Here is a 72,089-nt window from a genome sequence, read left to right on the forward strand (position 1 = left end):
TTCAGGTAGAGTTAGTGAGCTTATGATATGAAAAAGAAAGGGGCAAGAACTGCAGAGGCGAACATAAACAGAGGAGATCGTAACTCCAATAACACTTGGCACATTTTACATGACAGTATTAAATAAAGGGTGAGATATGTGTGCTACATCCTGCAATAAGGTCTGCTCCGTCTGTGCATTCGGTTTTATGTACTGGAAAAGGTGGCTATGTACTGTAATGAAAACACACCTTCTTTTCCCTATTCAATTGGACCTTCAGTTAAAGGCTTGCAATGTGTGTTCATGAATACAAGATGATTTGCCTAATTCTAATATATCTTGCAAAGCTTGGCATCAGTTTCCCCATATATGCTGGTATTACGGTTTCCTAAGCAGAGCCAACTACAACCTATTAACAGCACTGAAAATCTTGATAAGCTTTTGTCCTCAGATGTGATTTCACATAATTACTTCACAAAGACAGAATTGTAAATGCTGATTAAAACTCAGTTCAGGGCCAAGTAGAAAGTAAATTCAAGGCCAACTGTTGATTGTGTCCTGCAATAGAAAGTAGTTGTTAAAATTCTTGAGGCCTCTGGTTCACTCTTAAAATTCTAAAAATTGAGCCTTACTGTGGATGAACAGGGTGTTGGTTATTTTGTTATCAGTCCCTTTTAGGGAGCACTTGTATAAAGAGACATATAAAGTGTCTAAATAGTTCTTAGACAAGCAGTTTATTCTGACAAAAGGAGACTGAGCTATGTGAGTACTTCCAAATAAAACGTCCTGTTTTGTCATTTTTGGAATACTGTTCTCTTCTCTGCTCAAAATCCAGCTTGCATGTCACTATAAAAGCTAAAGCTACCAAATTCCCTAAACACTGACATGAAATACTGAAAAGGAATTATCTATGTTTAATAATGTTTCCCTCAAATACTACATTTATTTTACTGTTCTGTGATATGCAGTACAGCTTCTTTCCACATGAGGGCAGCTAAATGCTATTTTCTTCTACTGATTGCTCAAGGCATTTTATTTTTAGCTTATTACAGACAAGATTACTTCTTGAGATTAAAGGAGAAACAAAACCTTAAGGAAAAAAACCCTACCCCCTACCCTACATAGACCCCCCTCCCTACTCCCCTCAGCCTAGCTTCCTCCCTCCCCCTGGGCAAATGCTACTAACTCTTCACTTACCCCTCCATGCAGATTCTGTCCAACGGAGTTCACGTCAGTCATCTTCTTCTCTTCGGTAATCTTTGGAATGAGCCTGGCAAAGTTTCTGATTTGCGACAATTGCGCATGCGCCGAAACTCATGAAAATTGCAGAAGCGCAGGTCTCATTCCGAAGATTACCAAAGCGGCTGAAGATGGCGCCCTTGAACTCCGCTGGACATAATCTGCATGGAGGGATAAGTAAAGAGTTAGGGGCATTTGCCCCAGGGGGGGGCAGCTAGGCTGGGGGAGGAAGGAGGGGGTCTATGTAGGGTAAGGGGGTAGGGTTTTTTTTTATTAAGGGTTTGTTTCACCTTTAAGACAAACATAATCAAATTTGGTGTTGGTTATTATTATAAAATATTTTTAAAGGTGTTTCACCTTCCAACACTTTTTTTCAGTTTAGTAACTTAAACTTTTTGATAAGTATACATAATGTCAAGCAAGCTTGCAATATACATTAATTAAAAAATATACAGACTTTTCATGACTTTTAATGGTTTCTGACAGTTCCTTAAGCCTAGCCCCCTGCTCTTCTGATGATTTTTCTCACTACTTTGCTGAGCTGGCTGACTACTGTTACTTTGTATCAACAGCCAGCTGTCCTTAGACTGTATCCTCCAAACACCATTTTAATAAGAAACAGAACATCACTACGGACATCATCAGGAGAACACACACTCCTGCAAGCGCTCTCGTAAAGAAGTATGCAAACTCATCTCATATTCTACTCACTTATCCGAAGAAATTGCAGTCACACCTCCGTGCTGCCCATATTTGCTGTTTCAATCTCCCCCCCCCCCCGTGGCTCATTCCTCAGCCTTCCCTTCTGGGTCCTCAGACCTCCCCCCTCGGTCCTCAGCCCTCCCTCCTCAGCTCTCAGGCCACTCCTCAGCCCTCCCTCCTCAGCTATCAGACTGGCTTACGAGCTGAGGTCTGAGCACGGAGGGCTGAGGAGGGGGCTGAGAACTGAGGAGGGAGGGCTGAGGACGGAGGGCTTTTGTAATGAGGGCTGAGGTCCGAGAAGGGAGGGCTGAGGAATGAGCCACAAGGGGGTAGATTGCAACAGCAAATGTGGGCAGCACGGAGGTGTGACTGCATTTTCTTTGAGTGAGTAGAATAAGAGACTAGTCTGCATATGTCTTCTTTATGAGAATGCATGCAGGTGCGTGTGTTCTCCTGATGATGTCCTAAAATGCGTTCCGTACATCACAGTGCAATTCATTGTGGGTAATGTAGTTCCTGCATGCTGACTGTAAACTGTGCAGAAGTTGTTACAATTTGTAACATCAGTGTTTTAGTCCCTCCTCCTGCCAGGATTTCAAATGATGCAGAAAGAGAAGAACTGTTGACCAGCTGGATTGCAGCATAGAAAATCGCATTTATTCATACTTTTTGAAGAAACATGTAACTGTGATGGGTATATTAGGGGTTTCTGTATTATGTGGGCCTCTTTATCAAATTTTAGTTTGGAAGTCAGAGTTCCCCTTTAAAGCCAGCTGTAGTATTGATACAATGGTTGCTGAGAAATGTATCAACTAATGTAGCAAATTGTAACAGTTCAGAATCTGTACCTGGATTGAGCAGCCAGACTGAAACACCAGACATTAGCATTTAACTTCAGTTCTGGAAAAGCAGTCAAAAATAAAACATGTAAAGCAATTGAAAAATATCTTTATATCTGAGAAACAATCTGAAACTGAAAAAAGTGTTTGCAGTTGCCTGTACCACTCTTGCAATGTTCAACAGAACAAGTTACAGTAGTGGAACTACCAGGGGTATTGCATGCGATTGCATCTGGGCCCGCGCCCCTTTGATCCTGTTTGATCCTTTACAATATTACAATACATTGAACTTGTATAAAAGATTCATAGACAAAGAGAATAATTTATGTACATAGATTTCAATAGCAATCACTAAGCGGTGTATCAGCTCTTGTCCAGCATAACATTTTCAAGCTTTAGATCTCTGAATTAAAACAACAAAAATTTTGTTGAGTGGTCCTTCCTCCTAGCTATTGTTGAACTTCCTCTAATGATGGAGGTACATTTATTTTATTGTACCTTATGCTCAGTGGGTAACCATTGCAATATATCATACCACAGACAATGTTGCTGAGCTATGAACCCTGTTGTATCCTTCCCCTCAATTCACATCCAGCAAAGCTAAAATAAGGAGTTATCTGGATGCAATATGAATCCAGTATTGTGAAAGTGAATGCATTCAATAAAGAGTCTATTGGCCAAGAGTCTCATTCCACTTCGGACCCTGCAACTGGTGGGTGGCGCATGGAGATGACTACCCCCAGTATAGAAATGCTCTTGCTAGCTATTCCTGACTGTCTCACACTCCTATAGCTGACTGTAAAAGGGGGTCATTGGTATTCATGGGGGCGTTGTTCCCAACTTACACCTCATTTACAGAGGCTTCATCTTGCTTCAGGCCTCCAGCACATACATCTTCCTGTTTAACGTGAAGTCCAAAACGGAAGAACTTTGAGATGCCTCCCCATTAATTATACCAGGAAATATCCATAATACATCAGGATCAGTGGGATAAGCTCACTCCTATAGGGCACAGGGTGTCTCTAAGACACTTCCTGCACAGTAGTGGAAGTTAACTCTTTCATAGCCCCTACAAATGTCTGCAGCATTACTGCATTGCAAACCCTGGAGAAATGTAAATAAGTCGTTTTGGGAGTTAAAGCTGAAGGACGTCATAAACTTAATGAAACACCAAAAAATGAAAATGTTTTCATGTAATGAAAATATAATGTATGCTTGTGCTGCATTGGTAAAATGGGTGTGTTTGCTTCAGAACCTCAACAGTAGTTTACATAAACAAGCTGCTATGTACCCATGGGGGCAGACATTCAAAGCTGAAAAAGGAGAAAAGGCACAGGAAAGGATACATAGCAGACAACAGATGAGCTGTGCAGTATGAAATAGTGTAAATAGTATAAAGTTAGTGAGTTGGCGATGTCCCTGCGGGTGGCAACGCTGATGTTAGCCACTTTGCCCTTTAGTAAATCTGACCCTAAGTGCATGTGAAGTAGAGCAAAATTTTAGCTTTTGGTGTTTTATATACTGTGACAACTAGACCTATAGGGGTACCTGGGTCAGTGTCTTGGGTCGCTTTCCACAGTCTTTTAGGGTAAACAAAGCAGTCTCAGAAGTCGCTCCTCTTTATTCTGTTACACAGTCTTTGGAACAAATGAAAAAACAAGGAAAAATAAACCCTTGCACCAAAGCGCTGGCTAAACACAGTTGGCAACCTAACAATAGTTGGGTGGTCATTGGTAACCAGTACCTTTATTGTGCAGTTCAGCTCCTGCTCTTTCTCTCTCACTCTTACACTCTGAGGTCGGAGGGGTCCCTCCTCTCAAGGTCAGTCAGGTACTTTAGCTGCAGCAATTACCTTGCAGCTTTGGTCTGTATTAATTATTCCATGTTCCAGGGTGTTGTATTATATTACACCCTGGGAGAAACATATCGCCCATCTATAACTACCCCAGCTGCTTTGTTACAATACATATTTTTATAAGTGCTCCTCATATTTATATTTTCCTTTCACCAGCTTCCTTATAACAGGACAATTTCATTCTATTGTTAAAAAATACCTATATCTATACTGTAAAGCCAAAGCAACTTACTGTCTGAGGCAATGCCATAATGGCCACAGCAGTCTGGTTTTGAACCCCAGCATCACAACTCCACCACAAAATATCATCACGTCTGCTGCAATGTCTTCAGCAACAAACGTGGACTGATGGTCGACCAGGCTGGGGAGGTTGCAGGAAACTGGCTAGGAGGGACTGCGTGTGCTGAGTCCCCCAAAGATTTTCTTTGTAGGGAAGGGGCAGCCCTTCTAAGTTATGTCTATGGTCAGAGGTGATTTTTTCCAAAGACGGAACAACTTCTTTAGAGGTTGTTGGGTCAAAAGACAAAAGTCTATTATTTAAAAAGTAGTTACTTTTCCCCAATTTCACCATGACTGTCTCATATATTAAATGTGGGTGAATCTTCATGTATTTTTAGACATTTTCTCAGTTGCTTGTGTATGTTGCTTAGTATTCCTTATTGCATACAGTATGAACAGTATTTACTGAAAATCTGTAGCACGGTTTGACAGCTAAGGTGCATAGCATTTCTTTTTAATTGCACTGGAATCCAAATGCCACAGAAAAAGAGGGCTTTGCATTTGCTATTATCTCTGCCCTCTCTCCTCCTGTATGGGTTAATATTGTTTATCAAATGTCCGAATATTACAATGTCTATAAAAATAAAATCAGCGTCCGTCTCTTGCAGTTTATATCACCTCGACTGGTGTAACGTTGAGTAGTGCAGCAATAAACATGTTTTTCCACTTGCTTTATTCACCCATCCCTCATTCATGTCACTAAAAACAATCTCACAGATTTAGCTGTTTCTCTTCATGCACCATTGGCCTCTTTGAATGATTCTTGCAACATGATATTGTTTACATTTGGGTGCAGCCATCCTATCCCCAGGGACAGGAGCAGCAGCAGCTCTACACAGTGCAAGCAGACTTGTTCCTGCTCAGCAGCTTGCCTAGGACAGTAACCTACTGCACTTCAAAATCCCACTGGCTAATCAGAAAGCAGAGCACAGTCACCCGTGAGGAAGAGACAGCCTCAGCCAATGATAATCCACTTTACATCTGTAGCACAGACACTTCTTCCCACAGCTGGAAGTAAGCTATGCCTGAATGTTGTTGTGGTTCTCTGCTCAGCCTGCCTGCTCCACTCCGGCTTCTCAGCATCAGGTGACCTGCAGCATCTGCATCTGACATGGCTGACACAAAGTGATGCTGCCTCTGTTCTCTGGGAATACAAAGGCCACATACAGAGGACCACTGAAAGGAAGTAGCTGATTAGATATAGTGGAGCTCCTGGTGAGTTGTGTCTTCACTCTGCTTCTATGTTGTCACCATGGTTGAAGTATAATTAAAAAGGCTGGTTATATGTTCCTATCGTAATCCATTTTAATATACAACATGCTTTGTTCATTTCATTACATTGTGCTCTGGAATTTATTTGATTTAAAAAGTGTATTTAAAGCTTTTACATACAAATAGTTTCTGGCTGCTCCTACAATTGTAATACAACCTGAATATCAGAGTAGGTAAAAACGTACATACATTAAGGGGTTAATTACTGAACTCCGGTTGGGCTTTTTGAGGCAAAACTAGAATTTTTCATTTTTTTTTTAAAACTCAAAAGATTTATTAAAGCCTGATGCAGCAAAAAGCCGAATTCGAAAATCCGCCACCTCAGACCTGCCGAGGTTGTGTATAAGTCAACAGTAGAGGTCCCTATCCTATTTTGATGTTTCTGTGGTCTGCGCTGGAATAAGCCCAAAAATCCGACCTTTTCTGGCAAAAATCCGATAAAGATTCAGGCTTTACGGGAAAAAGCCTGAAAAAGTAGAGAGATTCGGGTAAAAAACTGTGAAAAAACATCCAATTTGGGTTTTTGCTTGATTCTATCGATTTTTTTTACCAGAACCAATTAAATCAAGCTTTTTTAATAATATATTAGGTCAAAAAAAGGATTCTAGTTGGGTCGGACTTTTTTATTTAAAAAATCAGAAAAATTCAGATTTTTATAAATAATCCCCTTACAGTCTCTATTACATTTTCTATGCATTTACCAGGGGTGTAACTATAGAGGAAGCAGACCCTGCGCCTGCAGGGGGGCCCAGGAGGTATAGGGGCCCCACAAGGACCTAATTCATATACAGTTTCAATAAATATTGGTAAAACAAGAAAACTGCTAAAAATTTTTGGGGCCTGAAAAATAATTTGCTGTGGGGCCCAGTAATATCTAGTTACGCCACTGGCATTTACCTATAGATAGCTAAATAGGTATTCTGTATAGAAAAATAGTTATAGATATACAGTATATACAATATATATATATAGAGAGAAAGAGAGAGAGAGAGAGAGAGAGAGAGAGAGAGAGAGAGAGAGAGAGAGAGAGAGAGAGGGAGAGATCTTTACCAAATGTATCTCGTTTAATCTATATTTAAAAAACTTTACATTTTAAATTGTTGTTACCATTTATGTAGCACTGGGAAATTAAACAGCTCTTGAAAGAGAATGTAATCAATGTGTTATATACATGTTTTTCTTTTTATTCATATTTTAGGCAGTTTATTTAACAAGGAACTTCCCAGTCTATTTTAGATCTGTGGCCTCCACAAGTATTTGAAACAGAAGACAGAAAAAAGCACGTTTGGCAATTTTACGGACATTGGTTTCTTTTTGTAAGAGTGCAGGGACCTATAGGAAAAAATCAGTACCTTTATAATATGTATCTTATATGGTGGCTACTACAGCTGTCATTCACATAAAGGGAAGGGGGTTATATTTAAAATATGTAAAGAAATTATTCAGTATGAAAATATGGCAGTTTGCCACACCTCCAACTTTTAATTGCTGGTATGCTTATGATTTATCTTTTTTCCCCTCCCAAAAAAATATATAAAAATAACTGCGGGGCACTCTGAAATGTAATGTTATTATTTAATATAAAAATATGTGAAGAAATTATTCAGTATGAAAATATGGCAGTTTGCCAGCTTTTAATTGCTGGCATGCTTATGATTTATTTATCTTTTTTCCCCCATAAAAAATAAATATATAAAAATAACTGCGGGGCACTCTGTCTCAGCTGAATACATTTTCGTTTATGGAAGTACACACATCCAGTATATGAATACTTAAAATTTGGGGAGTCCCTTCTATGTGCAGTGTTCAACAAAGCCTTATGCTATTATGTAAATATTTCAGAACATTTGCATGTACAAATGGGAAATGATCCCATATCTTCTCAGCTGAGACCGGTAACCTAATCTCATCTAATTTTACATGCAGCGCAGATTAGTTAAATCCTTGAGGCTTAATTGTACTGTGAGTGCTTAGTTTAGTAATTTAGTAATTTAGACGGCTTCTCCATTAAAGGGCTAGTATGTTAATATTATTTGACATGTGCCTGAAAATATTTTATCTTAAGTTCTGTAGTAAATTATGATGTTTATATATGACTTTTTACTCATTTTGTTCTGTGCAGGGAACGATTTTCTGGTAACGATGGGACTATTTTCATCAACGTATGATATAGGGATGCACAAAATCCAGGATTCGGTTCGGGATTCAGCCTTCTTTAGCAGGATTCGGATTCGCTGAAATCCTTGTGTCAGGCCGAACTGAATCCGAATCCTAAATTGCATATGTAAATTAGGGACAGGTAGGGAAATCACGTGACAGGTATGAAAATTTTCGTCACAAATGAAGGATTTTTTCCACTTTTTCCTTTCCTTTCGGATTCGGCTTGGTATTCGGCCGAATCTTTCACGAAGGATTCTGGGATTCGGCCGAATCCCAAATAGTGGATTCGGTGCATCCCTAGTATGATATGCAGATTGGTCTGAAACACATGGGACATACTAATCCCAGAAAAGTTTCATGGGCAGGTCATAGACCAAACTTCTAGTCAAGTCCCACCCATATTGTGGTGTATCCCATCACCACCAGGGAGCCCACACATCTCCTATGTCATTAAATATTGAGGGTGTTTTTTTAAACCCTTTTAAAACTTTGGGCTGATTTGACCACAACTTATGGGCAGGTGAAAAGCACATTTCGAGGCACATTTATCAAGGGTCGAATTTCTAATTCATGTAAGTTTTTTAAAACTCCCATGAACTCTAAATTCGACCAATCAAAATGTATTAAAAAAATCTAATTTTTTTAACTCAAGTGAATATGATTGACCTGAAAAATGTCAGGAAGGCTGCAAACAACTCCAAATTAATCCCATGACCTCTCCCATTGACTTAAACAACAATTTGGCAGGTTTTAGGTGGCGAATAGTCAAATTTGAGTTCTTAAAGTGCCAGAGTATGATAAATCTTGAAATTGAATTAGAATTTATAGAAAAACTAAAATAAAATTTGAATAACTCCCTAGTCAAATTTGACCGTTTTGACATTAAAAAAACTAGAAAATTCAGATTTCAAATTTTAAATCCGACCCTTGATAAATCTGCCCCTACAAGTATCTACCCTGAACATGAGATTAAAATGAACAGTTTAGTTAGTTTAGCGTGATTCTCTAATTCTGGATTATTTTTGTGCCTCTTCATATAAACTATAATGGTTGTCTTTCACAATAGTTGTATTTGGTGCCCAAAAATCTGCAAGATATGCTGCAGAAAATTGAGCTGACTTAAACGGCCATCAAAAATAAATGCTAACTAAAGGCAGCTATTGCAAGCAAAATTAAGTACATCAGACTTAAATGGACATTATTGTCGATGGGCAATGGTTTACAGACTATTTTAACTAGGGATGCACCGAATCCAGGATTCGGTTCGGATTTCGGCCAGGATTCGGCCTTTTTCAGCAGGATTCAGATTCAGCCGAATCCTTCTGCCTGGCCGAACCGAATCCTAATTTGCATATAAAATTAGGAGTGGGGAGGTGATTTTTGTCACAAAACAAGGAAGTAAAAAATGTTTTCCCTTTCCCACCCATAATTTACATATGCAAATTAGGATTCGGATTCGGTTCGGTATTCGGCCGAATCTTTCGAGAAGGATTCGGGGGTTCGGCCGAATCCAAAATAGTGGATTCGGTGCATCCCTAATTTTAACATACTTTAGTTAATGGGTGTCTTAATCCTCGAAAATCTAAAGGTTATTGCCATATGAGGAAAAACACAAAGGAAGACTTTAACCGTATTTCAGTTGCTCCTGTAGATTCTAGTAGTTATTTGAGGTTATTTGATAGAAAACACTGTTCTATTCCTGATAGGATACCCCTTGGAGGTATTATCTTTTGAAGTTGTCACCTTTTATATAATTCTTCAGAGCACCTAGTCAGTAACTTCCATGCCATCTTTGATTGATTTGTATGAGTTGATGGTCTAAGGCAGGGCTGTCCAACTGACGGCCTGCAACCCCCCCCCTTGTATGGCCCCCACATGAAAGTCTGCCTGTTGTGTCTGCTTACCATATGTAAGATTTAAAAGGTATCACTACAGAGATTAACTGACCCCTGCATTATTTAAACCTCAAATTCAGACTGTAATCCCCTATATTGTTCACACCTGTAACACCTCTATTGTTCACACCCCTAAATCCCTGTACTGTTCACACTTCAGTCCCAGACTGAAACTGCCACATTGTTTACCTGTTTGCCTGCTGAAGGGGAACCAGCACTGTATGTAGTATATCTTAGAGTGGTCCTGATAGGTTTCCCTGTGTCCTGCTCTGTTCTGCCTGCCCTATGCTCCCTGTGTGTGCCATTCTCTGCCTTCCCTATGCTCCCTGTGTGTGCCATACTCTGTCTGTCCTATGCTCCCTGTGTGTGCCATACTCTTCCTGTGTGTGCACTGCTCTGCCTGTGGACTATAAGCCTGGTATTTGTTTTGGGGGTTTGTTAGCATTTGAAAATCTTGTGCTGGGGGGTGATGTGTTATCCACAGGGGAGAATGAGGCATATGATTTAAGGGTAAGTCTTATTATGACTTAACTTTTTTCACATATGAGTGTTGAGTGATAACCTACTATTTGGTTTTTTGGTGTGCTACCACCATTAATGTGGACATGGTCTTGTGGTAACACGGATGTGGTTTAAAGTGGGTGTGGTTTAAAAACAGGGAGTGGTCAACACTGGCTTCCATTATCAGCCCTCCGCCATGTAGGTCAGAAAAATTCCAGCCCTCAGTACCACAGAAGTTGGACAGCACTGGTGTAAGGGATGTCATCTTAGGTTAGGGTTGTCTTTCTTCAAAAAAATATAAAAGAACTAATCCAGTTACTGTAGAGCCCCGTGTTGTTTTGTTTCTTTGCTCCAACAACATCTGTTAAAGGTCATAAGTACCCCAAACTCAGTAAATAGAACTCTTGGAGGAAATAAGTGTCATATCTGTCAGTATACCAAATATGTGTGTGTGTGTGTGTATACAAGACCCTCAAGTTCTCAATTTCCATTTAACAGTGTAATGGATAAAAGACAAACATACCATAGCAGTTTTTTTTTTTTTAATTAATGGTTGCTCATTATTCCTTTTAGTAAAGAGATGTTCTTGAACAATTTCCTGATTACTTCTGCTGCAGAAAATCACATCTAGTTATGGGGGATGAAGAACAAGTTGCGTAAATATCACTTAGTGGAGCTGCATAACATGCAGAGGGAATGAGACGAGCAGAAAAATGTAGTAGTGAATGTATAGTGTATAGCAGTATAGTAGTGAATGTATAGCAGCAATAACACATGACTTGTTCTGGGTCCCAACTTGGATTTTTTTCTGATCTACCACTGGCCCAGTCTGACTCATTGTAACCCCATATGATGTGCTTGTTTTAAACTTCTTGTTTATTATACAGGTATGGGACCTGTTATCCAGAATGTTTTCCAGATAACGTATCATTTTGTAATTTGGTTCTTTATATCTTAAGTCTACTAGTAAATCATATAAACATTAAATAAACCCAACAAAGATGAATGGAGAAGAGCGATTCCGCACACCAGACCGTTAGTTAAAATAGAAAATCTTTATTAGACCATGTTTAAAAATACACGCTGTATCTTCCGCTTAAGCGGAAGATACAGCGTGTATTTTTAAACATGGTCTAATAAAGATTTTCTATTTTAACTAACGGCCTGGTGTGCGGAATCGCTCTTCTCCATTCATCTTTATTCTCTACAGCGTGGGACGCCGAAGTTCCAGCACCCAGATCCGGATTTATTGTGCCGGCTGCCTTTGATCAACTTGCGGTGAGTCGGAGCGGTTTTGCTCTCCCTATTGAAATAAACCCAACAGGCTGGTTTCGCTTCCAATAAGGAATAACGGATCCCATACTTGTACAACTACTGCAATACCACTTTTCCAAAAATATATTATGCATGTTGCATATTTCATTGAATTAGTTTCTTTCCTATTATAAGATAGTATTATAATGACTTTTCAGATTTTTGGTATTTTTTATTGAGTTGTGGAAAACATTGGGGCACATATACTAAAGGGCAAAGTGGCCGTCACTAGCGAAAATTCCCAGAAATAACATCCGCAGGGACATCTCCAATTTACTAACAGGCATAGAGGACAATTTGCTAATGAAAGAGACTGTCGCTAGCGCAGTTTCACACCCTTTCGTTACTCCGCAAATCCACTAAAGTGTGAATGTTACAGAACATTTCTTCTTTCGCTACAGTTTCCTTAATCAGCTTAGACCTGGCGAACCGATAAGATGAAGCTACATCTTCCTTAATCTTATGTCAGTGACATCATATTCTATATTTTAGAGTGGGATTGTCTTTAAAATTAGTAACTATTGAAAAATGTTGTTTTAACCTTTCTTACCATTTGAGGGTCATGCCCCATTTGTTTTAGGGTGGGCTCATGTCTAGGGCATTAGAGGATCTCTTTTTACTTTATTTTGCTTCCTTGGACATTTTTAATAAGTGGCCACTTTAAGCATTTGCACCAACATCTCTAATAAAGACATATACAACCTATATGTACAAACAAAGTTTGCTAGGTAGAAACGACCGTTAGCGAACGTTTGCTATGAAATGCTCGTGCTGACGAATTAATGCTAGTGATACATCACCAGTGTTCAGCTGCCGAGATGCAACTTTGCATTTTACTTATTTAGTGTAGTGGTAGTGAATTTGCACCTGCCGAAATGGTGTGAAGTGTGGCGAAGCCTTCAAACGAAAAAATTCGCCCTTTAGTAAATTCGCCCCTTTGTCTCTAAACATAATGTACCGCTTCTACTTTCACAAATATATCTTTTTCACTTTGGGGATATCAGTTAGATGCAAAAACAGACTACTATTAAAAAACATGAATAGAATATGGTTTAGAGAATGCTCTTTCATGGGCAAGTTCATGGGTGGGGTACCTTGCTTGTCAGCAAAAAGATCTAAGTTGTAGTAAAACAAGGAATTGGAGCTGCAGCACTTCAATTCATGTCTCTCTACACTTACTCCTACATACACATACACGTAAGCAAAGTATCTAATTTTATTAGAGACATGAAAAACTGTTACCTTGACAGCTGAACTACCCTTCAGCAGGGTTAGCATCTGCTCAAGTATTTGGTTTCATTTTTACTAGGATATCTTTTAGTGATAGATGGAGAAGATAGAGCACACTCGACAAGTTAATTATTTCTCAGCAGGTCTGAGTTGGAGTACTTTTTTATTCGGACTTTTCCCACCCTCTGGGTTTAATAAATTCTGAAAAATACAAGTTTTTTTTACCAGTAAAAATTCAGATTATATAGTAAAAAAACCTCGACTTTTTACTTTAATAAATAACCCCCTTAGTGTATTAACCTATAACTATATGGGTCTATAACTAGCACTACAACTACCATTTTTCATTGACTGTGAATATTTTCCATGGTCAAAATGTGAATTATCCAAAATCGATTCGAGTTTTAATTCGAAATTCTAATTTTGAGATTTGTCATACGCTGGCCCTTTAAGAACTCAAATTTGACTATTTGCCACCTAAAACTTGCCCTGTATAAGTCAATGGGAGAGGTCCAGGGATCAATTTGGTGATGTTTGCAGCCTTCCTGGCATTCCTGGAAGTTTTTTCTGAGAAAAGAGTTTATGGGAATTTTAAAACGTTTGATAAATGTGCCTCTAAGTATTCCTCAGCCAAGTGCCAAGATTATCAGAAAAATCTGAGATATACTTAAAGTAAAAAAAATGCACCTAAAGAAGTGCCCCTGATATTTTTAAAGCATTAAAATGTTTTCTCTTATTTTTAACAGTTCTAAAATAACATTCAAGGGAAGTTATGCTAATCTTAGGGAGATCAAGCCAAGTTTTAATTTTAGAAAACAATTTGCTGTGGCACAGAAAGATAAAGCCTGAAATAAAAGCTTTTTGCAATGACATGTTAAATGCTAATGTGAATACTATTTTATAGTAGGCAATGTGTGAGAATACCTAGTGGTCCAGTGGGCTGACGGGGACGCCCGCAGTGCTTCGATCCCTGTTTGACACTGCGTCCACGCCTCTTCCAGGCTTTTGACGCACATCTGACATCATCGAGGTTGTTGCGAAATTCAAATATTTAAAGGCGCATGTTCCTTTTTACTATTGCCCAACGTTGGTCTATTCTCCATAGTTCCTGGAAGCTATTCTAGTTTGTTCAGTCCGTTCCTGACCTTGCCTGTTCCTGATCTTTCCAAGTTTGCCGCCTGTTCTGACCATTGCCTGTTACTGACTATTCTCTGGGATACTGAGCATTGTCTGTTGTTTTTGAACTTGGCCTGTGACCTCGACTACGCTCCTGCCTACTGTTTGGTACCGCATTGTCTGTTGCTTTGACCCAGCTTGCTTCAAGACTACGCTGTCTGCTCCCCCATCCCCTCCTTATACGTTTTGTTCCCTTGCTCCCCCAGAACTCTCTCCCTGGTTCTCTCATGTCAAAGGTAGCCATAGACGTAATAATTACGATCTTTCTTTCCAAGAAAGAGCATTCATTTCAATACAGAAGTGTAGAGCTGAATTTTTCGCCAATTGAGGAGTCGACCAATATCCAAGTCATCTGCCAATATCAGCCAGCTCGTCTCCCGCCATACAGCACCGAATTTTGTACAAAAATTAATTTGATACGATAATATCTGTGCGTCTATGGCCACCTTAAGCCCTAGTGGCATCTTAGTAGTGGAGGGCTCCTCCCAAAGCCAAAGGCGGTTGCTATTGGCAATAGAGTGAGCTGAGACCGGGACCTTGGAGTTAGTTCTGGATTTGGGACACCGCACGTTACACAATACCAGGCCAATAAGGTATTGGCCATTAAGGGCACCTAAGTCAAGTACCTTTCCTGACCTTGGAAACTTGAACAATCCATGTCCCATGCCACTTGAGTCTCTAATTTTGACCCTGGTTATTAGCTACAATATAACCTATCAATCATCATTTATTAAGGTTTGAATAGTAAATTCAAATTTGAATTTTTGAATTTTTTTTTTTGGTGTCAAAACTCACAAATTCGAATTTAAAAGCACCATGAGATGTATCACACCCCAGCCACGGAAATAGTTCTAATAGTACATTAGAATAGTACATGTACTATATGTATTTTATGCCAAAATATACAGTATGTAGAAAGTGTATGTCTGCTTTACACTGCTTGGCATATGCAAAGTGCAGGGAGACACAGAGATTATCTTACCATGTGTCTGTGCATGAGTTTCTCTGTGGAGCTGTGTTGAGCTTGTTTGTTTCAGTAAGTATAACCTGATAAGCTTTTGTATGTTTCTTTAGATCTGTGTTTATTTGAGACTTGGTTTGCTAGACAAGGGTGCCTTTCAGGTACAGTATATTACATATTCACATTTCAATGGCACCCAAACTGTAATTCATATATCCACCTGCTGTGGATTGTAATTAAGATGATTGGCAAGTAAAATTGGTAAATGTGGCAGCACACTGAAGATCTTAAAGAAAGAGTTGCCAAAAAGCAGCCCCCAAATAAGCACCCCTTTAGGATATTTATACCATCTGTACATTTACATTCTTCCTACCATCTATCTGCAGTCAGAATTAGAACAGTTTAGATGAGCAGAATTTTACTGAAGGGCTAATAATGGCTAATGATACTAAAAGACAAGGAATGGCCAAACTCAATATTGGTTCTCTGGAAAGGAATATCTGAATCCTCTTTCATAGTCCTAAGTCGCTCAATTTTGAAGCCATTTACAAGTTGCAAATCCTCACTTTCCACAGAAACGCTAGGTAGAGGGGAAAAAAGCCCACCATGCATTGCTCCTTGTATAAGACAAAGACCCCAAGAATGCGCTGCGTACTGAAAGTTGTGTGCTGTAAATGTCTCTGTTTGTAACAGTGCACTAAATGATTAACCATGTTCGCATCTAGGGGGAGAAAGAAGATTTTTGCATGTTCATTTATTTTGGCGGCTCCATGCTTAACTAAAAAGGCAGCCATTACCGAGGGAGAAGAACACTAAATTTACATTTCTCTATAATAGGACTGTCACGTAACGTGTGACGTATGACCAACTAGCACACACAGGGAAATACCACACCTTTAAGAGGGGTTTACACAGGGGTTTATTTCCGATATACAACAAACAGTAGATCAGGAACACGGCATTAGCATGTGAACTCCCCCAAGTCCCAAAACACTCCTGGTCCGAAATAAAGAGCCTCCCTTGGAGCAATCCACTCCAAGATGCACACGCCCTCCAGGCCAATCCAAATCCAAAGTCAGGGAGTTCCTTTGGGCAATTTCAAAGGGGTAAGGAGCAAAGTGCCTTTGGGTGAATCCACAGAATAACCATACCTCAAGGGGATCCAGGTACAAACAGTCCTCTGGGAGGTAGGGAGATCCAAACTGTTGGAGGGAGTCTTCTTGCCTCAGCTAGGATAAACTCCAAGGAACCGCAGAGGAGGGTGACCTGCCGCAGCCAGGTTACACCCCAGACGAACATACAAAAATCTAGGGGGACGGTGGAAGCACTCTTAAGGCCAATTTAAGTAGAATGGAAGTGCCACTTACAATGCACTTCCCTGGGCCCCTGTCTCATAAGTAATTCAATATAAATGCAAATGCATATGTTTACAAAACAGGGGTTTTTAGTTACAAAGTTATGATCATAAAGTTGAAAAGCCACCATACCACGTCAAGGTAAACCCCATATGGCGGGAAAGTAGAACAAAGAAGAAACACCATCTTGGATTAGATGTGTACTAGTCAATTAGCTATGGATAAAATGGGACCAGTAGAAGGGGATTTTGGTCACACTCAGTATTTGTCACATTTCTTCCCCCCCAGAGTAAGTGCATTGCCGGGGATCCCCTTTGTAGGGTGAGTCCCGGCTGCACTTTGAAGGCCCCACTGGCTCAGTGAAATCTTTGGGTGACATAGTTGTTTCTCTCAGTCCATATTCTCCTTTGTGTTGGGAGCCATTTGCATGGGGATTGAGGAGCCTTATTGCTACTTTGTCTGTCTGTGGATGCAAATTCCACCTTAACTTGACGCCCACACAAAGTCCGTTTATTTAGTTCTTGAACTGCATCAGCAGCATCTCTGTGGTGTTCAAATTCCACAAATGCGAAACCCGGGGGGCTCCTGGCCACCCACACACTCCGTAAAGGGCCATAATATCCAAATGCCTGCTCCAATATAGTCTTATGGCCATGCTTGCCAAGGTTTCCAATGTAGACTTTGCAGCTTGTCTGGGGAACACCTCTGTGTCCTCTCCTGGGTGCACATTTGTTCTCCCACCTTTTTGGGGCACACAAGTTGACTGCTGACACTCTAAATTCTTTTAGGTCTGATGCATCAATATTCACTTGTTGCTTCCTGTAGATATTGGGACCAGTCTCTTGGGCATCCTGCACTTGACAGTCAGTGACCCCCTGTGATACTATATTTGCAGATTTGGCAGGTGGCAGTCTTATTGGGGTCAGGTTAGGGAGTCTGCGTGGGCATGTTGCCTGTAAGTGAGTAGTACAACCACAAATAAAACAGGCCCGAGGAATCCTAATCGGTTTAGAATCTGGAAGGGCCCTGACTGTCACATGGCTGGCATGTAGAGCATGGGTATGATCTGCCTCACAGGAGTGGTTTGTAGGACTCAGGGGTAGGGTAAGTGGCTGGGACTGGACACGATTCTCCAGGTACTCATCTGCTAACTGGGTGGCCTCCTCCAAGGTACCAGGCTTACGGTCCCCAACCCATTGTCGCACTTCAAGGGAGCAGTTTTCAAAGAATTGTTCTTTTAGCATCAACTGGCACAAATCCTCAAGGGAATTAACTTTATTCCCCCTTAGCCAGTTGCGGAAATCCCTCTGCAACTTATTCCCGTAATCCTGGTGAGTTTCTTGGGAGGCTCTACTCCGGGTGCGGAAAGCTCTTCTGTAGGAGTCTGGAGTGATGGCGTAGCTGGGGAACTTGGTGGTCCTCACATAAACCTTCAAAGGAGCGAAGGAAGCTGTCTATGCTCTGCTTAGACTCATCAAAGGCAGGGAAGGCAGCATGAGTAAGTTTCACAACTGGCTGTTGTGCAATGGTTGGGCCTGCTGTGGGCCCAGAACTCAAGTTCCTAGGCTGATTTCCCTGTATAGTTAGGCGCAATACCTCTAGCCGTTCTGCTGGGGTCAGCCCTGGACCAATAGCAGCAAGGTGTTTCTGAAACAAGGTAACGGTGTTGTCCTCAGCTGCATTTTGGTCCAAATTATAGTTTTCTTCTCCCTCCTCAGGGGTTTCTGGGTCACCCTGGGCATCACCTTCCTGGGTAGGTAGAGAATGGTGTGTGAGAAGTTCTATGAGTTCCTGTCTCCGCTTTCCCACTGTGTCAATACCGCATGTGTGGCAGAGCCTTTGTAGCGTTGGTAGCCTGAGCTCAGTAATCTCCTGAGCTGTAAGGTTTGCGAAGTTCCCTGATGTGCTAGTTTCCATTATCCCACCGCTTGCCACCAGAAATGTCACGTAACGTGTGACGTATGACCAACTAGCACACACAGGGAAATACCACACCTTTAAGAGGGGTTTACACAGGGGTTTATTTCCGATATACAACAAACAGTAGATCAGGAACACGGCATTAGCATGTGAACTCCCCCAAGTCCCAAAACACTCCTGGTCCGAAATAAAGAGCCTCCCTTGGAGCAATCCACTCCAAGATGCACACGCCCTCTGTCACGTAAACGTGTGACGTATGACCAACTAGCACACACAGGGAAATACCACACTTGTAAGAAGGGTTTACACAGGAGTTTATTTCAGATATACAACAAGCGGTAGATCAGGTACACGGCATTAGCATATGAACTCCCCCAAGTCCAAAACACTCCTGGTCCGAAACAAAGAGCTTCCCTTGGAGCGTCCACAGCAAGATGCACACGCCCTCCAGGCAAATCCAAATACAAAGTCAGGGAGTTCCTTTGGGCAATTTCAAAGGGGTAAGGAGCAAAGTGCCTTTGGGTAAATCCACAGAACAACCATACCTCAAGGGGATCCAGGTATAAACAGTCTTCTGGGAGGTAGGGGAATCCAAACTGTTGGAGGGAGTCTTCCTGCCTCAGCTAGGATAAACTCCAAGGAACCGCAGAGGAGGGTGCCCTGCCACAGCCAGGTTACACCCCAGACGAACAACAACAACTCTCTAGCCCTCCCCTCTGGTATACCTGGCCTTTTCCCCACCCCCTAGGGTTGATTGGCTGGGAGGCCGGCCTTGCTTCTGGTTAACCCCACCCAAGCAGGTCTGATTGGCAGGGGCCCTGCTGCATCATTAGGGGAGGGGGAAATACCTTGGAGGGGGTTGTCCAGCTCTTCTGGAGGGCTATCCTGGGAGCTCCTTTGTTTAAAGTTTTTTGGCGGGAAAGTAGAACAAAGAAGAAACACCATCTTGGTTTAAATGTGTACTAGTCAGTTAGCTATGGATAAAATGGGACCAGTAGAAGGAGATTTTGGTCACACTCAGTATTTGTCACATTTCTTCCCCCCCATAGTAAGTGCATTGCTGGGGATCCCCTTTGTAGGGTGAGTCCCGGCTGCACTTTGAAGGCCCCACTGGCTCAATTAAATCTTTGGGTGACATAGTTGTTTCTCTCAGTCCATATTCTGCTTTGTGTTGGGAGCCATTTGCATGGGGATTGAGGAGCCTTATTGCTACTTTGTCTGTCTATGGATGCAAATTCGACCTTAACTTGACGCCCACACAAAGTCCGTTTATTTAGTTCTTGTACTGCATCAGCAGCATCTCTGTGGTGTTCAAATTCCACAAATGCGAAACCCGGGGGGCTCCTGGCCACCCACACACTACGTAAAGGGCCATAATATCCAAATGCCTGCTCCAATATAGTCTTATGGCCATGCTTGCCAAGGTTTCCAATGTAGACTTTGCAGTTTGGAGAATTGGTGACTTTGTATCTGTTACTATGAATTGGAGTAGGGGTTATAAGTTTTGTTTGATGTTCCAGTCTTGTCTGTGGAACACCCCTGTGTCCTCTCCTGGGTGCACAGTTGTTCTCCCACCTTTTTGGGGCACACAAGTTGACTGCTGACACTCTAAATTCTTTTAGGTCTGATGCATCAATATTCACTTGTTGCTTCCTGTAGATATGGGGACCAGTCTCTTGGGCATCCTGCACTTGACACTCAGTGACCCCCTGTGATAAAATATTTGCAGATTTGGCAGGTGGCAGTCTTATTGGGGTCAGGTTAGGGAGTCTGCGTGGGCATGTTGCCTGTAAGTGAGTAGTACAACCACAAATAAAACAGGCCCGAGGAATCCTAATTGGTTTAGAATCTGGAAGGGCCCTGACTGTCACATGGCTGGCATGTAGAGCATGGGTACGATCAGCCTCACAGGAGTGGTTTGTAGGACTCAGGGGTAGGGTAAGTGGCTGGGACTGGACACGATTCTCCAGGTACTCATCTGCTAACTGGGTGGCCTCCTCCAAGGTACCAGGCTTACGGTCCCCAACCCATTGTCGCACTTCAAGGGAGCAGTTTTCGAAGAATTGTTCTTTTAGCATCAACTGGCACAAATCCTCAAGGGAATTAACTCTATTCCCCCGTACCCAGTTGCGGAAATCCCTCTGCAACTTATTCCCGTAATCCTGGTGAGTTTCTTGGGAGGCTTTACGCCGGGTGCGGAAAGCTCTTCTGTAGAAGTCTGGAGTGATGGCGTAGCTGGCGAGGAGAATCTGACGCACTTTCCAATAATTTGCTCGCTGGGGGTATGGAATTTCCAAATAGACTTCGCTAGCTTTACCAGTGAGTTTACCAGCCAAAATAAGCACCCACTCATCCTGGGGAACTTGGTGGTCCTCACATAAACCTTCAAAGGAGCGAAGGAAGCTGTCTATGCTCTGCTTAGACTCATCAAAGGCAGGGAAGGCAGCATGAGTCAGTTTCACAACTGGCTGTCGTGCAATGGTTGGCCCTGCTGTGGGCCCAGAACTCAAGTTCCTAGGCTGATTTCCCTGTATAGTTAGGCGCAATACCTCTAGCCGTTCTGCTGGGGTCAGCCCTGGACCAATAGCAGCAAGGTGTTTCTGAAACAAGGTAACGGTGTTGTCCTCAGGTTCCCCAGCTGCATCTTGGTGCAAATTATAGCTTTCTTCTCCCTCCTCAGGGGTTTCTGGGTCACCCTGGGCATCACCTTCCTGGGTAGGTAGAGAATGGTGTGTGAGAAGTTCTATGAGTTCCTGTCTCCGCTTTCCCACTGTGTCAATACCGCATGTGTGGCAGAGCCTTTGTAGCGTTGGTAGCCTGAGCTCAGTAATCTCCTGAGCTGTAAGGTTTGCGAAGTTCCCTGATGTGCTAGTTTCCATTATCCGCACCGCTTGCCACCAGAATGTCACGTAAACGTGTGACGTATGACCAACTAGCACACACAGGGAAATACCACACTTGTAAGAAGGGTTTACACAGGAGTTTATTTCAGATATACAACAAGCGGTAGATCAGGTACACGGCATTAGCATATGAACTCCCCCAAGTCCAAAACACTCCTGGTCCGAAACAAAGAGCTTCCCTTGGAGCGTCCACAGCAAGATGCACACGCCCTCCAGGCAAATCCAAATACAAAGTCAGGGAGTTCCTTTGGGCAATTTCAAAGGGGTAAGGAGCAAAGTGCCTTTGGGTAAATCCACAGAACAACCATACCTCAAGGGGATCCAGGTATAAACAGTCTTCTGGGAGGTAGGGGAATCCAAACTGTTGGAGGGAGTCTTCCTGCCTCAGCTAGGATAAACTCCAAGGAACCGCAGAGGAGGGTGCCCTGCCACAGCCAGATTACACCCCAGACGAACAACAACAACTCTCTAGCCCTCCCCTCTGGTATACCTGGCCTTTTCCCCACCCCCTAGGGTTGATTGGCTGGGAGGCCGGCCTTGCTTCTGGTTAACCCCACCCAAGCAGGTCTGATTGGCAGGGGCCCTGCTGCATCATTAGGGGAGGGGGAAATACCTTGGAGGGGGTTGTCCAGCTCTTCTGGAGGGCTATCCTGGGAGCTCCTTTGTTTAAAGTTTTTTGGCGGGAAAGTAGAACAAAGAAGAAACACCATCTTGGTTTAAATGTGTACTAGTCAGTTAGCTATGGATAAAATGGGACCAGTAGAAGGAGATTTTGGTCACACTCAGTATTTGTCACACCCTCCAGGCCAATCCAAATCCAAAGTCAGGGAGTTCCTTTGGGCAATTTCAAAGGGGTAAGGAGCAAAGTGCCTTTGGGTGAATCCACAGAATAACCATACCTCAAGGGGATCCAGGTACAAACAGTCCTCTGGGAGGTAGGGAGATCCAAACTGTTGGAGGGAGTCTTCTTGCCTCAGCTAGGATAAACTCCAAGGAACCGCAGAGGAGGGTGACCTGCCGCAGCCAGGTTACACCCCAGACGAACATACAAAAATCTAGGGGGACGGTGGAAGCACTCTTAAGGCCAATTTAAGTAGAATGGAAGAGCCACTTACAATGCACTTCCCTGGGCCCCTGTCTCATAAGTAATTCAATATAAATGCAAATGCATATGTTTACAAAACAGGGGTTTTTAGTTACAAAGTTATGATCATAAAGTTGAAAAGCCACCATACCACGTCAAGGTAAACCCCATATGGCGGGAAAGTAGAACAAAGAAGAAACACCATCTTGGATTAGATGTGTACTAGTCAATTAGCTATGGATAAAATGGGACCAGTAGAAGGGGATTTTGGTCACACTCAGTATTTGTCACAAGCATTGAAGATTTTCATTCATCCAGGTCATGGTATATGGGTAAATCTAAAACAACTGGACTTGCTGAGTAATCATTGAAGACATTTCACTACTCATCCGAGCAACTTCTTCAATTCAACTGAAGATTACTCAGCAAATCCAGTTGTTTTAGATTTACCCATACTAGATATTTCTCTATAATCTACAGTCTGGTCCTTTCCCTATGGGACCAGACTGTAAATTATATCCTTATAAACGGCGCGTTCTGATGTCAGAACGCGCCGTTTCTTTGAGTCAGCACTTCCGTCTCCCTGCAGCTCTTCCTCCGCTCTTTCCCCCCTCCCATCTGACTGCCAGGATTAAATGTTACTTACGCAGCACACGCAGCACGGAGCGCTCCTCCTTTCACGAGAGCCAAACCTCCAAGCCCAGCCAGGGGAGCAGCACTGTCAGTCGGAGACATCTAAGGAGGTGCGGTTTTGACCTAATATGGCGTTAATCACCCTCCCCCCTCCTGTTAGGAGCAGCGCTGCTTGTTTAGTGCTGAGTGACTGCTGCAGCCTAACACAGTGCTCGGGCTGCCAAGTAGCCCTGCTGCTGTTGTTGCTGTTTCTAATGCATGGAGGGCGATATACTGTATATATATATATCAGCAGCCAATGGACTTTGCATTCAGCCAAATAAATCTAATAGGAAACAAATGGCAACGCAGGCAGGGAAGGGAAACAGCAGCAGAAAGGCTTGTGCTCTAAAAGACAAGTAAGCGTGGGAATGATCAGCGCTGAGGTTATTCCTGGGCACAGGAGGGATAGGCTGGGATTGAGGGGGTCTCACAGAAGCGAACAAAACTCAGCCCTCTATCCCCTAAGAATGGAAACTTTCTCACTCCTCGGATACTGCCCCTTATTGCTTCGGTCTCATTTCTCGCTCCCCCCTGCACATCCTCGTCTGCTCCCTCATCCTATGATGCCTTACTGCTCTCCCTTTCCTCTTCATATTATCTCTCTCACACCCCCTGTCTCAAGTTTCACTACCTGCCTCTCCATTTTTCACTTTGTCTAGGAACCCTCTACGATCTCCCTCCCCTCACATGGTCTCTCTCTGTTCTTGCCCCCCCTTCTTTCCACCGACCCTCCCAGTTTTTGCATAACCTCTCTCTCTCCCACCTTCAATCTCCCTCCTTCCCTGGCCTTTCTCCTATGATGTTACCCATGGCAGGCAAGAAGGCAAGGGTAGAACAAAACTAGGAATTCAACTACAGGTACTGTAGAACAGCAAGTGGGACAGAAGCAAAACAGACTAATTTTGTAGTTCATAAAGCAAAGCCAGACATCTTTAGGAATCAAGACACTGCACCTAGAAAATGTAGATTATAATACATAATGTACCCCCTGCTATAATTTATAAAGATATTAGAAGTCACCTCGGAGTTATGTGACCTGTATAAAAGCACTCGGCTTTCGGCCTCGTGCTTTTATATGGTCACATAACTCCTCGGTAACATAATATCTTTATAAATTACAGTAGGGGGTACATTATCCACTATATAATATACAGTAGTGTTGGAAGGAGGAGAAGCATTTCCTTGTCCTTTAAAATGATTGTTTGTAATTAAAGTTCATATTGTGATTTTGACTTAGATACCATACTGGCTCTGCAGCTACACAATAGTCAACTGCATTAGTAAAATGACTCTTAGAATTTCAAACTCAGGAATAAAATGACCAATTCTCTGGCACTGTAGATTTTATGTTTCAGGTTGTCTTTTAATCTACAATATGGACTTTTCAAAAGTTGAATGAAATGGAGAAATGAGGAAGATATTGAAGGACAGGGGTTACAGTCGCCTGGGAACAATATAAGCTACGGGATAATTAAAAGCTGTAGGTGACCTACTGAAGAAGTTTGCAATTTTCTGCACCTTAGTACTTAGTCAACTAGTAGAAAATTTACTTTTGGTCATCAACAACCAAACAAAGAAGCCATAAAATACAGCACTCTCTATGGTACCTTTAAAGGAGAAGGAAAGCTAGCAAAGCAGTTTATTGCCAATAGATTAGCCACAATAGTGCACGCTATAACACTATTTATTCTGTAGAATGCTTTACCATACCCGAGTAAACAGCTTTAGAAGCTCTCTTGGTTTGTTTAGGATAGCAGCTACCATTTTTTCTTGGTGTGACATCACTTCCTGCCTGAGTTTCCCTGCTCACTCATAGCTCTGGCCTCTGGGCTCAGATTACAGCAGGGAGGGGAGGAGGAGAGGAGCAAACAGAGCATGCCCTAGCCCTGTAGGTGTATGCTGAAAACAGGAAGTCTGATATAGAAGCCCATGTATACACAATAGAAGGAAAGAACTGCTGTGTTTGTTTTGACAGAGGACTCAGAGCCGTATTATTTTGAGGGTTTACTGGTGTATTTTTATAGACCTTTCTAATAAAACTTAATTTTAGCCTTTCCTTCTCCTTTAAAGTTATTTTGTATTCATAAAGTGCATTTGAAGCATAAACTCACCACACTTATCACATTAAAAACACATATCTTTATCATCAATAAAATCTATAATGGGAGCTCCCAGCGCACACTAAATACAAATTGTCACACCAGCTCCCTAGCTTTTTTTTGAGATATGTAGAAAAACAGGTAAGCTTATTTTAACTTATCTTAACTACAATTTAAACTTTTAGTTCATTTTTCATAATATGTCCAGTCCAGACACCCACAATCAAATGATGTCCAGATAATGTGCATTAGCTAATAATTGTGCATGTTGTGTCTCAGTATGTGGGAGCAGGGCCGGATTTACATAGGCCCTAGGCCCACTGCCATTTGTCAGCCCTGTCCCCTTCCCTTTATTTGTGCAAATTTTCATCAACTGGACAGGAGCAATGAGGATCGGCGCATGAAAATTTGAAAAATGATTGTATCTCCAGCGTATCCCCGGTGTTTTTGAACCAATGTGGGTGTGGTTGGTCAGCATGCTGCCCCCCTAAAATCCTGCCGCCCTAGGCCCGGGCCTAGGTGGCCTTTCCACAAATCCGGGCCTGTGTGGGAGTTGTAGTTGCATCCAGTCCAATCCAAAGACACAATTCCAACTGGACTGTCAAACGATTACTTTCCATGCAGTCCCAACAAACAATATATAAACAAATCAAGCTTCCACCAGTATCTGTTTTAACTTATCTTAACCTCAATTTATAAATTAGTTCATTTTTCATATGTCCAATCCAGACACCTACAATCAAATGATGTCCAGATAATGCACATTAGCTAGTAATTGTGTATGTTGTGTCTTAGTATGTGGGAGTTGTAGTTGCAACCAATTAGAGTCAAAGACACAATTTCAACTGGACCATCAAACAATTGCTTTCCATGCAGTTCCAACAAATAATATCAGTGGTGGAACAACCAGGGTTTTTTTTAAAAAAAAAACTTTATACTTCAAAAAAACTGCCACAAATAGAAAATAATAATAAATAAAAATTCTTGATTTCTGAAAACAACTAAACTGAAAAAAATGTTGGAAGGTGAACAACCCCTTTAAGCTAAGGAGTTATTCTACTGCGGGCACCCTTTAAGCAGCTAGTGATTATACATTTATGTTATATCAGAATTGAAGACATACCATTTCTGGTTGAATTAATACCACTAATGTTTATTAATAATGCAGACTGTGTCCTTTTTACCCAATATTCTGAATATAATGTAGACGATGAGTGTGTAATGGAAGGCAGCCTTGTAATTGAGTCTACTCTAGTCAATGGACCTCTTGCTGTATATAAAACCTTACCCAGATTGAGTAGCTTGCATATAGTATTACTGGCTTTTGAGCAGTACATCGAGACTTGAATTGTGCATTTACATTTCAGTCATCTGAACACTGACCAAACAGAATGTAAAAATAGTCAATCATAAATGCCCAAACACAGAATGATTTAGTATGTGCTGTTAAATGGTTCATCAGCTGCTTGAATCTCCTGCAATAAAGTGAGAACTTCCATTAGGTGTATTTAGAGTATTGATGATTTTTTCTGTTCTTCCAAAATGTACTTTCTTATTTATTTAATGAAATGTCTTGTAGTGACTTCTGCATTGCTTCATATACTGTGCACATATTTTCTCTTATCCAATATCCATTATGGATTTATCGATAAGTACAGCGCATATATTTAATTTTAACTGTGCCTTAAAAACAAATTTGTAGGAAGTAGTATCCAGTCAGGTGAAAGTATTCCTAATGGTGACTTGGCCAGAAATAACCTTTTGCAAAAATTGCAAAATACATTATATTCATTTATGTAATAATAAGCAGATTTCATTGCACTATACTCTTTATCCCTTGGAAGACCAGCTTGTGGCCCTTCAGCTTTTGCAGTACCGTAACTAGAGGGGGACGGGCCCTGGTGCGTGATGCGCAGCCGGGGCCCCACCCCCTCCGTACGGCCCTGGCCCGCTCGCACCCCCTGCTCCCCTGGTAGTTCCGCCACTGAGCTTTTGTTTAAATGTCTAAGCAGTCACTTATTACAGCTGATGCTGGGGATATAGTTGGAGGTCTGTAGACTGATTGAAGGAAAAAGAAAGTCATTTACACTTGGGGGTGCCAAAAGTTAGGTACCCCAAGTGGTAGTATTTACTTACCCGACACCCTGGAGCCAATGCTCCTATCAGCAGAAAACTGCACCGTTCTGGGGTTCTACGATGACCACAGATCGTTCCTTTTTTCATTTCTTTGCTTTTCAAATTTCTCAGGGCAGACGCATGCTCAGTGGAACTACATAGCCTGCTTTTTTGTTAAAGTTCGGCTTTTCGCTCTGTTGTGCATGCTCAATGGTGCTCGCAGGAAGAACCCCGCGCTGGTTTTCTGATAGGAGCAGGAGTGTCAGGAAAGTAAATACAATCACTTCGGGTGCCTAACTTCTGGCAACCCCACGTATAAAAAAGCAGTATAAAGTAGCTTTTGCACTGGAAGTGGAGCTACTTAGCTTCCTGAATTTAGTTGCCATTTCTTCTTCAGAACTGTTATTCTGCCTTCAGCCGTAAGACAAAAAGTCAAAAAAGAAGATTCAAGTTTCATCCCTAGATTTAAATATTTGATACAAAAAAATTGTATCATAGACCAAAATACTGCATGCAGAAATCACATGAGTGGATAATATTCAATGCCATGCTTGTGGAGTCAATCACCATGTAAACAAATTAGAGTATAACATGTATAATATGAAGGCAGTGTATGCTATATTATAAGTACAACCTCTACCTTATCAGTCACTGATGCTCTTAACTACTTTTTATATTGTAAAAACAAAAAGCAAGAAAAAATATACATGATCTTTCCTCTGCGGCAGCAAACAACTATTACTAATACAACTATTATTGTGGGAGTTTTTGTAAAATAAGCAAGAAATGTTAAAATTAACTGACAGTCAAAAATTTACTTTTTGCATGCACAACATAAAACTTTTACCAGTCCTATGACTCCTTTTAAGAGGCCCACCCCAAGCTAATAAAGTAGAAGGTAAAGTAGAATTACTGGGTACTATTCCTATGAGCGCCCAGCATTAGTAGGTGCAGAGGATGCTGGGGGGCACCATAACAAAATGGCACTTAAGTGTCAGCCCCCCATGATTCTACCTTTCCTTTAAAACCTATTCTTGAACAAGGTTACTGTATTACAAACAGTATTAAATTAGTATAGTATAAAATTAGTTCATTTTGCACTTTTTAAAAGTCTGTTGTGCCCAGGCATACATCTGTAGACAAATTCATTTTATAATATAATCTGCAATTTTGTATACTCTTTTATAGTCTTCACTTCCATTTTGCTTATTTTGGTCGTTCAGCCTGATGGTTTTGTTTTTTGTCAAAAGAACAAGATATTTTAGTAAAAATCAAGTTTATCTTCACTATTCCTCTCTCTTCTTGCAGGAGTTGGGTGTCAAATGAATGATCCAATATATCTCATAGGGGGGCTCCTTTTGCCTAGAAGATGTACAGTATTACAGCTCACTATTAAAATCACCGGAAATCCTGTCTTTCTACATGCAGAATTTGTGCAAAAGGCAGTTATTTTGTTAGATTTTGTTTGTACTGGAATCAGTTATTTGAATAGGCTTTAATACATCTGCTAGGAAAGGAAGCCCTGAATGAATATCTGACACCCAACTCCTGCATGAAGACAGAATGAAGAGAAGCAGATGCTGAGAGAGGAATAGTGAAGATAAACTTGATTATTTCAGAAACAATGCAGAATATTTAATTGATTGTATTAAGAAAGTTTCTTATTTCAGTATGCTGAAGCAAATATTAAATTTTCATTTTCATGATAGTTCCCCTTTAAAAAATTATGTTAAAAAAGGACCTATCTAATACAAAAGTAGTATATTTTTTGCTGTATGTGGTGGATTCTTCTGAAATGCAAACGTTGCAACTTGCACAGTTTTGACACCTTCATATTGTTCTCTTCTCACTTACAGTACTGAATAAACATGAGTAGTGAACTTAACATTCCAGTGGATCCTTCCACCCCTGCTGTCTCAGAAAGAGGAAACAAAGGCATGGACTACAGAGACTGGGTCAGACGTAGCTACCTTGAACTGGTCACATCCAACCACCATTCTGTTCAGGCTCTTTCCTGGAGGAAGTTGTACCTCAGCAGAGCCAAGTTAAAGGCCTCCAGTCGCACATCTGCATTGCTGTCTGGATTTGCTATGGTATGTAAGGATTCGGCTATATCCTAAATCCTTCATAAAACGTTTGGACGAATAATGAAACTAATCTGAAACGAGGGGCAAAATGGAACCGCGTGCACAGTGCATGGTTAAAAAATGCTTTACTTCCTTGTTGTGTGACAAAAAAAAAAGATATGATTTTTAGGAATCGGATTTGGTTCCACGAGGCACTCAGATACGGCAAAATCTGAACCTTGCTGAATCCTGGCCAAATCCCGAACTGAATTCTGGTTTAGGTGCATTCCTATATTAGAGTCTATGCAGATGGCCTTTGCATTATTCTCAACTTTCGGGATAACAGGTTGCTGGATAACGGAGCCAATACCTGTATTGTTGGTGCCTTAAAGGAATAGTTTAGTGTGAAAATAAAAACCTGGGTAAATAGAGACCTGGGTAAATAGATAGGCTGTGCAAAATAAAAAATGTTTCTAATATAGTTAGTTAGCCAAAAATGTAATATATAAAGGCTGGAGCGAACAGATGTCTAATAAAACAGCCAGAATCCAACTTCCTGCTTTTCAGCTCTATAACTCTGAGTTAGTCAGCGACTTGAAGGGGGGCCACATGGTACATTTCTGTTCAGTGAGTTGTAATTGACCCTCAGCATTCAGCTCAGATTCAAAAGCAACAGATATGACCCATGTGGCCCCCCCTCAAGTCTCTGATTGGTTACTGCCTGGTAACCAGGGTAACCAGTCAGTGTAACCAAGAGAGCTGAAAAGCAGGAAGTAGTGTTGTGACTGACATATTATAAATCAAATCACTCCAGCCTTTATACATTACATTTTTGGCTAACTAACTATATTAGAAACATGTTTTATTTTGCACGGCCTATCCATTTACCCAGTTTTTTTACACTGAACAATTCCTTTAAAGGTAAACTATGAAATGGCACAGCTATGGCAAATTAAAGAACAAAGCATTATTGTAGAGTAAACTTTGCCTGTGATTTACTAGTCTTTGGTTTCATTCACCCCACAAACTGTAATCTAATTCATTGATCACAGTCACAAGGGACATTTTAAATAAAAAATAATTGGAAGAGAAACCCTGCTTTGAAATAGGGTAAAATGTTCTTACTGGGCTAGTACAATACACACCAGGGGGCAAATTCACTAACTGAGCAAAGTTCGCCAGCGCTGGCTTAGCGCACATCGCAACACTTTGCCAAGCGTAAATTCGCCTGGACATCGCTAATTCATGAAGATCCAAGTTGCGCACAGTGTACCGAATGCTGGCGAAGTTGCACTAGTGAAAATATGCATAGCAGTTTGAAGTTGCGCTAGCGTTGGCTAATTTACATACGCCGTGCAGTCAAAGTACAATGGCCGCATATGCTGCAGCAAATACATTACACAAGTCCAGGGAACCTTAATAAAATGATATAGAGGTGTTATAATGCCCTACACATGTGCCCACAGTTTAGTTTAGGTCAGGGGTCAGCAACCTTTACTATCAAAAGAGCCATTTTGCCCCCTCTTCCACTAAAGAAAAATAGTCTGGAGCCGCAACACATAACACAGCTTATAAACTTTTTAAAGCTTTAACCTTTTTTTTTAATTTTAACTGTTACAACAAATAGAAGTGCAGCGTATATGTGTACGCCTACTTTGAAATAAATTAAACACTGAATGGCCCTATTAAATGCTAGTGCATCTGTTTAAAGGCGAGAGCTATAGACGTCATTAAAATATGCGTGTCGCACCTGCTGCAGCTGGACTTAGCACCTTGCCTCAGGCGGCAGTGAACGGCCAGTTACAAGGGGCTGCAAAAAGCCGCCTCCTGTAACTTCAAGTTACAGTTTAAGAAATTCGGATCACCCCTGGCTGGATTCTGGAGGCTTCTCTCTTGTCTTGAGTGTGTGACTGCGGTAAGGACCATGATGAATCATCTTGCTGCAGCTTGGCTTTGCCTGTCACTCCTGGGACGCCTAAACAGCCCTCGCACATTCTTGCGGCTTCATGAGTGTGCGACTGCAGTAAGCAGTAAGCTTACCGCGGTCCCACGCTCATGCAGCCGCCAGCAGGTGTGAGGGCTGTATAGACGACGTGACAGGCAAAGCCGCAAGACCGAGCCGCAGCAAGCAGGATGAAGAGCCGCATGAGGCTCCGGAGCCGCGGGTTGCCTACCCCTGGTTTAGGTGCTATATGTTATCAAATGGAGGGGGAAAGGAGGGTACCCCAAAAAATTTTTTTGATCTTTTTCAGCCTATCACCCTGTAAAAAGGAAAAGATGCCAGCATTTTTTGGGACTTTTTTTTTTTAGGAACTCCTATCTACTCTATTGCACTTCACCTGGCCTGAGGTGGCGAAGACAAGTCCGGTGATAGAGGTAACGTTCGGTAAATGAAGAAAATTCGCCTGGCGTTAGAGTGTGAAGTTGCACCAGAGTCTATCTCCTTTGCGAAATTACAACAGTGACCGTTAAATCATCGGAATGCCGAAATGACGTAACGGCGAATTTGCGTTAGCCACTTCGCCCTTTAGTAAATTTCCCCACAGGTTTTAAAGATCAGACATTTAATGAAAACTGAAGCATTATGTTAACCTGCCTGTAACTGCAGGTAGCCACAGCACAGTACTTATGTGCCATGTTGTGAACCTGAGGCCACTTTAAATAGACAGGCTGTGCCAAATAAAAAATGTTTCTAATATAGTTAGTTAGCCAAAAATTTAATGTATAAAGACTGGAGTGACTTGATGTCTAACATAATAGCCAGAACACTACTTCCTGCTTTTCAGCTCTCTAACTCTGAGTTAGTCAGCGACTTGAAGGGGGACATGGGACATATCTGTTCAGTGAGTTTGTAATTGATCCTCAGCATTCAGCTCAGATTCAAAAGCAAACAGTTATGACCCAAGTGCCCCCCTCAAGTCTCTGATTGGTTACTGCCTGGTTACCAGGGGAAACAAAGAGAGCTGAAAAGCAGGAAGTAGTGTTCTAGCTGTTATGTAAGAAATCCAGTTACTCCAGCCTTTATACATTACATTTTTGTAAATATTAGAAACATTTTTTATTTTGCACAGTCTATCCATTTACCCAGTTTTTATTTTTACACTAAACAATTCCTTTAAAGTTAAACCATAGATCACACAGAGAAGGCAAATCTGGAATGGTTTGTGTGTGTGAATTTAAGTGAGGCTATTAGTTTAAACTGAAAAACACATTAGACCAAGCTCATTTGTTTCCATGTACAGAATATACACACAATGTTAATCATTTACACCAGCAACTGTAGAGCAGGTCTTGCAAGATGTACTGGCATATTAATTTGAAATTATCCTCATTGTTTGAGGTTATTACCATCCCACTGTTCATGTACCGGCAGAAAAGTTTAAACAAAAGAATTGGTTTTTTTAAGCGTAGTGTGGGAATAGGAAAAGTTGGCAGTATTTTATAAACATCTTGTATCTGAATACAAACATGATGTTTTAAGAACAATTCATGTCAAATACTAGTTCTTTTTCTACCAGCAATTTAGCTGTGTCATATATTTCTTAATCCAGAAAATGATACTCAGCAATTTCTGAATTGCATATTAAGAATAAAGAAGAATTCAGACCTGTTGAGGAGAACTTTTTTTTTGGCAACTTGTTCAAAGACAATTGTGGTTTGGAAAGCTGAATGGCAGTATTAAGCAGCCCAGGGCATACACATCTTTTCTAAATAAGGGAACTGTTTCAAACCTAAAATAAAAATAACACAATACAATGTACAGTATATTAAATTGTAACTGCAACAACGAGTTGTTAAACTGGCATGACTTCATAGGCATGAAACATTTCGTTATGAACATTCTTCAATGGGTGTAACCTCCACTTTGTGATAGTAACACTCAGGTGCAGGGTGTTTGTTTCTGATACATGTTGAGCATAAGATAGTGCATAAAGTACCCCTTATAGTAAAATATAAGGATATTATAAGTCACAGAGGCGTTCCATGACCATATAAAAACACGAGGCCGAAGGACGAGTGCTTTTATACAGATCATGGAACTCCGAGGTTACGTCCAATATCCTTATATTTTACAAAAAGGGGTACTTTATTTATTACAATACACACGTTTTAGTGAGTCGTGTGACAAAAATGACATCACTACTAACTGTTTATAACTGATGACATCACTACTGACCGTTTATAACTGATAAGAATATAATTTACAAGATATTCTTGGCTTTTGTGTATTATAAAGAAATACTTTGCATTACACATTTAACAATTTATTTATATTGCTGTTGTAGGATGTGTTGGGTTACTTCAGATCTTCTCATATTATTCCACCCCCAATAACTTTTCATAGTCACAGTATTAACCTGAAAAGTAACATTTTCCTCCCATTCGCGCGGTAAGCAACATTCTCAAACTCCAGCCTGTAGCTATGATTTTGCTGAAAAATATCTGCCATTTTGTAGCTACAAAGATATATCTCTTAAAGGAGAACTAAAGCCTAAAAAAATGTGGCTAAAAATGGCATATTTTATAGACTGAACTTATTGCTCCAGTCTAAAGTTTCAGCTTCTCAATAGCAGCAATGATCCAGGACTTCAAACTTGTCACAGGGGTCACCATCTTGGAAAGATGCGACACTCACATGCTCAGTGGGCTCTGAGCAGCTGTTGAGAAGCTAAGCTTAGGGGTCGTCACTAATTATCAAGCAGAAAATGAGGTTTGTCTGTAATATAAGCTGATGCTACAGGGCTGATTATTAAATTCTGATGCTAGTTGCACTGGTTTATGTGCTGCCATGTAGTAATTATCTGTATTAATTACTAATCAGCCTTATATTGTGACATTTCTATTCTATGTGTGCTGTATATTGTGAGTGCTTCCCTAAGCTCAGTAAGTGATAGCAGCACGGAGCACGTGCAGTGAATCAGCAGAATAGAGGATGGGAAGCTACTGAGGCATCGGATACATACAGTATAATAAATATATTAATGGTAACATTACTGACTTCCTAAGCTTTTTGTATTTGTGTCTATTTCAATATCCAGGTTGCAATGGTAGAAGTCCAGCTTGAGATGAAATATGGATACCCCCAGTTGCTGCTGATAGCATTTAGTGCTTGCACTACAGTGCTTGTCGCAGTCCACCTCTTTGCTCTCCTGATCAGCACATGCATTCTGCCCAATGTCGAGGCAGTGAGTAACATCCATAATCTAAACTCTGTCAATGAATCTCCACATGATCGCATGCATCCTTACATCGAGTTGGCCTGGGGATTTTCGACAGCTCTTGGGATCCTTCTTTTTCTTGCAGAAGTCGTTCTGCTGTGCTGGATAAAATTTCTACCCATAGACTCTGCATTGACACGGAATGAAACCGCAACAACTCAAAAGCCACGTGGAAATGCAGGGTGGAACTCCGCGCTGGTCTCAACCATTATTATGGTGCCCGTTGGTATCATCTTTGTCATTTTTACTATTCATTTTTACCGTACTCTAGTGAGGCATAAAACCGAGCGTCATCACCAAGAAATAGAAGAACTCCATAAATTGAAAGTGCAACTTGATGGACATGATCGGGGCATAAATGTAGTATGAGTATGTCAGAGGAGGTTTTCTGTCTGTGGATTTATTTACAATCACAAATGCACAACTGTCAGAGACATAGAACTTGCTGAGGTGTAAGACCTCCGGTCAGACATGTTGCACATTGCAGCTTGTTCTTACTCACCAAGAAAGAGCAAAGGGAAAGAATCAAAAACAAATGACCTAATATATTACAGTGTCTGTGCCTCGGCCATTTGTTTATTTTAGTTGGCCATTTATCTAGCTCGCCCTTGGCTTTGTTTTTATGAGGTTTTTTTGACAAGTAACAGAAATGGTAAAACATTTATAAGGAAAAGAGCAACATTTTTCCCAGATACAGTAACAAGGATCCGAGGGGAGTTTTCAATTCCTTACAGACTGGTACAGTTTTAACTCCCACTGTAAATATATTTGCAGGGACAGCTGAACAAACAATTATGGTTTACACAGGTCTGTAGAATAAAATAGGTTTTGGTAAAGAAGGGAGTATTTATGACCAGCATAAGATGAATTTGATCATTTTGAAATTGAATTTGTTGCAAATAATATTTAGAACATCTGTGAGCAAGATTTAGTCACTAAGAAATAATACTGCCAGCATGCCCTGTTCACTTGCCAGGAATCACCTGGAGTGTTTGAAGTTTTCCTATTTAACATTAATATGAATGTGGTGCCTTTGTATATAATATCTAATCTTTTTACTTTACATTAATATTTATATTGTATGTTACATATATATATATATATATATATATATATATATATATATATATATATATATATATATATATATATATATATATATATATATATATACTGAATCCCAAACCCAAAGCCTTTCATGGAATATTCAGTTAAATCTGAAATCGAATCCAAACCCTAATTTGCATAAGCAATTTAAGGCAAGAAAGGGGTAAAGAGAGCCACATGCATAGTGCACGATAAAACATTTTCACCGAAACACATTTTCAGATTTGTATCGGCTAGGCATTTGGATTCATGGATTTGGTGCATCCCTGTTATTTACATGGGTCTTAAACCTTTTGTTGTCCCAGAAAAGGGAATTAATGACCAAAATTGTTTTTCTCAAAATGCATCTTTGTGCCAAAGAAAAACCTAAGGGGAGATTTATTGAAGTTAGAATTGGGATTCCTGCAATGTCCTGGAATATTGCCAATAGTTTGAATTTTATCACAGTTTTTCAGATTTTTCCTAAAATCGTGAATGCATTACACTCTTTCCCAAGAACTCTTTTTATTGCTTTTCTAAGATTGAAAATATGTGAGCCTGCACAAATACCAGTCTACTGGACTATATATATATATATATATATATATATATATATATATATATATATATATATATATATATATATATATATATATATATATATATATATATATATATATATATAATAACAAACAAGGGAAAGTTGTGCTCACCACTAATTTTTGAAACCAGTAGGCAGGGCTGTGACAACAAAAAACATATAGACAAATACAACAAATACAAGAGGTCCTCTGCACTCAACCAATTATCAATATATTTAAGACATGGTTTTAAAAATTAGTGGTGAGCACAACTTTCCCTTGTTTGCTATACTTTATACATGAGCAGTGGCCAGCTCGATGGTATACCTCCCACCCTTCCCAGGTATAGTCAGGTGATCCCAGTGGTGGTCAATAAAAGGGCAACCATGTTTGCGAGTTTTACTTTGAAAGCAGCAAGTAAGTTGCAGGTAAAACGTAGTCCCATTGTAAAATGTATAATGAATAGAATATAATTCTTAAAGGGATACTGTCATGAGAAAACATGTTTTTTTCAAAACACATCAGTTAAAAGTGCTGCTCCAGCAGAATTCTGCACTGAAATCCAATTCTCAAAAGAGTAAACAGATTTTTTTATATTTAATTTTGAAATCTGACATGGGGCTAGACATATTGTCAGTTTCCCAGCTGCCCCCAGTCATGTGACTTGTCCCTGCACTTTAGGATGGAACTACTTTCTGGCAGGCTGTTATTTCTCCTACTTAATGTAACTGAATGTGTCTCAGTGGGACTTGGCTTTTACTATTGAGAATTGTTCTTAGATCTACCAGGGAGCTGTTATCTTGTGTTAGGGAGCTGCTATCTAGTTACCTTCCCATTGCTCTTTTGTTAGGCTGCTGGGGGTGAAAGGGAGGGGGTGATTTCACTCCAACTTGCAGTACAGCAGAAAAGAGTGACTGAAGTTCATCAGAGCCAAAGTCACATTGGGACCGAAACGTTGGATATGCATTTGTGAATAAAACACAACACGATTTTCACGAAAAACCATAAAGTGCGGGTCCACTTAAAATTATTCCAAACCAAGAAAGCACTCATGGCAACTGGATACCAATGTCCTTTAGTAGCTTTTTATTCTGGCGACGATTCCCTGCAAATCAAAATGCTTTGATATACTATGTAAGAATAAAAAGCTACTAAAGGACATTGGTATCCAGTTGCCTTGAGTGCTTGCTTGGTTTGGAATGTGTATTATTGGATAGCACCCGGCCGATGCAATGTGAATGATGAGTGCCAGAATCCGTGCCTGCCTGTATGGTGAGAACACCAGTGTGGGGGAAACGTCTTTGACTCTGTTCCTGAAACCTTTAAGTTGGAAAGAGTTGCCTAAATAAACCTGTGTTTTTGACTGAAGACCCAGTGTCACTGTCTTTATGCCCCTGATCCTTTGCTTAACCTGCCTACCATAAATAATTACCCCAAAAATTATGTGTACAGGCATCCATATATATATATATATATATATATATATATATATATATATATATATATATATATATATATATATATATATATATATATATATATATATATATATATATATATATATATATATATATATATAATATTTCAGAAGGACCTGCACTCCATTTTCTTGTAAATAAATTGTGATTTATTTAATGCATATGCGACGTTTTGGATATTCATTAAATAAAGCACAATTCATTTACAAGAAAATGGAGTGCGGGTCCTTCTGAAATATTATATGAAGCAATTTTGACTCTTGCACCCGGAAATATCCTTAATCCGGTAAGAGTGCATACACTGGATCTTCCTAACAAGGACTGAAACGTTGGACACGAATATGTCACGAATATACCAGGTTGGTGAGCCCCTGTGACAAGTATAAAGTCATGGATCATTGCTACTATTTAGTAATATATTTAATATGCTTAGCTGGTGCACTCTTAACAATCCACAGTTGCTTGGGTGCTGGTCAACACATTAGTATGCAGTGAATAAACAAGCCGCACTCCAAGGACTTCATTTTGAAAAATAAAGGTGAAGTTTTATTCTCAACGTTTCGGCTCCTTAAAGGGGAAGGAAACCTAGTTGGCGCAAAAACCTTCTCCCCCTCCAGTGTGTTGCCCACCCTCGCTCCTCCCCCTGGCCTACCCGTCCCGCTGGGCAAATGCCCCTAACTTGTTATTTACCCTTCTGCGCAGGTCCAGTCCAGGGAGTTGACAGACGACATCTTCTTCCATGCGATCTTCTTCCTGCTTTGAACGGCGCATGCGCAGTAGGAACATTTCACCGGTACGATCTACTGCGCATGCGCCAAAAGTACTTCGTGACTTTTGGCGCATGCGCAGTAGATCCGTACCGGCGAAATGCTCCTACTGCGCATGCGCCAAAACGCCGTTCAAAGCAGGAAGAAGATTGCGTGGAAGAAGATGTCGTCTGTGAACTCCCTGGACTGGACCTGCGCAGAAGGGTAAGTAACAAGTTAGGGGCATTTGCCCAGCGGGACGGGTAGGCCAGGGGGGAGGAGGGAGGGTGGGCAACACACGGGAGGGGGGAGGGTTATTGCGCCAACTAGGTTTCCTTCCCCTTTAACTGGAGCCCACTGAGCATGTGAGTGTCGTAGACACTTTCCAAAATGGTGACCACCTGTGACAAGTTCTGGATCATTGCTGCTATTGACAAGCTGAAACTTTAGGCTGGTGCAATACGTTCAGTATAAAAAATAAGGCATTGGTGGGGTGCAGGGTTGCCACCTCTCCAGTTTTGAACCGGATAGCCTGGGTTTTGGAATGGCTGTTCGGGTCAGGATTGCCTGCCCAGTTTTTTAAATTACAAAAAAGATACGTTACGCCCTGATATGTCATCGGCCTGACTTGACCTCCATGCCTCCTGCCCAGAGTTGAGTTTGGCAAAAGATGGGTGGGACTCATGAAGGATGAGGACCACCAAGTTTTTTTCTGGTGTCCCACCAGCCCAGTCTAACCTTGCATTTGAAATTTAATACCAGATGCTATGAAATGTGCCTCTATGGCATTTGCCACAATCTACACTTTGCTAGTCTGGGCCTGTTAGTAATCACCACAACAGAGGTAAATAGTGATTATGCATAATAAATGAACCCTAGAGCATGATTTGGAATAAATGTGCCCCATAGTTTCTTATGAAACACTATTTACCGTGTTTTTTTTTATATTACTGATGTGGTATATCTTCTTTTGCATAGACTTATGAAACAAACCTACTATTGTACAGAAATGGACAGATGAATATTTGACCTTGATATTGCATATTTGATTCTTGTTTCTGACGTGTATTAGTTACTCCCATAGTTTTTCCTCAGAGGAGTGTGGTTGCTATATTGGGCCCCTAGCAATGGACTGCATCCTTACTTCATGAATCGTTAAATAATTCCTTTAACGTGAGTGCATACAGGCTCTTACACACAGAGTTTTTTTTCTACATTTTTTAAACGCACATTGGGAGCAAAAAAGCACATCTATTGCATTTAAAAGCATGTGTTGATGCAACTAAGTGCGTTTTTTTCTGTTCCAAACACACACAGCAGTCAACGTTTTATTGACAGCTTAATGTGCATCAAGCACAAGCAATATTCTGTGTCCAAACAAACGCACTGAAACGCAGAGCCGGGCCAACCCGGCCAGGCGCCCTAGGCAACCTGGCCGGGCATGGCGCCGGCTTAGTGTGCGCGAAACTACGCGCCGGCGCGCATGCGCATTTGAAACAAATTACCAGCGCCAGTCAGGGAGACACAGGACCGGACATGCGGCTGGCGCCCCCTCAGCTTTGCGCCCCAGGCACGTGCCTACTCTGCCTACCCCTAGTTCTGGCCCTGCTGAAATGCAAATGGCGTAAAATGCAACTCAGAACGCACATGAGTACAACCAGGACTTTGTGAACATAATGGAATCAATTAGCAAATGCGTATACCGGCGTTTGAACATGCGTTAAATGTGCGGGGGAAAAAATGAGCTATTTGTAGGAGCCCCTAGTGTGAATAAGTTTTCAGACTCTGTTCCCACAACTCTGCCAGATAGAGCCCCGTTTTGCACACACTGAGAATATTGGGCTACATGTATTTTATTACTGAAAGGAAGAGTGGCTGCTGACTGGGGCAGGGCGAGGGCTTTTGTGGAGGAGTAGCAGTGATTGGCCAACCAGCAAAAGGGGCGGGTGAGGTGCTGTTAGGGATTGTCTGCAAATGACTGGATGTGGAGACTAAGGAGGAACGTAGAAGGCAGAACAGGCTAACCCGGATTTCATTGTTTCATTGGACATCTGTTTATTTCGGGCGCACTCCCAGTATGTGTACTATAAAGGTGCAGTGACTGGCAGCTTTCAATCTCTATGTGCCACTGACTAAATGGTATAATATGAGCTGACAGGTCAGGCAGCCTGTGCCGGTTGTACCAGGAGGACATTGGGAATTGTTTAGCTGCACTTGCAGAGCTGAGTCAGACTGGGGTCCCATATCCAGGCTCTGAAAAACACAGCGGCTCACATATCCGACAGGTGAAATCCGTGGCCCTTCCCTACATACAAACTCATGTGTAATAGAGTGGCTTTATGTAGCTTTGCTCCTGAGCTCTACTCCCATCAGCTCAGAGCTGAATTGTACTCACAGCAGTGCAGCTCCATTTGCTCATAAAATAGAACATTTCTCTGCCCAATGCACATGCTGGCTCTGGCCCCTCACTAAGAGCAATATGGAACTCAGGGCAATCCATGGTGTTTCTAGCTCACTTGGGTGAAATCATCCCATTCATTTTAAGGGCAAGTTGCGTGGTATTGCAAGTGTGCTTTTGAGTTAGATAATAGTTTGGTGAAAGTGGTGTAGTTAGTATTTTCTAGTGACAGCACCTTAACTACAGTATAATTGCTTCTGGGATGAATAAGGGGCAGAGTCAAGCGTTTTGATAGCTGAGCTGGAATTCAGTTGGGCGACAAAGTTCCCAATTTGCCACGGATATTGTCTCCCAACGTTTTGGAAATAGAAAGAGAGACAAAAAGGATTTGCTGTGCGGATTGTGTGGCCTATTTTTGTGGCCAAAAGCCAATAAAGTTTTAGAAACTGTTCAATGCAGGAGATCAAAGAGAAAGGTCTGAACTTTAAGGCATGATGAGGACCGATTTGTCGCATGCCAATAACACGCATGCAACGTGTGGGACATGCAGAATATAATGGGACTGATCTTGAAATCGCAGGTACAAATTACATTTATCACATGCACGCTGCGTCTTCAGTCCGATACGACGCATGCATGTCATCACCATGCGACAAATCGGCCCTCATTGTGCCGTGAAGTTCAGCCCAATGTCGGGATATTTCCGTAACAGTGCGGGATAAGCTGTCAGAATTGACACTGTCCTCTGAAAAAGATACTAAATACTCGGGATGTACAAATCCCTGGTTAAAATGGCAAGTCTTACTTGTGGGATTAATCCATTAGCCTATAACGGCAGGTACATTAGAAACAGAAACATTAATCATTACTGAATCAGGATTAATTAGGGAGATGTTTTAGATTAACATCATATTAAAAATATGACAGGAGTTAGTTCATTTAAATCTGACATGTATTAATACATTAACATTCATTTTATGCTGAAAAAGCTCCTTTTTAAAGATTTGTGAAAAAGCTCATTTGTACGGTTCAGTAGGACACCCAGGATTACGGAGGCTTGACTCCTATTAGATGTTAATGCTTATCTCTAATGAACCTATCATTTTAATGGGTAAAGATGTTAAAGGGAAAATGTCATGGCATATTTATACTCTGCTTTATAATCACATTTATTTTTTGCACCAGATTTCTGTTATGTACATAGCATAAGTATTTAATTATGCACAGCTAAATAGAAAATGTGCCCATTCTGAACCATTCCCAAATCCAGGAGGAGGTCTGATTCATTGTGCATTTAAAAATATTAAAATGTATTACATGTTAATATATTTAGGAGGTGGTATAATGTTAGTATTCCTGCCAGCGCAGTAGAGTAAAACTGGAAAGTATGTCCAAGTGAGAATGAATAGACCGTTAGTAAATGCCAGTGCAGTCAGTTTTCCTAAAGGCCTGTGCAGTTTTCTCAGAAGAAGCACAATGTGATTAAATTCAATGGGGGATGCTAACATTTTAGCACCACCCCCGATGAAATAGGCTTTCCCTATTTTTGGTATCCAATAGTTTATTTTTAAATGCCTCGTCCTAAGTTTGTTTCTGCTGCACAGAAACATCTCATCCTGTGGGTCATCTACTGATTTCTCCAGGCTAATGAGCTGATTCCAATGTGAGTCATGCCAATGTGACCAAACTACTTTTGCTTCTCTCTTTATTCTCTCTCTTACTATCATCTATCTTTTCTTCTCCTCTTTGTTTTCATACTGTATAAAAATGTGGCATGACCATGGTATAGACACCCAGTTGCCGTGATTAATTTATTCCTTTAGCTTCCCTCCTCCAGAGGTAAGACTTAGATAGTTCTTAGATAGTTCTAGTTACCTATAGCAACTAATCATCACATAGTAATGGTCACAGGTATAAAAGTTAACAGCATACTGGTTGCTATGGGTTACTGCACCTAGGTTAGGTATTTTATTAAATTTGTGGGTTAGAGCTGTAATTATTATATTTGCTGTCTGGCAGTGGTGGATTTATATAAAGGCAAACACCCAGGGGCCTATAATTCCATGGGGGCCCAGAGGGAATTTTTCTGCATGCTTAATAGTACAGGTATGGGATCCATAATAATTCATCCGTATTGGAAGCAAATCCAGCCTATTGGGTTTAATTAATTAATGTTCACATGCTTTTCTAGTAGACGTAATCCAAATTACAGAAAGATCCATGGTCCTGAAACATTCTGCATAACAGGTCCTATAACAGTACTGTGATTAGTCACTATGCTTTTTCTTTTCCTTCTTCACACCCAGATCCAGAGTAAAGATGCCACCATTACCTGGTGCTGAGCTGGTACATAGCCCTTTGCAACTTTACAGATATCTCCTTCGATGTTGCAAGCTACTCCCTACTGAAAGCCTTCAGCACTATTACAGACATGCAGTGAAGCAGGTATGACCTATAGAGGTCACATTAATAAACACATGCATTGCTTATCACTTTAAAATCATGAATTTTTTCTCAGGGCTTCATTTTCTTTTTGTTTTAATAATTTGGATAGTCTTAGGGCAGAGACATACGGGTAGATTCGGGGATATTAGTCGCCCGGCAACAAATCTTCTCTTCAGGGCAACTAATCTCCCCGAACTGCCTCCCGCCGGCTAGAATGTAAATCGCTGATGGGATGGCACTCGTAGCACTTCGTTTTCCGAAGATTTACATTCTAGGCGGCGGGAAGGAGGGGGGAAGGCAGTTCGGGGAGATCAGGGCTTGATTTTTATTTTCACTATGAATAGAAATAGAAACATTCACTTTGACTCTGTACACTTTCTGGTTATAAGGAACACATTGGATAATTGAAATGAAATGCAGACAAAATCATGTGGCGCTAAATGTTCTAATCCTTGAATCATCTCATGGGTTGTTCAACTCACAAATATACTGTGCATCTTTTATTGTTTGTAAAATAGCATGAATTTTGTGCAGTCTTCTAGAATATTAGCTCATAATTGGATCCCATATTATTAATAATTGATAAATCTTCAGCAACTTTTGAAGCTGTTACACAAGAGTGTAACATAAATGTGCTGCTTTTAAAAGACAAGGAAGGTGAATCTGCTGGGGGAGGCAATATGTTAGGCACAACCCAGTGAATTATACTCTGCTGAACATGCATAAGTCTAAATTCTCCCCTAGGGACTCCTGGGAAAGGCATCTAAGGCTAGGCTTAAGAAAAACAATGCACCAGCCTGGGGGAAAAAAAGAAGCACAGTACTGTGCTGCCATCTTTTTTTTTTTAATCTTCCCCATTCATCCCTCAGATTATTTATATTTAATTAATATATATTTAATTCTGCAGTAGAGACCATAGGGTGAGGTATGAAAAATATACTGTTTGTACTGTCTGGTGCAATTTTTTCCTAAAAGGAGAACCATCTTGGGGAAAAAAGTGATTGTATTCACTGGGTAGGGGGTAACATCTTGGCGCCCATAGTTAGTTATGATTTCCATGCCATTTAAATTAATTTGAAATCAACTAATTTAGTGTTTATATGTACCATTTTCTTTCCTTATTCTGTAGTACAAGAAATAAAACTAGCTGAGCAACAAGTATGTGCACTCCTGAAGCAGCTTCTGAAGATTATAGGACATGGTCTGGGGCCATGAGGGCTACTTGCATGAAGAAAACGCAACCAGAACGAGACGGCTGGCCTGTATCTAATATTTAGTAACATTCTTGCAACTTTTCCATCAACATTTTACAAAATAAAAGAAAAATGGACACTGACAGACTAAAATCAATTATTGTTTATTGCTTTGCTCACATGGTAATTTATTCAAGGATTTTGAATATTTACCATCTATTTACACAGCTTGTAAAGCATAAGCATGTGCTTGTCTGTTACATGGCACCAATAATAGCAGATAAACACAAGGTTTGTATTTTCAAATGGACACGCTTTGTCCTGGAGCAGTAACTCATACCAGCCAATTTACTGTTTGCATTTAGGATCCAGCATAATTAGAAAATATAAGTACTGTATATGTGCATATATCATATATATAGTATAGAATACTGTTCTCACATCATATAAATTATAATATAAAGTTGATTGACAGTCTTCTCAAAACAAATGCTAAAGCTGCCAGAGAGAGAGAAGAATTAATTAAAAAAGTGTCATATAATAGAATTCATGTAGTTTAATGTACATTCAGTGGGGGGAATTTATTTGGCAGTAAGAGACGGTAGGGCTAAAGAATAGGGTGACATAGGAAGGAAAATTATATGTTACACAAATTTGATCCAATTTGAGAACAACTTCTAAAGCAGTTGGGATCAGCCGATTGTGCACTTTTGGCTATTGTTTCAGGAGTCAGATAGCATCTAAAAAATACTTTACATGAGACCTCTAGCAATAAGGGCCGGATTTACATAGCGGGCACCCCTAGGCCCGCTGACGTTCGTCACCCCTGTCCCTTCCTCTTCATTCGTGCACATGCACAAATATTCATCATCAGGTTGGGAGCACTGGGGATTGGTGCACAGGCAATGTAAAAAAACTATTGTATCTCATGAGCAGCACTTGAGCTTCAAAACCAAGGTGGATGTGGTTGGGCAGCATACCTCCCCACTAAAATTTCCCAGCTCATATTCCAAGTTTCGGGCTCACATGTAGATTTCAGATCCTTTTCCCATGCCCGAACATATGCATGTTCCCTAGGGTTGGATATGTTATTAAGGGCTGAATATAAAATGTAGCCCATACCACACCATAGTGCGGTTAGACGGGTGGATACACCACCGGTTCCAAGAAAGATATATTACTATCAGCTGTCTCCCAGTGAACTTTTAGTGATGATACATAATGTATCACTCTAAAAAACTCTGACTCAGGGAGATCATGTCGACTCTGCAGATTGGATAGGGTTATGGGTCCTTTTATTGTATAGCATTTGTTTATCCTGGTGATATTTTTTGAACTCCACTATTGAAAGGGTACAGGATTTTGTCCAGGTATGAATTCTGGGTTTTAAAACAATGGAGTGTTTATACAACAACTGAATCACATTAATTACATGCATAGAACATAGAACATATGGAGTTAAATACATCACAACCAATACTGGTACAAAAGGTGAGGAAGGCCCTGTGCAAAGGAGCATACAATCTAAAAGGAAGGGAATAAGACACAAGGTGTGGGAGTAGGCAAGATCAGAATTGAGTGGGTGAGTGATGTGAGAGATTGCATTTGGTATTTAAGCAGAGTGAGGGTAGGCTTCTCTAAAGAAGAGCATTTTAAGAGATCTTTTGAAAGCAGAAAAGTTGGGAGAAAGTTGGACAGACCGTGGGAGAGAATTCCAGGTGCAGCCCTTGCAAAGTCTTGAATGCGAGCATGTGAGAGAAGAGTTGAGTAGCCGGTCAGTAGATGAGCATAGTAAGCAATTGGGTGAGTATATAGAGATGAGATCAAAGATGTAGGGTGGGGCAGAGTTATGAAGTGCTTTGAATGTCCGGGTCATTGATTTGAATTTTATTCTGAAAGGAAGCCAGTGCAGGGATTGGCAGAGTGGCAGCGCAGAGGAGGAGCGATTGTAGTAGAGTATTTAATTCTATCCCACACTTTTAAGGTGGCATCTAGGCTTGGGCTAATGGTTGATGGCTGTATCTGGGAAGTGGACCAGACCAGTCTTCTGCTGAATAGGGAGATTAGATTTTATATTTAAAGCGATACTGTCATGGGAAGACATGTTTTTTCAAAATGCATCAGTTAATAGTGCTGCTCCAGCAGAATTCTGCACTGAATCCATTTCAGAGCAAACAGATTTTTAATATTTAATTTTGAAATCTGACATGGGGCTAGACATATTGACAGTTTCCCAGATGCCCCCAGTCATGTGACTTGTGCTCTGATAAACTTCAGTCACTCTTTACTGCTGTACTGCAAGTTGGAGTGATATCCTCCCTGCCCCAGCAGCCTAAAACAGAACAATGGGACAGTAACCAGATAGCAGCTCCCTAACACAAGATAACAGCTGCCTGGTGGATATAGTATAATCCAGGTCCCACTGCGACACATTCAGTTACATTGTGTAGGAGAAACAACAGCGTGCCAGAAAGCAGTTCCTTTCTGAAAGCACATGACCAGGCAAAATGACCTGAGATGGCTGCCTACACACCAATATTACAACTAAAAAAAATACACTTGCTGGTTCAGGAATTAAATGTTATATTGTACAGTGAATTATTTACAGTGTAAACAGTGTAATTTAGAAATAAAAACTACACCATAAAAATCATGACAGAATCCCTTTAATATTATAAAAGGTATAACACTGCAAATGAACAAAAAGACGTCACAAAAAGAGACATACGGTACATTAAAAATACAAAAATTTAAAAAATAAAAAGGAAAAATGTGGAATACCCATACTTAGCTCTAAATATAGATTTTTCTGGTCCTGGAGGCAAGGGGAAACAAATGGGATAAACTCCTTAGTAGATCCAAAGTTTAGCTAAGCACAAGAGCTGACTATTTATCAATGATTTGAGGCGCAACAGGAAACTGGACACTCCCCCCCAGTCCATGGCCTAGCAGGATACAGTTGAGCTTTTTAATGACTTCCTGAGAGTAGAAACTGGGCCAAGAATATAATGACCATTACTCCTAAAAGGAACATAGTAGAGAAATGATATCCTATTCATTGGCTATAGTGCCTCCTGCTGATTTCTTAGATACTGAACATCAATAATGTATGACCTGCCCCTGCCCAGATATTCCCATCTGACAGAGTGCAAAACCTAATCATATTTGGACTCGTTTGACAACAGGTATGGATTCTGTGATGAAAAATGTTTGATTTACTTTATATTGTGAACTCCACATCACCTATGAGGGGCCTTAATGTGAACTCTAAATCCCCCCTCCTTGGGCTTTCAACCCTCCATATGGAATGGCTCTTATCAGTTAGTTATCAGCCAGGGCATCACAGGCTGTGACCCCTTTACTCATGGCTCATTCCAAACCTCAGTGAAAAGAGGCCTGTTACGTATCTGATTTTGGTACTGGCAGAAATGTTTTTTTTCACGACACCCTGGCCTGTCTTATTAAAGGGGTTGTTTGCCAACTTTAAGGATGAGTTAGGGAGTGATATTCTGAGACCATTTGCAGTTGGATTTTATTTGTTATTATTTGTGGTTTTTGAGTTACAGTATTTAGCTTTTTATTCAGCAGCTATCCAGTTTGCAGTTTCAACAATCTGGTTGCTAGGGCTCAAATTACCCGAGCAACCATGCATTGTTTTGAATAAGAGACTGGAATATGAATAGGAGAGGGCCTAAATTGAAAGATGAGTAATAAAAAGTAGCAATAACAATACGTGTGAAGCCTTACAGAGCATTTGTCTTTTAGATGGGGTCAGCGACTCCCCCATTTGAATGCACACAAGAGTGAGAAGAACAAGGCAAAGAATTAATACAATTGCAGAAAATAAATAATGAAGGCCAACTGAAAAACTGATTAGAACTGGCCATTCATAAAGCCCCAACATGTCCAGTCCCAGCCAGAATATATATAAAGGTGGCCATTAACAGGCAGACTTAAGCTTAGAGTTTGAGCATTGACTTTGCCAAACAGGAAGAGCTAATGTATGACCAGCTTAAAGGGGTGGTTCACCTTTAAGTTCATTTTTAGTATGTTATAGAATGGCCAACTTTTCAATTGGTCTTCATTATTTATTTTCTATAGTTTTTGACTGATTTGCCTTTTTCCTTTGACTCTTTCAGCTTTCAAATGTGGGTCACTGACCCCAAAAATTTACTGTAAGGCTACACATGTATTGTTATTGCTACTTTTTATTACTCATCTTTCTATTCAGGCCTCTCCAATTCATATTCCCGTCTTTTATTCAAGCCAATGCATGGTTGCTCGGGTAATTTGGACCCTACCAACCAGACGGCAAATATTACAAACTGGAGAGCTGCTGAATAAAAAGTTAAAATTTAGTAAATTACTCGACAACCACAAATAATAAACAATGAAAACCAATTGCAAATGGTCTCAGAATATCACTCTCTACATCAGTGATCCCCAACCAGTAGCTCGTGAGCAACATGTTGCTCTCCAACCCCTTGGATGTTGCTCTCAGTGTCCTCAAAGCAGGTGCTTATTTTTGAATTCCAGGCTTGGAAGCAAGTTTTAATTGCATAAAAACGAAGTATAGTGCCAAGTAGATTCTCTGGTAGGCTGCCAGTCCACATAGGGCCTACCAAATAGCCAATCACAGCCCTTATTTGGCACCCTAAGGGACCTTTTCCTGCTTGTGTTGCTCCCCAACTATTTTTACATTTGAATGTGGCTCACGGGTAAAAAAAAGTTGGGGATCCCTGCTCTACATCATACTAAAAGTTCATTTAAAAGTGAATAACCTCTTTAAGGGCAGCTTTAAAACTATAGTGCCCACGTTCTTATCATTTTTTATGAATGGAAATGCTTAATAGTTTATTTAGACTACCAGTTTGATTATATCTCCTGTGGAATTGTTCACCTGCATTAATAAATATATGGAAAGTAGTGTTTGTGGGTGAGGGTCTCAATTAGGGTTGCCACCTTTTAAAAAAAAAAAATTACCGGCCACTGGTGGGGGGCGTGACGCAAAAAGGGGCGGAGCCAATGAGGAATGCTGCAAAAGGGGCGGATCAACGGGGAGTAGCGTCACAAAAGGGGCGGGGACACTGCCCGAAGCCGGCGAAAATGTAAGTTTTCATCGGCGGGCAGGGATTTTTGTAAATGGTATTACAAATTACAAAGCTACATTGCCTGGTAAATTTGTAATACCGGCCCCGGCCCTGGCAGGTGTTTTACCAGCTAAGCCGGTAAAATACCGGCCGGGTGGCTACCCTAGTCTCAATCAAGATCCCACGCTCTGCTGGGATAAGGAAATAATAGGGGATCGCAGGATCAGGGTTGCCTGGTTGGTGGTTTTCTAGCCAAATTGGGCTATTAATTTATATCCCAGGCTGGTTTTTAAAGTACAAACTAGCCAAGGTACGGATTTGGGCTACTTTTGGGGCCTTTGGCTAGTTTGTACTTTGGAAACCAGCCAACGTTTTTTTCTTGCCCTAATATGCAAGCCTGCCTCTCCCAATGCATGTTGGGTAATGTAGTTTTTGTTTAACAATTTGCCAACTGCCAAGTTTAATGTAAAACTACAATACCCAACATGCAATGGGACTGACCTGTGTAGAAGTTGGGAGTTACCAGATTTTGGGCTCTGTACCCCAGTCTCCCGTCACCCTTAAGCATTCTCGCATTTTCTGGTGAATTTCCTCAATTTCAGACAATTTTGGGGCAAAAATCTGCAGGTATCAAATGTATAGATGTTTAACCTGTTTTACCAATATTTATTGAAATTATTTATGGATTAGGACTTTATGGGGCACCTGTACCCCCCCGGACACAGGTGAATCTATCCCATTTTGCTTCATGGAAAAATTTGGAAAAGGCACATTTTCATATATATTTATTTAATTTCACTGCACTTATTGTGCTATTTTGGGCTACTTTTGAAGTGCTTCTTGGCTAATTTTGGGCTGGTTTTGTAGCTGACTTTGGCTGGTTTTGAAAATTAGACCTGGCAACCCTGGCAGGGATAATACGTGCAAAGTCTAGAATAGACACTAAAGAAACACTTCAAAAAGATGCTTCTGTCCATAAAGCAGTGCTGTAACTGGTGAGGGTTAGACCTGCGTCCTCTGTGACGGAACCTCCCAACTGTCCTGTTTTTGAGGGACAGTCCCTCTTTTGACAGCTCAACCTGCAGTCCCTCATTTGTACTGGAAAGTCCAGTTTTTCTCTGCACGGAACAGCCAGAAAAAGAAACAAAGTTTCTAACTTAATTGGCTTTTGGCAGAGAGCCCAGAACAGCCTCAGCAGCAGATAAGATACTTTTGTATCAATTTGGAGATAAGCAAATAAGTAATAAGATAAGATAACAGGTCCCTTGGGAGAAGTTAGACTTATTAAAGGGCAATTCACCTTCATTAGCAAAACTGTAATAACTGGAAACAAGCAGAAATATGTTCAAACTTTCATAACCTGCCAAATAAAAATGGCAATTAGGGGGCGTGGTCAGTAAAATGGGCGTGTTCAAAAATGTCGACCTTCTTTTTATTTTCAAAATGTTGGGAGTCCGAGAGCTAAATTGTGCGGGTACATGACAGACCCACTGGAATCATGAGCCAAAACTGTAGGCGCTGCCCATGCCCAGGCTGTGTCTCTTATCGTATCAAATACATCCGTCATATGTAACTGCTTGTGACCTTTTTGAACGTGTCTGGGTATTTGTGTACAGTCCCTAACTCTGGAGTTCTCGGCCCCGCCTCTCCCAGCTATTCAGCCAATCGCTGCAGGCTTCCTGTATGAAGGCATTTCTGTGTGCAGCGTGTGGTGCAGAGAGAAAACAAACAGCACAAGTGAGTGAGAAGAGGCGAGGGAATGTGGGATTGTGAATGAGTGTGTGCTTGCAGGGGAGCTGCTTCTCACTGCTGTTTCTGCTGTATTCAGAGGCACACTCATACGGAACGCATTTGTTGTTCATATATGTGCACTAAGGCTTCTTAGCTCTCTCTATTCCTGCTGCAATAGCTCATGCCTTCATTATACATCTACGTACATTGGCTTCCAGACGACTGGGCCAAAGGTAAAGGAGAACTAAACCCTTTATGGCTAAAAATGCCATATTTTATATACTGAACTTATTGCTCCAGCCTAAAGTTTCAGCTTGTCAGTAGCAGCAATGATCCAGGACTTCAAACTCGTCACAGGGGGTCACCATCTTGGAAAGTGTCTGTGACACTCACATGCTCAGTGGGCTCTGAGCAGCTGTTGAGAAGCAAAGCTTAGGGCTCGTCACTAATTATCAAGCAGAAAATGAGGTTTGTCTGTAATATAAGCTGATGCTACAGGGCTGATTTTTATGTTATGATACTATTTGCATAAATAATTATCTGTATTAATTACTAATTAGCCTTATATTGTGACATTTCTATTCTATGAGTACTGTATATTGTGAGTGGGTCCCTAAGCTCAGTAAGTGACAGCAGCACAGAGCATGTGCAGTGAATCAGCAGAAAAGAAGTTGGGGAGCTACAGGGGCATCTTTGGAGACTCAAATCTTCCCTGCTAAAGGGTTGTGGTTGGTTTGGGCTGGTACAGAACCCGAAAACATAATGTGCAACATTTCTTGCTACTTCTAGTTACACTTTATTTTTCCTTTAAAGGACCAGTAACAGATTAAACTTTAAGATCGCAAAGTCTTTATTAAGAAATAACTTGCCGAAACTAAGCCTGCGCACCTCTTCAGAAAGCGATTGGGCGATCCAACGTGCAGCGGTGGATTTCTCCTCCCTGCCTTCCTTATATGAGATAGCCAGGGAGGAGAAATTGAGCTCTGCTTGAAGGATCATCGCCGTGTCGCCTTTTCTTTTTTTTTTAACAATTGTTTTTATTGCATTTTTGTGCACATACAAAATTTTCCATGTTATAATAAAATTTGAAACAATGAATGTCGTTTGAGTCAGTTCTTTAACATACTTTTTGCATACACTGAAATATGGCTGTAATATCACATGAGTACATAGAACAGGACTGAAAATACCATTGTGTTTCCTGGTCTTAACAGTACGTGTCGCCTTTTCTGAAGGGGAGTGGAAGCAGAGTTTCGGTAAGTTATTTCTTAATAAAGGCTTTGCGATTTTAAAGTTTAATTTGTTTTGGTGTTTTTTTTTCTATGTTTACTAACGAATTTTTAAAAATTTTTTTTTGATGTTACTGGTCCTTTAAGACAGTGGTTTAATGAGACTTCTGGTTATCCTGCATCTTGCTGGGAATACTAGTATCCATGAAGCATTCTTCTCATCTTAGAGCTACTTAGTGATGCAGAGTTGTGCATATATTTATAATGGCAAGAGTCAAAAAGGTAGACAATCGGTGCTCATTGGAAAGATAAAATCACCTCTAAACTATTTTGCCTTTCTTCTTAGAGTTTGGGTATTTCATTGTTGATCAGAGAACACTAATGTAAAGGAGAGAAAGGAGTAAAAATGGCAACAGAGCCTGGAACAGCAAAGCCAGCCAGATCAAAGAAAGAACCTCAGCCACTTATCATCACAAAAATGCAACTGACGAGCAAAGACTAAAACTGGAGAGGTTGATGAGGAACCCCATAAGAAGTGACTCATTGTTTGGGGATCAATAAATAAAAGGCAAATTTTGGCACTTCACCTGTTTTACAACTACAGCTCCCAAACCTTATGCTACTGTCAGTTTTAGTTATGCAATGGTTGGAATGCCAAAGTTCAACTTTGAATTGAATGGTACAGAATTTGAATGTAATATGCATTTCTGAGTCCAGGGAGCAGCTTTTGTTGCACTACAATTCGAAACATTCAGACATCACCAAAAGCAACGTCTAATGGGCAAAGTGCTTTGTTTTCATAACTGTTTTTACTTTGCAACTTTTTCTTTTGCCAACAAAATATTTGCTGTATAGCGCTGAATAATTGCAGATGCAAATGACTTATCTGTAGCTGGGCCTTCCCCATCTTGTGCTGAAGTATAATTCCCAGCATGATCCAAAAGCCTTCTAGTTTTATAGTGTGACGTTAGAATGGTATGCACCCTGTGCTAATATATGACTAGCACTGGAATGTTCAAGAAAGGCCCAAAGTATTTGTTGCAAAAAGTAAAACATAGTTATCATGCCCCTTTAAATGGATTCTTTCATCGGAAAACATGTTTTTTTCAAAATGCATCAGTTAATAGTGCTACACCAGCAAACAGATTTTTTTTATATTCAATTTTGAAATCTGACATGGGGCTAGACATTTTGTCAATTTCCCAGCTGCCCCCAGTCATTCTGCTGGAGCAGCACTATTAACTGATTCATTTTGAAAAAATATTTTTTTCCCATGACAGTATCCCTTTAAGCACCTCTTCTCTAGTGTAAACAATCCCAACTTGGCCAGCATTGTTTCATCACTGAGGTCAGGTTAGCCCATTCAATAATGTCCCTTTTGAACAATGCTTTTGGAATTTTTGTGTGAAAGGAAAATAAAGTCCAGCTTCTCAGTGTATTTTTTAGTTGCTGACTAATAGCAGCTAGACAGAAATATAAATCATATTATGAAATTATCCCCCTTAACTCGATTCTTTTTTTGTAGGATAAACTTGCTGCAATCATGGAGAGGCTCAAGGAATGGTCTCCAGGATCTGCTCCAGAAGTTGTTAGAGATGTCATGGGTAATCATTAATCTAAACTGCATTTGTGGCATGTTACATGTCTTGCACCTTTAGGGGGACAGAATTCCATAATGTGCACATGGAGACATTTTGCAGTAAGTGGGACAGTTTTAATAGAGAGAAAGTGAAGGAAGTGAGGCAATAATAACATACTATATATCAGTGATCCCCAACCAGTAGCTCGTGAGCAACATGTTGCTCCCCAACTCCTTGGATGTTGCTCTCAGTGGCCTCAAAGCAGGTGATTACTTTTGAATTCCCAAGTTTTATTTGCATAAAAACTAAGTATAGCGCCAAGCAGAGTCTCCTGTAGGCTGCCATTCCACAAAGGGGCTACTAATAGTCAATCATAACCCTTATTTGGCACCACCCAGGAACATTTTTCATGCTTGTGTTGCTCCCCAACTCATTTTACATCTGAATGTTGCTCACGGGTGGAAAAAGGTTGGGGACCCCTGCTATATATAATCATATGAATTGGTGATTAAATGCATTCTGTCATTTTGCATACAAATAATTGCATCCCTGATTTTAGCAGTATTTTAAACTGCTACAGGCATGGACTATACATGAAGTAATAAATCACCTATAAACACTATAATATGTAAATCTGTGCAGTCAACGCATAATAATATTCAGTTTTCCAGGATCAAGTGCAAGGGCTGGCAGTGGAGAGTTCTATATATATCAGCATCCAACTGCTGCATGAAGAGAGAATGAAGAGAAACAGATGCTGAATAGTGAAGATAAACTTGATTATTTCAGAAATGGTACACAATTGTTAATTGATTTTATTTAGAAAGTTTCTTACTTCAGTAAGAGGAAGCTTACAATATATTACATTTAAATTTTTGCGATAGTTCCCCTTTAAAGGCATGCTGCCAGTATATTTGAAGCCCACATGGACGATATGCTTTATTTTCCCCAAACCAAGGATTCGTAGCTGTACATTCCTCCAGCACTCCAGTCCTGATTTACGTAAATGAATAGCTCAGGGTGAAAATAAAAACTGTGTAAATAGATAGGCTGTGCAAAATAAAAAAAAATTCTAATATAGTTAATTAGTCAAAAATGTAATGTATAAAGGCTGGAGTGACTGGATGTGTAACATAATAGCCTGAACACTACTTCCTTCTTTTCAGCTCTCTAACTCTGAGTTAGTCGGCGACTTGAAGAGGGGCCACATGGACATATCTGTTCAGTGAGTTTGCAATTGATCCTCAGCATTCAGCTCAGATTCAAAAGCAACAGATATGACCCATGTGGCCCCTCTTCAAGTCTCTGATTGGTTACTGCCTGGTGGAAACCAAGAGAGTTGAAAAGCAGGAAGTTGGGCTATGTTCTGTTATGTTAGACATCCAGTCACTTCAGCCTTTATACATTACATATTTGGCTAACTAACTATATTAGAAATATTTTTTATTTTGCACAGCCTATTTACCCAGTTTTTATTTTTACACTGAACTATTCCTTTAAGGGCTCATGAAGGTGGGTCACTGCGCACTTGCTGTATGCTTTATTTTGCAACTGAAAGGGCTGATGGGTACCCTCACTTGTCCTTGTAAGTCCGGGGCACATTTGGCATTTTCTTTTAATGAAAGGGCTTCATGTATGCATGTCGTCTAGTATATTTGCATGCTGGAACAAGGCTGTTTTATCTGGAACCCTCCTGTGGATTGTATGGCATCCAGTTTGCTGAATGACTGTAGCCTTATTTGTCTGAAATCTAGCCTATTGTCTGGGAAATGTTAGACAGGACTAACTTAGGCAGTTGAGGTGCAAGAATTAAAGGAAATGAATTTTAAGAAACAGATATTTTGATAGGTTTTCCCAGTGTATAAAAGAACAGTACTCCTATGTCTGATAGGGATTTAGCTTAGTTTACTGCTTTGTTAAAGGGGTAGTTCATTAAGTTAACCTTAATTTGTTATAGATTATCCTTTATTGTTATCTCTACTGTCTTTCGATTCAGGCCCTCTCTTATTCATCTTTTACATCTGTCATTTAAAGCACTGTCTGCCAGGCTAAATTGGACTGTAATTCCAAACTGGAAAACTGCTGAACAAAATGCTAAATAATAAACCACAACAAATAAAAAAGATCAGTTGCATATTTTCACTGTCTTCATCAAGCTAAATGTGAATTTAACTGCTTTTAAGCCAAGTCAGAATTCTGCAATTTGTATGATTATTTAGCTGCTAGGGGCAACTGGTTTCCATTATAATGTATGTATATACAGGGTGCATGTAATGTATGTATGTATGTATGTATGTACAAAGTAACCAGGATGTTCCCAGTTGATGATGCTTCCCAGGCAAGAATTCCTATGATGCTTCGATGAACCCCTGTAAAAGTTAGTTTGAACTAGCTGGCTGTCATCTGTCAAAGATACACCATTTCTAACCAGTTATTGCTATGTAAGTAACAATTTAAGAATAGTGCAGATCAGCCTTATGCCAAGATTTCCATTTATTTCACAGTTTAATAGAAGGTTAAAGTTGCAGGGTATAAGGAATGGTCAGGAGGCAGATTAACTGCTCAACGTGTTTATTGTAGGCACAACGTGTTTCAAACCTTTCGGTTCTTTGTCAAACTTTGCCAACATATTGGCTTCTGAGTGGGCAGGACCTGTGAAGTAATGAAGCAAAGAACCTAACCTGGTTAGGATAAGTCTGGCTAAAAGGAGCCGAAAAAAACCCTTCACATGCAAGACATGCAACATAAAGCCTTCTGAAAACAGAAATAAAACTACAGGATCTGATAGAACGGAACTAAATTATATATTCATTTCTGTTCTCTTTTTCATTTTAGAAAGATGTACAGATCCTGAAAATTCCACAGAATCCAGTGATAAAACAGATTTAGAAGACCAATGACTTCAATGTAGAACAATGTATTCTCCAGCTTCAACACCATGGACTTTACATTTTCCATTAAAGGCGTTATTTTTCGATGTGTTCATATTTCGTGCCATCAGTGTTACGTTGACTTCTTGTTTTTGAATCTGAGCACAACATGGAACAGTACGTAATTATTATTATTTTTTTTAAATTTTGTAATGATGAAAACAAAGGACAGAGTGTCATCAAACTAATACAAAGTTTTACTGTAAGTAAAGATGTGTCTGATTCTCAGGAGCATTGGGCACAGATACATCACTGTATGCTCAGCCTTAAGTATTTTAGCAGCAGTTTATAAACATTAAAAAGAACAGAAAGAAAAGAAACCCTTTCAAAGTGATAACACTTTATCATCATTTATTTTGAAATCATCTGTAAGTTATGGAGAGCATTACGAAAAGGTTAAAGAATAAAAATACAATCAGAGAGCCCTGATGACATACAATCTAATATCACTTGATATATTAAAGCACCAATAATGCCATGAAGTGATTTTTTTATAACATTCAAAGTTTGTATAGGTTTAGTCAGCATCTAAAAATAAACTATGTCCTGCCAACAAATGTTACTTTATAATTCATACATGAGTGAGTTTTTTCATTCTGTAGTCCTATTCAGCTTATCTGTTATCTGCTGTATAATAGGGTGCACCCAACCTGACATTATAATAGGTGAACTTCTCAGGTAATGCGAAGCAAAGATTCTACACTAGAATAACCTATTATGCATCACCACACTGCTCCCAAGCCCATGAACCATACACTTCAAAGCACAGTTTATTATCTTTGAAATATATTGGGTGCATGGACTGAGAAGCTGTGTGATACATTGCAGGGTATTCTATGGTCTATGATTCTTTGCTTTGCATTACATGTGATTACACCACAGAGCTGCTTTCACTCTTTCAGTCTCTACTAGTCCGTCCCTCCAGCTTTGATCTATCGAAATACGCAGAAATCAATGGGAAATAGATGTTAACTAATTTTTGGAATTTGCATAATTGCAAATTCAAAATTGCTCCCAGTCATCATCTTCCTGCTCTTCGTATTGTCTTTGGGTCTGAACACCAATTTGCGCATGCGCAGTTGAAGCCGATTCATGATTTGGCCCAACTGAGAATGCTCCGGCAGACTTCGTGTCGACAAAAGACAATATGAAGAGCATGAAGATGGCGACCAGGAGCTCCGCTGCACTTTTCTGCATTTAAAGTGCCAAAATCTGCAGCCTGTTCCTGTGCCGGGGCCAATGCAATGTATCTGGGTGCAGGCATATCAAGAAGCTTAGGAGCAGTTTCTCGGCTTGCGTTGTATGCAAGCCAAACTTTAACATTAGCCTTAGGGTTGTCACATGTCTGGTTTTGAATTTGGCTACCTGCTTTTTATACAGGCTGGTCAGTTATTGTACAGTGATGTGGAATATGTTGGCACTATATATGTTAATAATAACTTTCTGTCCTGGTTTGAGAGTTCTGAAACCTGGAAAAAACTGTTGATAATAAAGCCCAGAAATGTGCAAATCCCTGTCACTTATAGCATTGTCCCTGGCCTTACTTAAATTATCAGCATCCTCAACTCCACCAACATCATCTGACTCATGGGGGCAAATTCACTAAGCGACGAAAATTCGATGGCGGCGGCTTCACCGCACTTCGCCAGGCGTAGTTTCGCCAGGGCTGCTCAAATTTACTAAAATCCGAAGTTGCGCCCAGGGAGGCGAAAGGTAGCAAAGTTGCACTAGCATTAATTCGTCAAGCAAAGCGAAGTTACGCTAGCGATGCCTAATTTGCATACCGTATATGTAGCAGCAAATACATTACACTACACAAGCCTGGGAAAGCTCCATAAAATAAAATAGAGGTGTTATTTTGCCCTATACATGTGCCCGCTGTATAGTTGAGTTGCCATAAGTTAGGAAATGTAGGGGGGAAGGAGGGTGCCCCCCAAAAAAATATACAATCTTTTTCAGCCTAACACCCTTAAAAAAGTAAAAGACGCCAGCGTTTTTTGGGACTTGAAGCAAGTCCTATCTACTCTATTGCACTTCACCTTGTCTTAGGTGGCGAAGGCAAGTCTGGCGCAAGAGCTAACATTCAGTAAAATCCGCAAGTTAGTGAATTAGCGTAGTTACATCCCTTTGCCATAGCTCAACTTCGTCTGGCGTAAGGGTGCGAAGTAGCGCTAGAGTAGGTCTACTTCACGCTGGCGGATTTTCGCTAGCGCTAGCAACTTTGCCCTTTAGTAAATTTGCCCCTAGGTTCTCAGAAATGTAGTATCGGTATAGTGATCACCACAATGAAGATAAGTACTGATTATGCACAGTAAATGCATCATGGATTTGTTCTGTGACACAGTTTACTGATTTGCTTTTTATTAAGTTTTTTTGCATAGAATAATAGCAATAAAACAATAAAAACAGAGTAAAACTACACATACTTTATACAGAAATGGGCATATGAACTTTTTAAACTGGGAATAGGAATGTTTTTATGGATTGATATTACATATGATATTCTTGTTTGTAATTAGTAATTCGGGGCCGGCCCACCACAATGGACCTGGTTTTGGTTACTCCCATAGTTTTCCTTTGGAGGAGTGTGGTTGCTATATTGAGTCCCTAGCAAGACTCCTGACATTTTAGATTGTTAAATGGTTCCTATTCCTTTACACAAGTGGACTCTGTGCTTGTTAGGGTAGCAGTTCCCAGTCAGTGTTTGTGCCAGATAGAGCCCTGCTTTTGCACACTGGGGCCCATTGGCACTATGACGTCAAAGGCCACCTCTGTGTATTCCCACACATTAATAAGTGGTAATATACACAGGCGTAGTTAAATCTAGTAAAAATGTGGCATCACAGGGCGCAGACATTGGAATTACTGCCTCAGTGTTGTATCTGGTGGTGACAGAAGTAGTGTTAGCCAGAAGACTATGGGGGTCGGTGACTCCTTCAGTCGGCAGGAGCCTATCTGAACAGTGTGAGCAGTATGGCATTTTGAAAGGTTAGCTTTTTTAACCCTTGCACTTTTATAAAAGCTATAAATGATCCAGAGGGAACTGAGCACTGTAATTCTGTTTCACATGGTTCCGCCCTACAACAAAAGCTATAAATGATCCAGAGGGAACTGTGCGCTGTAATTCTGTTTCACATGGTTCTGCCCTACTGCAAACCATTCCCCTCCTGGGACCTTAACTTGGTCCTCACTGCCTTACAATCTCCCCCCTTTGAACCATTGGCGACGGTTTCCCTACAATGGTTAACTTGGAAAATTGTCTTACTCATCACTATTTCATAAGCTTGCAGAGTTGCAAAACTAATTGGCCTTTATTCTCAGTCTTCCTGGTTTTTTGTTCTGATCGGGTGGTCCTCCACACCATCCCATCCTTTGTACCGAAGGTGGTCTTTGCCTTCCACATTAACCAGGACATCACAATCCCATCACTCTGCCCACATTCACTCTCTTGACCCGGTACGGTCTCTAAAATTCTGCCTTGACTGCACAAAGGAGATCCAAACATCTTCCTTGCTCTTTGTGCTGCATTCAGAGATATACTGTATAAAGGCTCCCCTACATCCAAAACCACCATTTTCAGATGGATCCGGGAGGCCATCCGCCGGTCTTGTGCGGCCAGAGGCCAGAACCCTCCATCACGTATTAGAGCCCATTCTACAAGGGGTATCAGAAAGGTGTTGCAGGCTGCCGTTGTTTAATACGCTTTGTCTCTCTTCCTTCTGCGCAACATAACGGGACAGCTTTGGTTTCTGTGTCCCATAGACACCTGCAAGAGAAAAGGGGATTTTGTGAAACTCATGGTTAAATCCTTTTCTCTTCAGTGGTCTGTATGACACAGGGCCTCCATCCCTGGAAGCGATCCTTATGAGTACATGGTACTACAGTGTTATTTTGTACATAATTCCGGTAAAAGTTTAAGGTTCTCCTTTGTTATTCAAAACTGAAGCCCTCCAGTTGCACTCAGGGGGTATAGCATGATAGGGAGGCGTCAGCTTCTTTCCTAGTGTCCTGGCTCCTGGTGGTGGAAACTATAACCCATGGTCTCTGTGTCCCACAGACCGCTGAAGAGAAAAGGATTTAACTGTCAGTTTCATAAAAACATGATTTCAATTAATTCGTCTTGTGCTGAATATAGTTTTTCCTGTTGTTTTAAAATGGAAATATGTATTTTTTTTGCTATTTCTTGCACTAAACATGGCAAAATCTACACAGACAAACACAATCAAAGCAAATTGCACATCTACTGACTTGTCTCTACCTTTCCTCAGCTGCAGCCTTTCAGGTTGTGAGAGAAGGGGTGTTTCTTTAAAGGAACAGTAACACAAAAAACAAAGTGTATCAAAGTAATTAAAATGTAATAAAGTGTTGACCTACACTAGTAAAACCTGTGTGTTTGCGTCAGAAACACAACTATAGTGTATATAAACAAGCTGCTGTGTAGCCATGAGGACAGCCATTCAAGCTGGAAAAAGGAAGAAAAGACAGGTTACATAGCAGATTACAGATAAGACTGGAAAAACTCTTCTATTCTACAGCTCTTATCTGTTATCTGCTAAGTAACCTATGGATCAAGTACAATGAACTGTTTTATTATTGCAGAGAAAAGGGAAATCATTTTTAACATTTTTGAGTCTATAGGAGATGGCGTTCCAGTAATTTGGAGCTTTCTGGATAACGTGTTTCTGAATAATGGATCCCATACCTGTAAATATAGATATAAATGGGGCATCTCAAAAACTGGATTTTGTAGGACCTCCGTTATGGTAGAAATATTCCGGTAATTGATCAGGAGATCTTAAACCTTTCTCACAATGGTGTTGGGATGAGTATGCTTGGGCTTTAGAAGCAGCGTTATGTCTGTTACACTGGAGCATATAAAACCAGTGAGATCTCATACACACTCTACTGTACATTTCCAAACTACTCTATGTACCACCTCTAGGAAAAAGCTTAAAACAAAAAAAAAATAGTGGAATGTAAACACTGTCAGCACTGACAATAAGAAGACGTGCAAATATTTTCCCAGACACATTGCATCTTGTTTTAACCTAATATCTGCCTTGTTTGTTCAGTGGCTGGCATTCTTACTGGTTTAATTTGATAGTGGGTGTCACAGATTTTACAGTGGGTGTGGTTTCAGGCATGCATAATAGTGATGGGCGAATTTATTAATCACCGTTGGCGAATAAATTAGCGAAAATTCGCCCGCTTCAAAAAAAATGGACTCTGGCACCGTTTCTCAAATTTTTGCCGTTTCGCGGCAAATTCGTGAATTTTTCAGCGAAGCGGCGCAAATTCGCCCATCACTAATGCACAACGTTGGCTCAGGAAATCTAACTTAATTTTAATAATATTGTCTTCAGACTCAATGCAAGTTTTAAAGGACACCTGTCACTTAAAATTGTTTTCACCACCAGAGGTGCGCAAACTCCGGTAGCGGGAAACAATAGTTATAAAAAAAAAGCCCCCACCAGTGCTAGGTCACCTGCACCAGGAGGGAGCACCTGGGGGCGGCCATGTTGTATAGCAGACATGCATTTAATAAACGTGTCTCCCCGTTTGCTCATTATGCACGAGTTATCTTGGCATTTTCCTTCATTTTTATTGGATTTTATCTTGTATTCACAGCATTATGAAAGTAGCACGAGTTTCATGAACATGAAGCATTCTTTATAGAAATAGAACAGGGGTAGCAGTAAGCAAGGGAAAGGGTTCAGGGCTTTCTAATGATGTTAACAAGGGTGCACATTAAAAATGACACAATCTCTATCAGTTTGCTAAAAAATTAGTCCAATTAAGTTGCTGAGCCAACTGCAAGCCTATCGCCAATACCAGAGTATAGTAGTACAGATTAATTCAAATGACCAGTAGATGGCACTGAGAACATACAGTATTGCAGATCCTCACATTATTGTTATAATAATCAAGCATTTAGAATCATTGTATATTTGTGTAATTGCTGAATGTTAAATTACCAACAACAGTGCACATTTTAATGAAATAAATGCAACTGTTCTCCCTTTCGTGTAAAATGTTTTTAACTACCCTGACACCTAGTGTAACTCTGCATCCCCAGTCCCCCCACCAACATATATGTCTGGACCCCTGTGGTACAAGGTGGTGGGGAGCCTTCAGGTGCAGTTGGGCAGCAGGGAATGGAGGGATCTCAATCTAACCAGACCTTTTCTTCCACTGGGCTCATCTGCAGCCAAGGGTTCTATATTTACACCACTTCTCACATAAGGGAAAGCTTAGGTCACAAGGGCCCTCAAAATCCTGACCGCTGAGCTACAAATGTTGGGCTATTTATATGTGTCAATTTTCTTCAGTGATATTTATATCCTTCTGACATCTATAAAGCAAGTGTATACACCTTGCATCACCCACACCATTGTATTTACATTTGTATATGCATCTGTGTTGCTGGATACTTGTGAGATTTCCTGGAGTAGCCAACTTTGGGGGCCTAACCAAAAACATTAGACCAGGAGCCCACCCAAAAACCTTAGAACAGGGGCCCATCCAAAAACTTTAGACCAGGGGCCCACCCAAAAACCTTAGACCCGGGGCCCACCCAAAAACCTTAGACCAGGGGCACATCCAAAAACTTTAGACCAGGGGCCCACCCAAAAACTTTAGACCAGGGGCCCACCCAAAAAAACTCCCACTCTCTTCACTACTATTATTCTTCTTATTATACTGAACCTCTATTCTCCTAGTCTCTTTTCTTTGCATACTATAATCTATTATTCCATCGATTTAGCCTCTTTGTTCTCATAGAAATAGGGAATGGCCATGAAATAGGCCAAATGTTTAACAACACGAGGCCATGACACCTGGGCCCACCGGGAGGTTTCCTGGTATCCCGGGGGGCTAGTCCAACACTGAACATGGCAGCTGTTTGGAAAGAATGAGATGAGTAGGGCAGATATGAGGACTAAGCTTTACATCCACATGGGACCATGAAACCCCTAGGGGAAAAGTGCACTGAGCTCACCTAAACTCTTAAATGATAAGGTAGGTTCATTCATTAAACATTAGGTAAACACAGAAACCACATCATGTTCAGGTCCAGCAGGAATATATCTAAGGGCAACTTCAAAATTACAGCACCGACTTTCAACGCAGTTTCAAATAATGATAAAAATGCTTAACTTATTTGACATGACACTTTTGTGGCACAATAATTACATATATTAACAGTTAATATGATACTTTAGAAAGGTTGGTGGCATTACATCAGATCCATAACACTACCAGCAGGGGCGTAACTACAGAGGAACCAGACCATGCGGCTGCAGGGGGCCCCCGGAGGTATAGGGGCCCCATGAGGCCCTAAATAATGAGCAATTTCAATATATATATTGGTAAAAAAGGACATCCTCTGGATATGTTGGGGGCCCTAAAATGAATTTGCTGTGGGGTCCAGTAAAATCGAGTTACACCACTGACTACCAGATAGTTGCTGGGAATTTATCATACTTATATCACTTTTACAATCTGATAAATGACACTGTTTGTAAACTGCCCCCAAAGGAGTCTTCTAGAATATGGCAGGCGATTGTATATATATAGATGAAAGGACAGGTTAGTTAACAGGCAATATGATGACAAATTGTATATGAAAGGAGGAGCAGGAGGGAGGAGAGGATGAGGTTGTCTGAAAACATCCCCACTGTGCAAACATGCAGTTAAAGCCTTAAACAGGAAAGTATTCACATATGCTATACACATTTATATAACCTAAACAAAAAAATTACCATTTTTAACCCCTAATTAAAGTATTAAAGGCAGACACTTGAAAATGAAACAAATGATGTAAATTAATGGCACATATACAGCCTTTATTTACAGAGCAATAAATAGAAACTTGCAGCCTCTTATGATACGGCTCAATTCAGAGTAAATCTAGGAGGAAGCAAAGACAATTTAACACAAAAAAACTTTCTTAGTGCAGTTTTACTTTACTCCACTGTTTTTGATTTTCCCCTCGATTTACAGACCCTTAACCTGAATAATCTCTAAATCCTACCAACTCAAAAGGCCTGTTTCTTCCGGTGCTGTACACCGATCGAACGATAAAACAGGCTGTATGCAAATTTGGATTTATGATGTTTAAAGTTATAATTTGGCTAATGGCTTTGCCCCATAACGCCTTCGTTGAGGGTTAAAATCTTGTATTTTTGGTTTACAGTAATACTGTAAACCAGCATAAGACATGCAAATAAGGATTATTCATTTTAACAATGACACCATATTACCTGCTAATAAATATATTAATTATGAGGCAATTTGGGGGGAAAATGAGGTGGGATGAAATTCTGTCACATGTTGTCAACCACAGATCACCTTCTCTGTGCCTCTAAAGAGCAATACTCACCTTCATTGTGCAGCTAAGTATCAATAGGAGATTGGCAATTCTGTGATACAGGACAATGTTCTCTGCATTACATTGAACCCCTGCTGATGGAAAACATTATAATATTTGACCAGGCAGTAAACTCTTCTTCAATAGAGCCTTTTTGTCTGTGCTTTTGGATCCAGTTATAAACCCTTGTAATGTAATTGCCCATATTTTACCTTTCTAAAAAAAAAACAACCTGACGATGGCTTACCTGCCCTTCTGCACGTACGCAACTGGCACCACTTTATACTTTTACTTACCAGTACACTGTAATGCACTGTGGTAAATAGTAATCACGTGTTTTACATTTGAACTAGAAAAGATGTGATACAGGTTTAATATTAAGAAAAAATATTAAGAAAAAATATTACGCATATGAAAAGTACATTTGTTTTTACATTTTTTTACATCACTACAATTTTGGGACCTGTTATGCAGAATGCTCGGGATCTAGGGTTTTCCAGATAACGGATCTTTCCATCAATTAGAACTTCATACATTACATCTACTAGGAATCATGTAAATATTAAATAAACTCTATAAGCTGGTTTTGCTTCCAATCAAGATTAATTATCTATTAGTTGGGGTCAAGTACAAGGGGGAGAGTTTAATTACTACATAGAAAATTATACAGGTATTGGATCTATTATCCAGAAACCCATTTTCAGGAAAGATCTGAATTACGGAAAGGCTTTCTCCCATAGATTCCATTAGGACTCAAATTTGTAAAAATTATTTGACTTTTTCTCTGTAATAATAAAACAGTACCCTGTAGCCTATTGGGTTTCTTTAATGTTTATTGATTTCCTCCATCTCAAACCTGCTGAGATCATGTAGAAGTCAATGGCAGACGTCCCATTCGCAATTGGAAGATATTCCGATCTGCATAGGGTTTCGTACAATAATCCAAATATTTTGTGGTTTTTAGGTGATAATCTGGAAAAGTCAGAGTTTTAGGGCGTCAAATCCAAAAAAATTGTACAATTCAGAATTTTTAATGATTCTATCAAGTCTTTTCCTGCACCAGATTTTTGTCCTGAACATGTATTGATAAATACGGTTATCAGCGGGAATTTGGTCGGAGCGGTTTTAACAAAATAGTGAGAAATTTTTGAAGTTTGATAAATAACCCACTTAGGGCTCTTACAGACGAGCATTTGAAGCTGCGCTCCCCTGCGTTCCGTTTTTATGCATTCAGACGCAGGGGTGCGCAGGAGTAGACACATTCAGTTATTTTCAATGGGGCTGTACTCAGGCGCATGTAGGTGCCGAACGCAGGAAAAATGCAGCATGTTGAGTCTCAACCTGCGTTCGGAGCCTACATGCGCCTGTGTGAGTACAGCCCCATTGAAAAAAACTGAATGCGTCTACTCCTGCGCTCCCCTGTGGCTGAACGCAAAAAAAACGGAAGGCAGGGGAGCACAGCTTCAAACGCTTGTCTGTAAGAGCCCTAAGTGTATGCTCTAAAGTAGGGATGCACCGAATCCAGGATTCTGTTCGGGATTCGGCCTTTCTCAGCTGGATTCGGCCGAATCCTTCTGCCCGGCTGAACCGAATTTGAATTGGGTGGGGAGGGAAATTGTGTGACTTTTTGTCACAAAACAAAGTAGTAAAACATTTTTGCCTTCCCTCCCCTAATTTGCACATGCAAATTAGGATTCGGATTCTGTTCGGTATTCGGCATACCTTGTAATAATGTGTGGGGTAGAAGGGTATAAACTCCCCCCCTGTTCTTTGTTCTGTATTCTGCCTCTTTGGAGTACAGAATCCTTGCAGCTCCTTCAATAAACTTCAACTCTTTACCTCAAGTGATCTCCTGTTTAATGTGAATTGCCACAACACCAGCCTGGCTGGTAAAAATGTTACTTAATACCAATTTTATTAATATGGAAAAATCATAGGTAGATCTGTATTTTTTTCTAGAAAAAGGGGTAAAAAGAAAAAACGGATGAATAAAAGCTAAAGCCATGTCGATTACAAACATTTAATTAGGAAATTGCACCTTACACATCATGTTAACAAACAAATTATTTGTATGAAACATTACCACAATCTTTTCTTTTTTTACAGTTCATAACTGGCTGCAAAGGGGCAAATTCCTCCCACCCTGCCTTCTACAATATTCACCCCACCCTGCCTCCTGCGATATGTTTACCGTTTATAGTGGGCCCCAAGCGATATCCCCAATCAGTAGGATATTTAACCCTATAAAGTCCTACAAATGTTATCTGTGTGGATCTTGAAGTCCCATCTGTAGTGTCTCCCTCTGTACAAAAACCTCCAGCAACCCTACAAACTACACCAAGGGGCACATTTACAAAGCTCGAGTGAAGGATTCGAATTAAAAAAACTTCGAATTTCGAAGTGTTTTATGGGCTACTTCGACCATCGAATGGGCTACTTCGACCTTCGACTACTACTTCGACTTCAAATCGAACGATTCGAACTAAAAATCGTTCGACTATTCGACCATTCGATAGTCGAAGTACTGTCTCTTTAAGAAAAACTTTGACCCCCTACTTCGGCAGCTAAAAGCTACCGAAGTCAATGTTAGCCTATGGGGAAGGTCCCCATAGGCTTGCCTATGTTTTTTTGATCGAAGGATATTCCTTTGATCGTTGGATTAAAATCCTTCGAATCGTTCGATTCGAAGGATTTAATCGTCCGATCGAAGGAATAATCCTTCGATCGTAGGATTTGCGCTAAATCCTTCGACTTTGATATTCGAAGTCGAAGGATTTTAGTTCCTAGTCGAATATCGAGGGTTAATTAACCCTCGATATTCGACCCTTCATACATCTGCCCCCAAGAGTCTTGCTGTGAATTGTACCTCAACAAGAGCCAGGTCATGTCAATATAGACATATATATATATTATACTATATATTCAATTGTAGGATTAACCTGGGCTACAGTTAACACCCATTAGTGCAGTTTAACAGTCACCACTCTCATCCACCAGGAATATATATTCCAGCTGCCTAGTGGCACATAGCAGTAATTGTAGCCAGTATTAAATGGGCTAATTAAAATGAATGTGTGCCCATTTCTGGCAATAAGTAAAAAGCCATTGAAGCTGAAGAAACACTATATGAGAGATGTGCCAGATGCAGCATCAGAGCACATGCTTCCCTTAGACGCAACTCATGCAGCACCACTGACTATGATATGGGCTGGAAAACAACTTGTATTCAAAATGAAGTAACAGAAGGGACAGGAGCGCCCATGTGTGAATCAGCTAGAAGCAATATTTTTGACACAAGAACAATTCTGCCTCCTAAAGTGACCGTTATAGAAAGGTAAATAGAATGAGCATTGACTCTTTCTTAGCTGTGAAGGATGAAAGAAATCTAAATATTCTAGAATTCTTAAATACTTCTAATATAGCAATATCCTTTATGGAAAAATGAACACGTGTGACATTTGTGATTGGTTGAACCCTTTTGTGGTGCCTGCCAGTGCTCAACACATCAGTAAATAAACATCAGGCTTTTTGGCTGATCTCTGCCAGCAGCTTTTGGCAGTTGGAAATCTTGTGACAGTTGGGATTTTAGTTTCAGCAGCAGCTTCCTACACTGAGAGGTGAGACCACCAACTGGAAGGGTAAATGTTGTAAAAATGTAATTATCAGTCCTTGACCCTGTTATATAATCTTATGTGTGAGCATCACATCAGTCCCTAATTTTAAAGTTGCTTTAGCTTCAGGGGTGCAGCTTAAACATTTTATTTTCAAAATCAAGCTTTTTGGCTGATCTATTCCAGCAGCTTTTGGCAGTTGGGAATCTTGTGTCAGTTGAGAATCTTGTGACAGTTGGGATTTTAGCTTCAGCAGCAGCAGCTTCCTACACTGAGAGGTGAGACCAACAACTGGAAAGGTAAATGTTGGTTTCAGTCAATGTAATTATTAGTCCTTGATATATAACCTTATGTGTGAGCATCACATCAGTCCCTAATTATATAGCTGCTTTAGCAATAGCTGCAGGGCTGCAGGTTAAACATTTTTCATTTAACAAATTTCACCTATGATGGGGATGCAGCCTTGTGTGTTTTGTGCTTGTATTGGTTTGATTGCATTTTAATTTTTGTACAGATATGGGACCTGTTATCTAGAATGCTCAGGACCTGCGGTTTTCTGGATAACGGATCTTTCCGTAATCTGGATCTTCATACCTTAATTCTATTTGAAAACTATTTAAATATTAAGGGCTCTTACAGATGAGCGTTTGAAGCTGCGCTCCCCTGCATTCCGTTTTTATGCGTTCAACCTCAGGGGAGCGCAGAAGTAGACGCAATTAGTTTTTTTCAATGGGGCTGTACTCACACAGGCGCATGTAGGCGCCGAACGCAGGTTGAGATGCAACATGCTGCATTTTTCCTGCGTTCGGCGCCTAGATGCGCATGTGTGAGTACAGCCCCATTGAAAAAAACTAATTGCGTCTACTTCTGCGCTCCCCTGAGGTTGAACGCATAAAAACGGAACGCAGGGGATATATTTTATCCAAATATTCTAAATGTTTGAAATGATTTCATTCCTCTCTGTAATAATTAGGGATGCACCGAATCCACTATTTGGGATTTGGCTGAATATATACGATTTTCTAGTAGACAAAGTATGAAGATCCAAATTACAGAGAGAGATCTGTTATCCGGAAAACCCCAGGTCCTGAGCATTCTGGATAACAGGTCCCATACCTGTATTGCTAACTGTAGCTTCGACTGCAAAGAAGCAAAAGACCAATAATAACAGTTGCCAAAAACATTCACTATTAAGCAAATACCATGTAACACTAAATATGTAATAGATCAAAACTTATGTTAAATATAATTACCAACTGTATGTAAGAAGCATAATTAAAACACTATAATAACCATATTAACCATACAAACAGGCTTAAAATAGTCTAGCTATAACCAAAATAACCCCCACGCTAAAACTAATAATAACAAAGACACATTATAACTAAATCTTATATAGTGATAATCTAAACTCTTCTCTTCTTTAAGCAGTATAACTAAATAACCAATACTGGGTTACAATGAGGAGATCCCACAGACCTAGCTGCTAACCATGAGCCCATGAGCACTGTTACAAATATGGTGGTAAATATATTCCTCATACTGTAGTTGTATTTGCTAGACGGGGTTTCCGCTATTCATGTTTCCGTGCAGAAACAGAAATCCACAAACCCTATCTGCCCATGGGGTGATCATTTTTTATCTGATTTATTTGTTGTGGATGTATTTATAGTATAGATTTAGTGCAAAAATATGTATTTTATTGATGCTGAAATTGTATGCAGGTGGCACAAAGAGGCAGGGCATGGACACAGTTATACTGTATTGACTCCTATCCAGATTATAGTCATTTTACTATAAAAAGGGGACACATACAAAACATGGCTGTCACTGCAAAGAAATATTTTATTTGTACATGAGCTAAATAACAAGGCGTAGTCAAATCAATAGTTGCCAATTTGTCTTGTATGCCATTTACTGCCTTGCATTTTTCAAAGGGTTTTGTTGTGGAAACTGTTGCTATGCAATGATGTCATAATGCTAGCTACCATTATGACACCATCAAGTGTAACTCTTTGAAGATCTTGCAGAGAGATTCAGTTGGTCAGCAGCAGCCATGATAGACAGACACGACCATTTGTAGCTGCTAAGAAAACTTGTTTTAAGACGTAGGTAAGGAGATATTCCCAGTTTAGGTCTTTAGAAATGCTCAAATTATGACTCCTAGACTCCTCTTACTTTTTTTCTCTATCAAGAGTTGCTGGTAATAGTAGGCAGAATCAGCTAGTTCAGCAACAACAACACTTATTGGCATTTAAATGTGATTTAGTCTTTTTCTGTATTTCTAAATCTTATGTATTTGGTTCAGAAGATCTAGTGCCATTCATGCAGGATAAATACACTTCTTTGTAGGTACAACTTTGCTTAACAGATAAACTATTGAAATCACTTTGATTTCTGGCACTTAAGTGAATATAATGGAGCCAAGAATGTATGTTGCTACTATAGGCACCCTTATTGGTGTTTATACAAATAGAAAACGTTGGTAATTGCTATTATTTGCATGTAGTGGTCAGAATATCTGCCTTAGTGATTCCCCAATAATCCCACTCACTCATATGCATAATCCCACTCATACATCTAATTCCACTCACTCACACATGTAATCTCACTCACTCGTGCATAATACCACTCACTCATATTCATAATTCCACTCACTCATATGCATATTACCACTCATACATGTAATCCCACTCACTCATACATGGAATATGTCATATGTGTAATCCCAGTCATGCATATTCATAATACCACTCACTCATAATACCACTCACTCATATGCATA

The 72,089-nt window shown here is 40.4% G+C and overlaps 1 protein-coding gene and 1 long non-coding RNA gene across 3 annotated transcripts; both read left to right on the plus strand.

Moving 5' to 3' along the window:
- Positions 1 to 5,986: 5,986 nt before the first annotated feature.
- orai1.S (ORAI calcium release-activated calcium modulator 1 S homeolog) lies at positions 5,987 to 37,873 on the plus strand. The gene is given in 5 exon segments (NM_001090975.1): positions 5,987 to 6,108; positions 29,410 to 29,646; positions 34,659 to 35,963; positions 36,009 to 36,431; positions 36,778 to 37,873. Coding segments are annotated over 2 exon segments (774 nt in total). The 5' UTR covers positions 5,987 to 6,108; positions 29,410 to 29,421; the 3' UTR covers positions 35,208 to 35,963; positions 36,009 to 36,431; positions 36,778 to 37,873.
- A 13,423-nt stretch (positions 37,874 to 51,296) lies between these two features.
- LOC121400488 lies at positions 51,297 to 57,899 on the plus strand. 2 transcript variants are annotated; one of them, XR_005965768.1, is made up of 4 exons: positions 51,297 to 51,592; positions 54,341 to 54,419; positions 55,059 to 55,189; positions 57,231 to 57,899. It is a non-coding gene; the product is annotated as an uncharacterized LOC121400488 (long non-coding RNA). The 2 variants fall into 2 exon arrangements; XR_005965767.1 differs by having other exon boundaries at positions 51,301 to 51,592; positions 55,067 to 55,189.
- Positions 57,900 to 72,089: the final 14,190 nt, after the last annotated feature.

This window comes from Xenopus laevis, chromosome 2S (assembly GCF_017654675.1).
Source record: "Xenopus laevis strain J_2021 chromosome 2S, Xenopus_laevis_v10.1, whole genome shotgun sequence".
In the NCBI taxonomy this organism is placed as follows: Eukaryota; Metazoa; Chordata; class Amphibia; order Anura; family Pipidae; genus Xenopus; species Xenopus laevis.